General features: G+C 35.3%; 2 protein-coding genes across 3 annotated transcripts; both read right to left on the minus strand.

Annotated features, from left to right (window-relative positions):
- Positions 1-9,557: 9,557 nt before the first annotated feature.
- LOC145679486 (histone-lysine N-methyltransferase SETMAR-like) lies at positions 9,558-10,043 on the minus strand. Its single transcript, XM_081750065.1, has one exon. The coding sequence runs from the start codon at positions 10,041-10,043 to the stop codon at positions 9,558-9,560; it is 486 nt and encodes a 161-aa protein (XP_081606191.1).
- A 13,486-nt stretch (positions 10,044-23,529) lies between these two features.
- LOC145678631 (thiamine pyrophosphokinase 1) lies at positions 23,530-57,385 on the minus strand. 2 transcript variants are annotated; one of them, XM_081748997.1, is made up of 6 exons: positions 57,303-57,385; positions 53,238-53,301; positions 33,784-33,950; positions 29,583-29,830; positions 27,985-28,243; positions 23,530-24,396 (listed from the first exon to the last, which is right to left on the minus strand). In XM_081748997.1, exons 3-6 carry the CDS (start codon positions 33,920-33,922, stop codon positions 24,257-24,259), a joined length of 786 nt encoding a protein of 261 aa, XP_081605123.1. In that variant the 5' UTR covers positions 33,923-33,950; positions 53,238-53,301; positions 57,303-57,385; the 3' UTR covers positions 23,530-24,256. The 2 variants fall into 2 exon arrangements, with proteins under 2 accessions (XP_081605123.1, XP_081605124.1); XM_081748998.1 differs by lacking the exon at positions 57,303-57,385 and adding an exon at positions 57,100-57,193.
- Between the last annotated feature and the right edge of the window lie 14,704 nt (positions 57,386-72,089).

The raw sequence follows: 72,089 nt of genomic DNA on the forward strand, positions 1-72,089 counted from the left end.
GGAAATTTTATATTGGTTTTTTCAAATAACGGTAATAAAGTATTAATATATTGTATGTATTTATTTACACGATTTGGTTGTTCTTTTACTGGATGCAACGCAGCTAGAATACTATACATAAAACATCTATTATCGTTATTTTCAATATTTATAACACAATTCTTTTTGGATAAAATCCATTGAGGCAATTTTACATAAGTTTTCTCTTTATGACTTTTTAATAACGCATTGAGATTTTTTATTAAACAATAATGAGTGTTGCAATTTTCTTCACAATACAGTAAATCTATATGTTTAAATACACATGTGTTTTCGCTTATACGTAACGGGAAAATAGTTTCATGATCATAATTAATGCCATATATATTAATAGAAATTTGTTCCTTAGTAAATACAGAATTATACATATGTTCAAATTTGCTTATGTGTTCTATTTCGACGGGGAATTTTATATTGTTTTTTTCAAATAATGGTAATAAAGTATTACTATATTGTATGTAATTATTCACACGATTTGGATTATCTTTTGTGGGATATAAAGCAGCTAGAATACAGTACATAAAACATCTATTATCATTATTTTGAATATTTAGAACACAATTCTTTTTGGATAAAATCCATTGAGGTAATTTTATAAAAGAAGAAGCGGACAGAGGATCATATTTACTGATTTTAATTTCTAAGTAATGGTTTGGTTCAGAACATAAAGACCACCCTGATTTCTTAATTGCTCTATTTTCTTGTTCAACTAAAATTTTATTAAATAGTTTTTCTATTATAGAATTCACATCTGTACTCGGCAAAATAATTTCGTTACCACTATTTACAAAGAATATACATGTTTCTAAATCTACTGGTTTTACAAAAGTTGTAGCCAAAGAAAAATGTACTTTAAAAGCTGAATTATCTTGTTCCTGTTTTAATATATCTAAACAGTCTTTTCTTTTATTCTTTAAAAAACATCCACTATCCTCATTTAAATTAGTATCACATTTTAAAATATTTTTTTTAAATTATTATTAAATAGAGTATCAGAATTGATAGTATTTGATTTAACCTTTTTTGTTGCCATTTTTTTAAAACTAACTCAGTGTTACTATAATAATTCTGAACTGAGTTTTTATAATATAATATTATTATTATTATAAAATGTCTTACTTACAAAAGAAAACAAAACCACACTAATAATAAACCACACTAATAATATAAACGCGCACACACAAAAAATATCTGAACTTTACGCTTCAAATAGTAAACAGGAAGTGATTTCAAAAAAACATGTCGGTCAGTCTTTTATACCTGTGTGATTGCATTGCGTAATATTGCGCAATAGGTATGAGTCATGCTCGGGGATTCCCCTCTTTTTTTTATACCTTTGTAATTGATTACATTACGTTCAGGGATTCCTATCGTTGAATGACAAGTTATTGTCTGTTAAAGAGAAAACTAGCTCAATGTTTTTAAAATCCGGATGAATGACGTAATGAGAATTATCTACATATGGCGGAAGTTATTATGTAACTGATAACAAAACACGGAAGTTTCGCATTCCTCTACAATCTTTAAATAATCTCTGCTATGTTCAAATATAGGTTAGAACAAGTTCACTCCTTAAAAGAATCTTTGCTATAGGGTTCGAATGTATTATCTGTTATGTTCAAATAAGGGTTGAAAAATGAGAACGAGTACACCCCCCGTAGTCTTATGTGTGCTATGTGTTGCTGGAAAATAAGCCATGTTCTTTTATTAGCTGTGCTATGTATTATCTGTTCTGCTGTATGTTCATAGTCTCAGTGTATTCTATGCTATGTTAAAATAGGGGTTGGAGAACGAGATCACCCTTTAAAATGGACTATGTTTAATCTTCGGTGGAACGAATACACCCTCATTATTGTCTTAGTTTTATGTAATTTCTACTATGTTCAAATAGGGGTTGGAAAAGAGAACGAGTACACCCCTAAAATGGAGGATGTTGTGTTTATTATCTGCTCTATGTAATTTCTGCTATGTTAAAATAAGGGTTAGAAAAGGGAACGAGTTCACCCCTTAAAAAGTGGTCATAAAAGGGAATGAATACACCCTTGTGTGTTACGTATTATCTGTTCTGCTGTATGTTCATAGTCTCAGTGTAATTTCTGCTATGTTGAAATAGGGGTTGGAAAACAAGTACACCCCTAAAATGGAGGATGTTGTGTGTTACGTAGTCTCAGTGTAATTTCTGCTATGTTGGAAAATAAGCCATGCTCTGTTCTGTGTTCATAATCTCAGTGTAATTTCTGCTATGTTAAAATAAGGGTTGAAAAATATGCTCATAAAAGGGAACGAGTTTTACGTATTATCTGTTGGCTGGTGCTCGTAGTCTCTGTCTGATGTGCTATGTTCAAATAGGGGCTGGAAAACGAGTATACCCCTAAAATGGAGGATGTTGTATGTTACGTAGTCTCAGTGTAATTTCTGAAATAAACCATGTTCTTTTATTAGCTGTGCTATGTAATTTCTGCTATGTTAAAATAGGGGTTGAAAAAGGGAACGAGTTCACCCCTTAAAATGTGCTCATAAAAGAGAACGAGTTCACCCCTGAAAGAGTGTTCATAAATGGGAACGAATCTGTTCTGTTGTATGTTCATATTCTGCTATGTTCGAATAGGGGTTGGAAAATATGTTCATAAAAGGGAACGAGTACACCCCCTAAAATGTGCTCGTAAAAGAGAACGAATACACCCCCTAAAAAGTGGTCATAAAAGGGAATAAATTCACCCCTAAAATGGAGGTCGTAAAAGACCGTGGGTTCACGGTGTACAATGGTCATTTTCCCAGGGGCTTGTGAGTTGATTGATGTTGTCCTATGTTGGCCTAGGTTGTTTCAGATCGATCCATTTTCTACTACTGTGGATACCTATTCCCACTTGATTAAACTGTGGAAAGTGAATTCGACGAACACTTCCTCAACTTTGACTTGTCTAGAAGAGTTATTTCAACTGGTGGGATTTCCTGGAACTCTAGTTACTGACAATGGACCTCCTTTTAGTAGTCATGAGTTTCAAGAATATTGCAAGAAGAGATGTATCAAATTGGTTTCTACACCACTGCATTCCCCTGAGAGTAATGGTAGTGCTGAGTGGGCGGTGCAAACTTTTAAAACGTTAATAAAGAAAAGATATGTTCAGAATGGGTATCGAGTTAACAGTCAGTGTGTAGTTAATTGGTTAAAGGAGATTATTTGCACACTCCATTGAAAGTTATCCATGCCGCTCCAGCTTCATTGGTGTTTTCTTTCAAACCAAGTACATGTTATAATGTTATTTCAGTGTCATTCAACAATCAAACTAAAGCACCTGAGTGTGCAGAACGCAGAGAGCTAAATTGGAAAGAAGGTATAACTATAGGGGTGCGGAATTACAGGGGAGGCTTACCAAAGTTTATTAAAGGGCGTTTTGTTCGATACTTAGGTAATAATCTTTTAGAAGTGTTGGTTAATGTTATTGTGCGTAAGTGTCATAGACATTAAGTGAGAATTACTGATCTGAATTCTAGTGAAAATAAGAAGGTAATGAACTCAGAGGATAAGAGGATGTTAAGGCTAAGAAGTCCTGAGTATAAAGTTATAGGTCAGACAGAAATTGACCGTCGTTTGGAGGATAGTTATTTAAATGAGACCAATCAACAAAACGTATCACGGGGCTGTATACACCAAACAGAGTCTAGTAGTACAGAGTATAGGAGAAGATCACAAAGAAGTCGTAGACCACCTGATAGGTGGGGATACGAACAATAATTGAAGGGGAGGAAGATGTTGAAGGCAGAAACGGCTATGTTCAATACACATATCTTCAAGCAAAAAAGAAGAAAAAGGTCAGGAAGTTTCTGGTTCAGTCGATGGATCTTTGGAAAAAGGTTTTTGTTAGTAATCTTTAATTATGCAAGTTAAAAAGTTAAATATACAGATATTATTCTACGGTAAGCTGATTTTTAATTTTAATAATAAAAATGTGGTACAGAAAATAAAGAGAGATTAATCTTAACAATTACTAGTCTTAACATTGTTTGGAAGCATTAAAGAGTGTTCATTGAACTTCCTTTTCCACAAAGATCATTATTATTTTTTGGGATCTATGTCAGTAGGTTTTCTGGATTAGTTGCATTTTTATATAATTATGGGGTTAGAGATTTGTAATTAAGATTTATATTTGTAGAATTTTAATGTATTATCTTATTACTAATTGTACTTACCCTTATTACTAACTGTTCTTATCCTTGATTTTGTCGATATTTTGATTATGATAATGTATGAACAGAATATTTAATTTTGTGTTGTTATTTTAGCTTACTGAAACTAAGTTGTCCTAATTTAAATTTTTATACAAAAATTTAAAATGCTTGCTAAACTTGGAGAATAAACTAAGTTTGCGAAATGTCACATTACTAGAAGGGAATATACATTTAGCGCCAAGCTTAATTTAGTAAAACGTATTTAGGAATATCTCTCATACAAGAATGAAAGCATATATTGTACTTTTATTTGTTTCTTTCTGTATGATATTAACTATTATTTCTCAGTTCCAAATATTGTTTTAACTATATATCAATATATTTCTTTAACACTTTTGGAATGCTCAATTTTTCTTAATTCTTATATTCTACCATACTTTATTAAATGTAATGATTTACTCTCCTTTTATTGAACAAGTTATTACATATGACTTGTATATATGTCTATTAGAGATAGGAATTTAATGGACTATTAGATATATCACTTTATTTATTAGACAATCGATTTTAATGGGAATTGAACTTGTGTCTTTTAATTTATAACGTATATGACAGTCACGTAGAAGTTTCGTATAAGTTTTGTGTTATTTTATATTATTATTGAACGTAGTTTATTGTGCCTGAATTGCACCATCTAGATTGAATAAATTTATATTAGTGGTTATTTAGTGCACTTACTTGGAAACTAATGTATAGGTGCATTACTAAGCTGTTTAAATGAATTATTATGGATTCTTTTCTCTGAATATTCATTAATGGTATTTATAATAATATTTGAAGGAGACTTGATAATTTACAATAATATAACTAGATTATATAATTATTATTGCATGTATACGCTGTTTCATAAAACTATCTGATTTTAACTATAGTCAACAATACAATGTTCAGTACTTATTAGGTTAGGTTGGAATTTTAGGATTTAGATTTCTGGGTTTTCGGCATGTATGGCCATTTAACCCGTCACATATGAGGGATGACGTCCCTCGGCGAGCACACGTTTCAGGGAAAGGAAAGGAAGCATCCTGGGACCTATAAATTAGGTACTACTCCGGCATTTGCCGGGAAACTCAAGAATGAGGAAAATATGAAAACTCAGGAAAACTTCATTCAGGTTGGGTGGCCTGAAAAAGCTGTTTACGTTTTTTCGACCAAGTGCTCCTCACCGGGATTATTAAATTTTTATATTCAAATTATTATTATTATTGTTTACTCTCATTTGCAAGAGCATGAACACTTACTACCTTTGGATATTTGGTAACGCAATTAAGAACCTCTTCGAATAATCGTATTAAGATTGTATTGTCGAATACTTTGTCGGCGTTCTTTTCTCAGAGTAAGCGACGATGTTCCGCAACCATACAGTACAACAGACATGATTATCGTTTTATATATTTTTTAAGCTTCAAATTCCTCGGCAGAATTCGCTACGAAAAAAAAATTTTCACTGAATAATAACACGAATTTCCTGCTTTCATCAACACTCAATTTTTTTGTGAATATGGGTTTGATCTGTTTACATTGATCGTAGATATTTGAAAGTATCTGCTATGTTGAAAGTATTATCTATCTATCTATCTATCTATCTATCTATCTATCTATCTATCTATATATATTGAAGCATCTATCTATCTATATATATATATATATTGAAGCATCCATAATTTGCAGCATTATGATCATGGTGAACTTCCATGTATTTAGTTTTCTCCACATTTACTTTCAAACCCATGTCCTTGTAAGCGTTTAATAAGACTTCCGTATTATTTTTATTTTTCTCCTATCGTACCCTATTTACATCAACATTCGCCATAATCTGATGAATATCATTCAGTTCTAAACTCTGGTCGCTGATTTTTTATTTTCCTTTTGGCGTACTCCAGAACATAATTCAATAATAATGGTGACTACGCATCTCCTTGTTTCTTGACGTGAAAGTTCGTAGACAAGAATTTTACTAGTTGGGATTCATTTAAAAACATCTTAATTAAACTAATCAATCTTAATTCCCATCAATACGCTAACAATATATCGTTCATCATCCAACAAAGTTCCATCATATAACGAAACTCCGTCAAATCCAAATATATAGCCTTCCAAGAGGTCTCCTTTCCCTAAAACACCAAATAAACCTTTAGTTACCACTCATTCCCCAAACAATACACTAATAATATACCATTCATCACCCAATCAAATCCTATCCTGTACTCAAACACCTGAAATCCTAATGCATAGCCTTCCACGAGTTTCTGTTTCCCTACAAGACCAAATAACCACTTATCCCAAACAATAGGCTAATGTAACATTCATCTCATTCAGCCAAGTCCTATCCTGCAGTCAAACACCCTGAAATCCTAATACGAGGGTCATTTAGCTCGAAGTGACAACATAGTTGTGAAATGGAATGTAGTGAATCACTCACTTCAAGAATCTTACATTCCTTCAATGTAGTCTCCGCCAGTCTGTTGAACCCTTCGCCAGATGTCTGGCAACCGTTGAATATCTGTCAAAGCCCCTTTTGTGAAAGGGTGTTGACAGTGCACCCTAAGGCACGAACAATGCTGGGAATGTCTATGAAACGTTTGTACTATAGAGGTTCTTTCATTTTTGCGAAAATATCAGGGGCTCATATCCGGGGAGTATGGCGGGTGCTAAAGTATCTCCCAACCCCATCGTCGTAACAGTCTGTACTGGATTGGCTGTATGGCATCTGGCATTGTCGTGTAGGAGAATTGGTCCAGACTCCAGAAGATGTGGATGTTTGCACCGCAATGCTGGTCGCAAATGGTAACTGAGGTATGAAGCATTGACGATAACGCCCGGTGGAACTTGATGTGATAGGATAATGCCTTCGTGGTCGTATAACATTATATCATCATCACCTTCACGTTTGCTGGCTCTTGCCTAAGCTTTTTCGGTCGTGGAGATTCTGGGTGGCGCCATTCACTCGACTGATGTTTCAATTCAGGCTCGTAGGATCTTCCTCACGTTTCGTCACTTGCAACAGTGCTTAAAGTGAGCCGGTTATGCATCCGAAAGTTAGAAAATCGGCCGGTATGGCATACCGGTAAAAATAACATTTAAATTGTAATTTGCGTTTTGGAAAAAACAGATTTTACACATAGAAATAAGTATGACGTTGACATTGAGTCAACAAATATGTTTGTACTGTCAAAGATTTCGTTTCTGGTGCTTCCTAAGAAATAACAGTTCCATATCACCCTATGCAATGGCAGAATTTGTGCTCTTGAATTTTTCAACATTTGTGCAAACATTTCCAAACACCCTCCTTCAAAAATTCCAACTACCGTATTGCCCGCCAAAACATGGATCCACCCCTGGCATTGACTTAAAAAAAAAAAAAAAAAATCAAAATGATCCTTTTCACGTTGTCTGAACTTCTGTGTTTTCAACTATAAGAAAATTAGTGTTGACTACGAGACGAGACGAGACCAGATGAAGCTTTTGAAAATAGAAATGAGATTGGAAAGAATCATTAAATGCTAGATACTAGAGAAGAGACGAAAGTGCCTACAAAGCCTTGAAAACGAGACGAAAAAGTTATGGGCATATTTTTTTGTTTGTTTGTTTGTTTGAAACGACTTAAAAGCCACGTTAAATCACTATGTTATTGTATGAAGGTAACCAAGAAAGTTCTGTCGTTTTTTCACCCACCACCTTCGAACATCGATATGTCATCTAAGACGTAGCTGTAAGATCAAAAATAGTCCGCGTCAGCATCGACGACCTTCTACAACGTTCTGGAAGGCCATGGATTCCATCGCGGTAGAACTTGGTGGGCCGTGAAGCGAAGAAGATATCAAGTTCATTTTGCATCTCTACTAGGGATTTAAACTGGCGTCCTCTAAGGTGATTACCCAAGGAACGGAGCAGGAGATAACCGGACGGTGCAATGTCATGAAACTATAGCGGATGCAATAGTGTTTCCCATCCAAGGCGTAGAATGGTGTCCCGGGTAGTCCTAGCCACGTGGAGCTTAGCGTTGTCCTGTAACAGGAGAATCCCTTTGCAATTCTGAAGTGCTGGCTTCAGAGTGTTGAGTTTTCTTGAACACGGCTCAACTGCTGACAGTACACAGTTGCATTGATGTTCTGACCAGCTGGTAGCAGTTCCCGATGCACGATGCCGCAAGCAGTCCACCAAACACACAGAAGGACCTTCTGGTGTAGTGATGGTTTCTGCTGCTTTGGAACCGGTTTATGGGATGCTAAGCAATGATGACGGTGCCATGGAGCTTCGTACAGGACCCACTTCTCATCACATGTCAATACCCTGTCCAGAAATGGCTCCTTCCTCAGTCGAGACATCAAAGAAACACAGGTGTCTGTTCGCGTTGCCTTCTGGCCAGGATTCAAATCATGTGGGACCCATCGACCCAACCAGTAGTACTTCCCAAGTTGATGGAGGTGCTGCCGAATGGTTTCTTCACTCACACTGAATTATAATCCCAGTTCCTCACATGTCTGGCCACTGTCCGCGTCAATTGCTACTAGGGACCCTAGAAATAATATTCATTCTTATGGCTTTGAGGTTTATCAATATTGTCCCCTTCATTAATTTGTCATGTATGAAACGGGCCCAGGGGCGTAACTAACGACCCCGCAGACCTTGCTGTGCTGGAGGGCCCGCAGGTCCGGGGGCCCATAAAGGATAAGAGAAAGATCAAAAGAGGGGGCCTAAGAATTAGAAAAACATCTTTTTCTAGGGGAGCCCATATACGCGTGTTGTTATTTAAGCTACAGCGCTGGGAAGACCCATATTCACTGTGTCGTTACGCAAGTTCACGGCGTAACTGAACTGCCACAACCAGGTAGTATGTTGGATATACCCGTTCCAACAGCTGACCTTCGCCTTATCTCCATTCGCATTCAACTCACGGTGTGAGGGCCAATTGAACATAGACCTCCACAAAAAGCGACAGAACTTACTTGATTGCTTTTATAAATGTGATGTTTTAGTAAACGTACCATCCTCGTTCTTCCAAATTTAGTTCACCGATATGCTCAAACAAAATCTTAGAAAAACAAAATCATTTTTATAAATATTTATTTCCGTTAGGCTGATGATAGTGGGGAGTAAAACATTTACTATATTAGTCTTCTCTTTCTCTTTCTCTCTCTCTATTTCAATGTCTCTCTCTTTTTTCTATGTATTCTTCACATAAAAAATTGTACAAAAAGGTCAGGAGTAGGGATGGTATTTAGGGCTCTGTCTAAAGTACTGCTCTAAATGGTCATATTTGTTCCATACCGTCACCTCATCTGATGTCACTTTAAGCACTGACTTGCAATAATAGGGTGCAAGAAGTCATCACCTTCCTCATTGTAACGTTGAATGTGTAGGTGCACACATTCCCACCTATGCCATTTTTGAACCTCGGTCAGAGCATCGGGTACCCATCTGATTGCAATTTTCCGTATGCCAAGATCTTGTGTTAGCATGCGGAACACTGATCCAGAAGAAGAAATGTTCAGCTTCTGCACCAATTCACTACAAGTCCAGGGCCGATCACTGTCAAGTAGTGTCCGTAGTCTTGCAAGATGAACTTTGTCCATAGCCGTTTGCATGTGTCCTCCACCGTGCGTTTTGTCTGTTGACTGTCGTCCCGCCTGAAATGCTGCAACCCATCTCGCCACTGCCCGATACGGTACAGCAGCTTCACCACAGGCCTCTACTAATCCTCTGTGAATCGTCCTAGCATTTCGTGTCACCTGGAATTTGATAAACACACGCTGTTCTGCACGCGTGAACATTGCATTAGGGCGATATTTCACACAACAACCGCTTTAACAATGTCTACTCGCCACACACACACACCGTAATATGAGACCGCAGCAGCGTTGAACTGACTCGTACTCATCCATTGAACACACTACGTTCGTTGTTTGTCTCCTGCCCACACGACACTCCAATCGTAGCAGTGTTGTCAGTTCGAGTTAAATGACCCTCATATTATTATATCTTTTAAAGAGGCCTTCTTCCCCTACACCACCGAAATTCACGAATGCCAACCACTGAAATCTTCAAATAAATTGGCGCTCTGTCCCTGGAACCTCAATTTAACTAATGTCCTCTGCCTGGAATCTGAATTAAACAAACACACTGAAATTCCAATGCATATTTGTCCCGAAGGGTTCCTTTGCCTCTGAAACTTTGAATACGCCCATGTGAGCCATTACAATCGTCATATATACTCCTCGAGAGGGTGGCTCTCTGTTCCTCCAGCTCCAATTGAACTTCTACCAAATACACTGGAATCCTAATACATAGTGAATGATAGCCCTATGCCCTTCCCACTTCAAATACTCCTATGTCAACCAGAAGCGTAGCGTTTACTTTCGCAATGGGTAGACAGCACAGGCGCACCCACGGGGGAAGGGTTCAACTGGGTCTCGACATCCCGAAAACTTCCTAAGTCAATATACTTTTATTCACTTTCTTAATAAAACTATACTAGTTTAACAGAGAAATAATTGAAGTAGCATGAAAATTACATATCATCTGTACTATTTCTCTTATAAAAACAATGTAGTTCCATATTTTTTTTCTGAAAATATAGATGAAGGTTCTTTACAATTACTTGTCTTGTCGAGTGCAGAATAATATCCGTTCAATACTACATAGACAGTGGCGGCGATTGGACGTTAAAAGTGGGGGGGGGGGCAAGACTTGATCTGAATATTTGTATATCAATCGTAGTTTCCCTTGTTGTATAACTAATAGGATATTATCTTTTTAGGTTAAAATACTGGAACACAAGTAGGTAGTACCCCTTTGTACTCTTAAACAACGAAGATGTGAGAAGAGATTTGATTCCTTGCTCATGAACATCTTAAAACTCTGTCTGAAAAATTGTGTGATCAGATTATTTAATAACAAATTTGCAAAATAAATAAACAGAAAGGATAATATTAATCATAGTAATTTTTGTGCAATTAAAGAATAACTTGTGAAAGACTTCTTTTTGTGCGAAATGTTCTCTCAATTCGTTTCAAAGCAGCTGACTTACGTATCGAGCCCTTGTAAAGAGAAGTGAAAATATGCTGGAATTGTGCTCCAATAGGTTAATTTTTGGGCTATTTTCCATGGCAGTTAAAGCACAATTCCTGTAGATGTCTTAACTCCACGGGAAGACAACCAGTACGTACTCACATAACGGCAAATACAGTATTATATGGTATCATTTTTTCTATGAAAAAGTAATAGGCCTGCATATAAAAACTTTACATTTCCAAATGAAAATGTACACATTAATTAGTTGCTTCAAAAAGTGGGGGGAAACTGTGGCCCCCTTTGCCCCCCTAATCGCCGCCCATGTACATAGACGTAGTGGCTTGGATCCCACCCAAACCATGGACCCCTCCAGTTAGGTATTGTCTGCTGGGTAGACCTTTTGGTCAGTCTCAGACCTGTGGAACACTTTCTAGACAAATGTGGAGTTAGGCTGTAGGTGGCATTTTATTTATTTATTTATTTTTTGTCAAAAAGAATGGGGGCAATGTCCCATGCTCTCATAGCTCCACCCATGCCCCCGGCCCTCCCAACAAAAAATTGGGTGCGTACCTGGTAGATATTATTTCTTCTCGAGTTCGGAACCAAGATTAATTTGTAGGGCCATGTCTCATACAGCCTCGGTGCTGGAAAGGAATATGGAACTCCTGACCAAATTTCGCTACAAACTGATTTTTGCGAAGTTGCACTAGGTATATAACATATGGAGACTTAATTTTCATCAACAAAACCCTTAACGATTAAATCAAACAAGCATACCGACATTAATTCATTCTGAAGAATCTCAGTATATACAGTACAGATACGTTAAATTGAATTAATAATTTATTCCTATGTATAATCTTGCTTTTTGTAAAGTGTGATCTCTGATTCAAAAAGTAAATTCAGAAATTGGCTATTTTTTAAACTTGATACTAATTTTCATACGACAGCTTAGCATGCCGTTTAATAACAACTGGTGCAATAAATCTATATCTAATCATTTAGTTTCCAAATAATACATAATTAACACATATCCAAATTCACATAAAGTTAGCTAACGATTTTAAAAGCAACAACAGAACAGCAGACTATAAAACATCTTGCGCTCGCTTTTGCCTTTCGCAGTGTTAACACACTCTGATATTGCGATTAAACAGAAGCCGAAGCTAGATCATGGAAGATTTATATGAGTTACTAGTATTCATAAAACTTTCAGCAATTGTTCCGGTAGTTATTAATTTAGTTTTTTCTTCTACTTATTGAAATTTTCTTTGAAATATGATTGAATATCTAAAATGAAGAGGAAAAAGTGTGTTGGATTTACAATAGTAGAATTGCGCTGAGTGTGGTATCACTGCAGCTGAAACATGTCTCATTGCCAGGTTCTTTCAGCGAGCGAGAGCCGCACACAGCCACATGCGCGCGCCACTTTCAAGTAGGAGCTTCACTTGACTTATTCAGCCGCGTTGAGACAGATTTCTTGATGTCTCTCTGTGGCCTGTTTGATGGAGACAGAACTTTAATTCCCCAGTTTTGAAAAATAAAATTATTTACAAATTTGATTCTACCACTATTGCTATTAACCAAGCTATCACGGACCCTATTATTTCTATATTTTTCTACAACATGAAATGTATAATGATTCTTATTAATTAAGAAATTCTAAAACTATGTTCTTTTAATTTGAAAGGGTAGACAGTGTCTCAGTGTCTCATAGCACTCTACGCTACTGATGTCAACCGCTGAAATCATTATATATATATAGTAGTTCCAGAGGAATGGCCTTCTGCCCCTGGAGCTTCAATTAAACTTCTGCCAAACCATCTACCAGTAATGTTCTATTCTAATAAGCCTAGGCATCTGAAAATGAAATGAAATGAAATCTTTAATAAGTTTTACGTCCCACGGATATACCGGTTAGGCTAAAGGAGACGGTGATGATGAGAGAGGACTGAAATGGTGGAATGAAGAAAGTGGGAGGAAACGGGAAAACCTCGAGAAAACCCATGAGCACGGGTGTTTGTCCACCACAAAGTCCAAAGGCGCGAGCTGGGATCGATCCAGGGACCCCAAGCACCGGAGGTGAACGCTCTACCACTGAGCCACCGCGCTCCCACCCTAGGAATCTGAAATTCTTATTAAGTCATGAGACAATATTTTAACGCGAAACGAGACGATACTTAAAAAAAAATTGAGACGAAAGATCTTCTTATAAACGTATATACTCTTTCAAAACTGATGTTGCACGTAAGACATAACTATACGAGACTTTGCCCTAAAACAGAATGAGACAAAAATAAACAGTGTAAAGTTTTCAAGGTCGTTCTTGTCCATGATAATATTTTTACACGTCTTGCCGGAGCGAATAAAATTTTTCCAAACTAATATTACACATACAAAGTGTAGCGATAAGAACAAACATTGTCCTGAGACGAGATGAAACTAATGTTGTTTACAAACGATACGAAACTTGTACAAAATTTATTCTAAGATACACATTATAGCATAAATAATGGTACATTCAGTCATTAACAATTCCACAATTCATAAGAGTATTGAGTTTCGAGGTGGAGTTCCCTTCATATATATTTTCCTCATAAACAAAAAGGCACAAATCTATTGTTAATGAGTAAGAGATCGTTTCCAGATACGACAGTATCGCAAATATCCTCCTTGAAGGTCTACTGGTTATTGCGCTCGCTCTAGTCTGTCCAGACTTAACGCTTGTGAACTACGCACATCTTAAATAAAGCCTCCAAAGTCCTTTCCCAGTAGACTCCCGTTCGTATCCCGATAGAGGGATTTCCCTAAATCCGACATTGGTGATCCTTTCATTTTTGAAAGTAGTGGGAGATAAAGTACATATTTGATTATGGTCATATCATTTTTATTCATTTAAGCGATAGCAAATAGCTGTGGTTGACCGCAAAGACACATTAGTCTATTAAACCACATTTTCAGCTTCTGTTAAAAGTATATGAACGCAATGATGCGTGTTTCACATATCATACTTCTGAGATCAAGTAGGAAAAAAAAAAAAGAAAGAAACTGTGACTCCCACAAATGTGAAATTTCCTCTATTTCTCAAAGCCTACATTTCATGGCTCCCTATGTCCCCTCAGAAATACTCTCATAGTTCACAGTTGTTTATCAAATGATTGCACTTTCCTTCTTCCAAGAACATCTTGTAAATGTCAATCAAATTGTTTAATTCGTACTTTTTATCACCTGATAATATTATATAAATTAACCAAAAAAATGTATTCATAAAGACTTTTACCCGAGATCATATGTGTACACATTGTAACCAGAAAATTCCCTCGTAACGGGTATACAATACAATTATACAATATGTTATATGTAACAATTAAAATTTCAACGCTGCCATATTGGTCAGATGTTTAAAACATGTACTTCCTATGAGGACGGGTGAGAGGGCAGAATGATGAAGGGGCCAAAATCTATTTCTCAGGGGCAGCGAGAGCCAACATGGTGCTGAGATGGAGGGGCTAAAAATGTTTTGCAGAGGGCGGCCATGTTGGCCAAGAGATTTAAAAATGTCCATAGGACAATATTTTCACGTAAGACGAGACGCCATATTATCATTTTTATGATTAGTGTGCCGTACAGCAATACGTACCTGTTAAAATTATAACGACGTCACTATAATAATATGTCACGTGACATATGTACACTCACTTCCAAAATTATTGTCACATATCTATAACTGTCTTCTCATAAGAATATAATTTGATAATGATTTTGCAGGGTACTTTTAATACTGATACTATGCGTATAATGGAGAAATGTATATTTGTGGTAAGAAAAAGAATTATAAATACGAAAATTGTTATGAGTAAAATGAAATCTTGCTAAATGGACAATAAAATTTTATTTTCATTTTATTGTTCTTATTTACTGTTCTTTTGACACGAAATTTGCCACATACATGTCCTTGCCGATTATACACATACTAACATTATAAGAAATACCGGGAGAATTCGTTATCAAATTATATAACTAGAACAACATATTTATATTCCTGTGACAATAATTTTGAACATGAGTGTACCAGTAAAACTATAACGCGGCCCTGTTGGTCGAGAGTACACAGTAGATCTACGTAATAATAAAAATTACAACGTCATTCTGATTTTACCAACTAAACCATATCTGCCATGAGATTTGAAAGCACGTTCATACTAGCTAAAAACAAGGCCGAGAGATTTAAAAATATGTATGTACTGGTTAAAACAACCACCAACCTGTACAAACACGTCTCAAAAAATTGACATTCCATGACAGATCAAAGAGAAGCTCACTGCCTTACATCTTCCTATATTACGTCATTGTTCCCTAGAGGGTCTCTTAAGTCATATTTACAAAGAGAAAGTTATATTTACAAGTTATATTGTATCATCATTTGTTTGATGATTATTTTCTTTAATTCACTATGATAATCTTTGGTGTCTATAATTCACATATTTCGCTACGATGAATCTATTATATATCTTTAGACACTATTTCATTTGGAATATTCTGTACAAGATAAATGTTTTCTTGCATTTGAGTCAGAGTATGTATTTTCTACAGGCCAACCAAATTACTTCCGTTGGTTGGGATTAAAACTAGATACAATTGTGACTGTTTATTTTTTTACACGATGATTTCGTTTGCACGAAATGCTGAAGAACTAGATGAACACTTCATATGTTACTTTCGGCTCAAGAATATACATTAGAGACAAAAGGAGAAGGCTTTATGATTTGGTTTAATGTGTATGATGTAATTTACTATATTACATAACTGTGGCATTTGTACTTTCCTTACATCCATACTCTTTGCAATAGGACGCAGGTTCTTCGATAAAGAAAACAGTTTTTAGTAAACAGGATTCGAACCTATGCTAAAATGAAGTTATGCACGCGACTCCGTTATGCTAAACACTACACCAAAAAAGTTCATTCTAGAAGTTCTTCATCTGTGTATATTATTACCTTGATGATCTACACCCCGCACAAGCAATAATTCTGCATTACCCAGTAAGCCAGATTTTGAATTCATTTCGTTTTTGTCTTTTTTTTTTTTTATCTTGTCATATATGACAATTACATATTTACTTGATGGCAAAGTCCAGATTGTCAAAATCTCTCCTTCTAATGGACATGTTACTCTGCAGCAGAATGGAGGGAAAATAAATTTACCTGTAAGTACAGATTTGAAGAACGCAAAGATGTAGCAGGGTGTCTACTAAAATTCCAAAATGAAATTTCGTGACCTTTCCTTTAATAAACCATAACATTCTCGAGAACGAATTTGGGTGTGAATTAGCCCGAATTTTCATGCATGCGATAGAAGCATGCTTTGCTTGCGATTTGGCAGCGTCTAAAGCTAACTAAAACATTTTTGATAGTGAATTTTGACATTTTATAGAACAAAATTTTCCAGTCTGTACTTATATTTCTCTAGATAAAAAAAAATCGTGAACCAAAAGCTAAATTTCGTGACATTTTTGACTTTCATGACCGTTTTCTGATTTCGTGACCGATAGACACGCTGTCTAATTTTTTTCAGAGCTTAGTTTCTCTTTCGCCGTCTAGGTTTCTATGACCAGAAATGTACAATAAATTGTGTACAGCGATTTTTCATGTTCTGATAAGTGAAGGTTTATATCAAAGAAATCGATGTTGAACATTTTGGTAGTTTGTTTTAATATTTCCTGCATTTCTTGTGTTCGAAATTTGTCTCTCTTCTATTTTCTCTTGCTCATCTGTTTGAAGGAAAATTTTTCTGTTGTTCTCCGAGTACGCCACTATAGTCCACGTCATCCGAATTGACATGTGCCATCAGTTAAATAAATTTACAGTGACCTGTTACTAAACCTTCAGGGAGGAATTTGATCATTCAGAATTGTCCACAAATACAAACGAAATCAATTATGAATGATTAGATTCCTCCCTGAAGGTTTAGTAACAGAGCACTGCGAGCTTATTGGCTGATGCCACACGCCAATTCGGGTGACGCGGACTATAGAGTTCATTGCTATTGCTTCCAATGTATATCTTTCTAGTAATGTTTGTAGCTAGAAAACAATAAAGAATCCTGCGTCATGATTTTCCTTTTTCTGATAATCGACACCGGAAAAAAGAAGTGTGATTTTGCTGGTACAGTAGTTTTACGAGACGTGAAGACGTTTGCTTGGCTTGTAGGTGCACTGAACGTATGATGGTCCATAACATCTCCTCCGTCTTCCTATGTTCTTGTGAAAAAGTAGGCTTCCTTGGATTTTTGTATAGTGATAGGGAATTATGCTGCAAGTCGATTTTGGAAAAAGACGAAAAAGGAAATGACCAAAAACGGACTAAAATCGCCATCTATAATGCAGAAATAGTGTGAAAAAGTAGTGCTTCCAATTTTAAACTTAATAAAATCTATGTACTTCAATATAATGACTTTTAGCTATGCTCTTAATGCGCGTTTTAAATGATATTAACTTGCAATTTGAAGGAAAATCTTTCTTAGACCACAATGACAGCGATGAGTCCGCGTCAATAATCACTGGTAGATTGTTAGAATTAACCTTGACGCTAAGTAATAATGTATTATCTTTCGTGCCGAAATTGACGTTTTCTCTTCAATCGCTTAAGAAAAAAAAATTCCTCCGTGCAGTTGGAAACTTCTGTTGTACTATTTCAATTGTTTCGCATTAAGCATATATCCTGAGTATGGTGGTCGTTCACATTTTGTGACGGTGATGTTTGCTCTGGAGCCCACACTGATTGTTCTTGAGTTGCTTGTGAGAGTTGACTATGTCTTGCTAACCAGCCTATGCGTTTCCCAAGTTAGAATTTTGAGAGTTATTTCAACAGGAGAGAACACCATGTCTTTTTTGTAACATACAGCACATACAGAAATCTTGTCGCCCGCTTGAAGTTTTTATCTGTAACTATCCTTTTCAGTATTTTTCGCGTCATTCCTTTGTTGATCGTTTTTCTGCCGATGTCTTCCTCCATTATTGAGCTTAAAATTATTCTTCATAGCAGTTTGTGCGACCTTCGGGCATTTGGTTTGCTATCTTGGTTAGATTGGTATGAGGACGACGTGAGTGGATTTTGATCTATTTGGTGGGGATTTGAAATTGAAACTTCAGATACTTGCTGTTGTTAAGCGGTAGATGACTGTAGGGGGGAAGGGGAGAATGTTCTACAGTGGCAAAGTAGAGGGTAAAGATGAGTATTGCATTTGCGAATAAAGTTCGCTTAAAGGAAATGCTGTAGGGCGGTGAGGTTTGCCTAAGAAGAAAAAAATGCCTGAAATAATTTCTCGTAGTCCTTCTTTTTATTTTGCTTCCAGAGAAGGGAGACGCTCTTGTAACTTCTGTGCTGTCTGAAAAGTTTCTAGAGCTATGTTCTGTAAGAAGTTTCGTTGTAATTCTAATGGTAAGTGAATTTTCTGTTCTTCTGTGGCTCCTGGCATGAGTGGACAAATTACTCTTTAATTTCCTCAAAAAATATGCTTGAATCAGTTTATTTTTTCTTTATGGAATTTGGAAAATTTCAAATTCTGCTTTAGACGTAATAATGAGCTTTTTTATTTGTGTGTGTGTGTGTTTAGTTGCTCGTAAGGTTTTAAAATTGATTTTGACTATACCATTGCAATCAAGAGCTACTTCCTTCAAATACGCTAGTAAAACTTCGTTTTTCTTTTCGGGTGATCACGATTGGAGTGTGACCATCGAACAACATGAAGAAAAACGATCGGGATAGTTTGTAATGTGACCGAAATAATATGTTAAACGGGGCATGTTAAAAGATAGTCGGGAATTTGCCCCTGTCATATTGTCTTCATTATCCAAATACGTATTCTTGCCTGAACGAGTTGTCGGCATAAATATCTGCCAGCCAAAGAAACTAATTTGTATTGTTAAGATAATAATAATAATAATAATAATAATAATAATAATAATAATAATAATAATAATAATAATGCAGTAATGTTTCTCGACAACACGGATTCTATAATACAGTTTCTATAGCACTATGTCTCATTACAGCACACTAATATACACTAATACATGCATGCACTGATACTAGTAGTAACACGCATGTGGAAAAAATTTAAGTCCAGTTTTGTTGTTAAAAATAGCGTCCCGTAGGAGAGTCCAAACGAAATGTCTCTCGAATAGACGCCGACGCTTCTACTATGTAAAGTTCTTAGGGCAGAGGTTAAAATAGTACACGGAAATTTCTTAATCACCTTTTATTATAAAACTTCCTCCTATGTACAATAATTACAGTCTCAAATACTAAGTTCTTCTTAGATATTTGGTGGTTTGTTAGCGACATTACAGGAATCCAGAGGGTGATAGGATCCAAGGCTCTTGTGGCCAAGGAGTGTATGTAGGTACCTCTCAGAGACCGAGAGTCCTAAAGAGTGGATGCGATGACCAATCAGTAAAGATTGATACCTTCTGCAGTTCTATAGTTCCTTTCATCCTCCAATGTTGCTGACTTCATTGATCTTACTTACTTGACGATTGTTGACGTCCTCTTGATTATCGTCTACAGTTGTTTACAGACAGCAGCACGTGGTGTTTCTTGGAAGCACGTGTAGATCATTACAATATACACATAAAAATACATATGAAAAGTCTAGTGTCGCTGATCAGAAAGTGACTTCAGATCTTAACTACTAGAGAATTTCTTTTTAAATGATTCTCAGGTAGTTCAAATCAGAGTGATTTCACCACATAAAACACTATGCACATGCCTATCTGGGAATGCATTTCGACTTTGTTTAGTTATTCATTTTTTTTCTTTTTTAATGCGTTTACTTCAGTCGTGTTTACTGCGAGTCGGTAATGCTAGCTCCCTCAAATAGTCGAGCTACAAATAGTGCACCTGTTGTCGTCCTGCTTTCCAGTTACCTAACTATGAGGGGGGAAATCACTGTGGTAGATCTTGCAGTTTGTCGCTAATCATTCTTTGTTGGTAGCTGTGTATGTCGTTATGCGGGAACGGCCAAAATAAGTGCGCCCTCAGGAAAAAATCAGGAAAAGCTTGTTCAATTAATGTAAAACTACCGGCAACTGAGGAACATGCTCATATACGCCAGAGCTGAATTGATTTTGATTTGATTTTTAGTTTAGCGTCCCTTTCAGCAGCGAGGCTATATGAAACGTAGGCCTACAATTTAACGTGGAATCCGAACCACATGAGCTCCCACCGGGAATCGAACCCGGCTCTCCCACGCCAGAGGCGCGTATGCTAACCGCTTAGTCACGAGGAAGCTCTACACTATAGCTGGAATGAAGACTCCAAGTTAGGTATCTGAGAATCAGGTATACTGGTTACGTCCTACGTTACTAATTACGTTTAGATTTTTGTGCTATTCGTTTGGATCAAGGTCGAGGGATCAAATGAAAACTTAAGATACTTTAATGTATGACAGAAACATATTTTCCTAATAGATAAAGATAGCATTGTTTATTATTATTATTATTTATTATTATTATTATTTATTATTATTATTTTGTAAATAATAAGTTTTAATTAAGAGATTACATTTCTTTTTATTCATGTTGTTAATTTTCAGAACTATGATTACTTAAAAATAACTTAAAAATGCTGAAACAATATTAGCTCTTGTCTTGTATTACACATGTGTTCCCATGTAAGTGAAAGTTAGGGCGCGGTGCCGGGTTTGACTTCCCGTAGGAGCACAGGTTACCTGAAGTAAGAAATAAACCTGAAAAACTAATTAAAGAAGAAAATAATGTGAATTTTACCTGTCTGTGTCTGTAGGTTGTCTTTGATAGGTTATTATAAAATGGGACTCATCATTACAGCATTTCACCATAAAAAGTAACATGTTACCATTGCATAACCTTGCGGAAAAGGTAACGCAGTACATCGCCATGAAAACTTTCCCTAAGAATCTATCTATCATATTCTATGTGCATGTATCGTTATAGTTATGCTGAACGTGAAAAATCTCCTGAGATTTGAATCTTCTTTCATACGTAATAACCTAACTTTAGTTCCTGAAATGTAATGGAGCATACATGTTTATAAACCTCTTTTAAATACGCATTTAGTTATAAGCAAAAACTGAACACTTTTAAATTATTACTCTGATTCTTCACATTGACTTGCTTGTTTCTATGAGTATTAAAATTTAGCGTCCTTTTTCAACACTGAGGCAATGTGAGATGTGCACCTACAGTGAAAGGTGGAATCCGAACCACTGTAATGCATGCAAAAGCTCTGTAATCAGGAACCGAACCTGGGATCTTGTGCTCCAAAGGTGCGCGCGCTAGCCACTAGATCAACAGGGAGGGCGTATATGTGTTTAGTATCTTATTCCTAGACTCTTTTCTTAAATGTAGTTTCTCGAAGTAACATAAAAATAATTTTCATTTCATCTAACAACAAAAGAAACAATGCAATTATCACGAAAACTAGTAACATATCTTTGGAAACAAGAATGTACCGTTTCTCACTGAGGTGTTTATCTGAGGAAAAATATGCCGATCACACAACTTCCAAACATAAGGAAGTTCGTTCACGGAAATTCTTTATCGTAAAATTCTGCCAAATGATTCTTTCTTTAATTAAAGAAAATCTAGCTCTCTTTACCTGTAGTCCAATGGTGAAAATATAACCAAGTTACTAGTACATTACTATTTGAATGTCTTGCTATGCTGTTCTTGAACAGCAACGAATTTTAGCATTCCTTCCACCACACCAAGGATTGGGACGCACATGAGCTCCAACCAGAAATCGAATCCGGGTCTACGCTAACCGCGAAGAAGTTTTCTAACCCATTACATGTCCGCACTTTCTTAACAAGAATGGAACATCTCCATGTTAAACGATCTTTTAAAATGCAATTACCAGTGTTTAGAATGAAAGCGGACACATTTTCTTCTTCTTCTTCATCATCATCATCATATTATTATTATTATTATTCACACTACTACTACTAGTACTACTACTACCACCACCACCACCACTACTACCACCGAACTAACTTTACTACTACCACCGAATTATTATTACTACTATTTTCAGACTATTTCTATATACAAGCGTTGCGTTTCACTGTTAAAATCAAGCTACCTAATGTGAGTTGATTTTGAGTTTAATGTCCCTTTCAGCAGCGAGGCCATATGAGACGGGACCTACTGATTAACGTGAAATTCGAACTATGTGAGCTCCCGCCAGGAATCGAACCCGGGTCTCCCACGCCAAAGGCGCGTACGGTACACGGTGTTTGTTCACCACAAAATTCATTTGGTAAGAAGCGGGATCGAACGAAGGATCTCATGCATTAGAGGTAAACGCTCTACCACTGAGCCACCGCGGCCCTTGATGTATGCACTTGAAAGCCTCTTTACTAGAGAATAAATACTACTGTGATATTTTATTCAAGATATGTGTATTTTAACTTGGATCCCTTTTTTAAATAGAGGAATTATTACTGTTTCTTTTCTTAAAAAAACCTAGATCGTTGGACACCAATTTAAAAACAAATTTTTCGTGATGAAAACACCAGCAAGGAATATAAATATGAACAACTACTATACCAGAGCAGTTAAAAAGTTTCCGAGATGTTGTAGTTTTGGTATTTGTGACGCAATCACAATCAATCTTGTACAGTACAGTCCTTAGGTTGTCTAGTTAAGAATGTGACCAAGTGTGAACAGGTTATAACAAGCAGTATACAAGTAGTGTAAGCTGGACGGAGGAACGCGTGATCAGCAGTTGGCACAATGTCGCAGTTCAAGCAATGCGCAAACATCAAGTTCATGTGGGAATTGGGGAAATCTAATTCAAAGACTTCGAAAGCCTTAAAACAGTTTACGGTGACAATGCTTCAAAGTACAATTGACTTCAATGGTATCCGTTTCGCTACCGAAGAAGACGATCAAAACCAATATGACGGCTGAACTTCAGAAGATTTCAAAAGAAGTCTTTCGTCTGTTTCCACCAATGGCGGGAGCAGTTGAACAAGTGTGTGTGTTTCAAAGATGTCTACTTTGAAGGCAATTAGGTAAATGTGTACTTCAATTGTGGTCATAAAGAGCTGCAACAAAATTCCGGGAACTTTTTGACTGACCTGCTACTTTTGTCTTAAACTCTTTCAACAAATTTTGTTCGAAAGTGTATTGTAGGTTTATTTTTTTTTATAAAATCATCTCGAGAAGTTACTTCTAGTTTAAACAAAAGAAAGAAAAAACAAACAGAGAAAATAAAGAGTATATTTCAAACTTGTATATATATATATTTTCCATGATAATAATTATTTTAAAATCATCCTTTACATTTGTTCACATGAAATGCAACATATAATATCAATCTTTGAGTCAAAACAAACAATAGTAACTTCATCACATAATACTGTAAATAAAATACTACACATAAAATAAGTACTACCTGATTTCTAGTACTAAGTACTACATCGAAATACTAACAACACTAAACTTTGAGATTTTTTAGAATTCTACTACGTGTCCCAGGTTAAGAACAATGAATCTGAAATTACTATTCATCAACAATATTAAAATTTCCAATATGCATAAGTGAAGCTTAATGTACAAAAATAAATTCTGTTCTATAGATATGACTCACACTATCACAAATCCTTCTCTCATAACTGGACAAATATCAAACAGGTATCGGAATCACAAAAAGACAGTTAAAACTAATACACAGACATTTTTTACGTATTATTCAATGAACTAACAGTATATAAAAATGTTAACAACTGAGTGACTACGAACGAAATAATCTATTTTCAATGATAGTGTACCATGAGAAAAAAGAAAAGAGCAGTACATAAAATAATAATAAGAAAATGGTTTTGATAATACAAAAACAGGAATGTTCTTGCAAGCTTAAAAAAATACTTATCATTGTCACTGCACTAGTATCTGGAATAAGATACACTTATTACTATTATCAACCTGATTTTATATGGAATTTGTTCTTTCCTTGATTCCCATTGACCATACTAGAGGACTATCTATTTCAACAACTACTGTGCTATCTTCATCATCACTGTATGTATTGGAAGTACTCACTAGATTTCCAAATTCTAGCTTCTGATTTTCTGAAAACAAGAAAGTCGATGTTATGCCACTATACAGATAACTGAATCACATGAATTCAATAAATACATAAATAACATTAAAAGTCCTCGGCACGACATCGCGACTTCCATTGCCGCTTTCGCTCGATTTCTTTACCGAAGTCTGCTATTTTATTGAATCAAGTAGTTCCTCAATTGTGGTCATGACGTTTGGTGAACAATACTACGTGTATCTGTTTTTCTTTCAATGGTTACCTATTGAAGTACTGAAAATACGTAATAATCCTAATTATAATAGGCAAACATGTCAGTACGTGCGTCCTTGCTAAACTTTTATTTGCCCTTGTTGTTTACATTCAATATCGCTTTCTGTTGTATTATACGCATGATGGATAACTTCCGCGATTTGTTTAGATAGCTGTAATGTTCATCAATAGTTAAAGTCAGTACTGCAGAAGCTTTATTTCCCGAGTTATGTAAAAGTATGTTTCATTTGTGATTTCTTGGTCTGTAAGAAGATATTGCAACAGAACTGCTGCTAATATTTGGTCTAGGAATTAATTCGTGCGGGTGGACAAGAGATGGCGCAACGAACGGAGCGTCCCACAGTTCCGTGTATCCACACATGTGTTGCAAACCCCTGTCATCGTGTATCGTTCGTAGTATAGGGCAGTGGATTAAAGCGTCAACAACACCAGTTTGTAGTTAAGTGAACATGGCGCAATTTGTGCCTGATAAAGTGTTTTTGCGGGGTGTCCTGCTGCATTACTTTAACATGCAGAAAAGTGCGACTGAAAGTCATCGTATTTTGGTGGAAGTGTATGGTGACCATGCTCTAGCTGAGCGAACGTGTCAGAAGTGGTTTGCACGGTTTAGAAGTGGTGATTTCGGCTTGGCAGACCAAGAGCGAGCTGGACAGCCAAAAAAATTTCAAGACGAAGAATTGACAGCATTGCTCGAGCAGGATTCGTGTCAAACGCAGGAACAACTTGCAGCAGCATTAGGCGTTGATCAAACAACAGTCTCCAAACGCTTGAAAGCCATGGGAATGATTCAAAAGATGTCACATTGGGTTCCACATGAATTGAAAGACAGAGACGTTGAAAGACGAAAAACCATTTGCGAATTGCTGCTTCAACGACAGAGCAGAAAGGGGTTTCTGCATCGAATTATTACGGGTGATGAGAAGTGGATCCATTACGAGAACCCTAAACGAAAAAAGGCCTGGGTGAAACCAGGTGAACCAGGTCCATCACAACCAAAACGAGATATTCACTGTGCAAAGGTTATGCTGTGCATATGGTGGGATATGAAAGGTGTGGTGTACTATGAGCTGCTGCAACCGGGTGAAACTATGAATAGAGAACGTTATCGACGACAATTAATGCGTTTGAAGCAAGCTCTGGCCAGAACACGACCAGAATGGGAGAACAGACATGATAAACTTATTGTTCAACATGATAACGCTCGCCCACATGTCGCAAAACCGGTCAAAACCTATTTAGAAAATGTCGGATGGGAAGTTTTACCCCACCCGCCGTATTCACCAGACGTTGCTCCTTCGGACTACTACTTGTTCGATTGCATGAACAACGATTTGATTGGACAGCGGTTTACTTCTTCAGAAGATATCGAAACATGGGTCTCTGACTGGATCGCTTCCAAGGATGAGGACTTCTTTCGCCACGGAATCCGTACATTGCCTGACAGATGGGCGAAAGTGGTGGCTAGCGATGGACAATATTTTTCTTAAGGTATTTATGTATTTTGTGTTTGTACTACAGCTTCAATGTGTGCGTACCAACCGCACGAATTAATTCCTAGACCAAATATTTCCAATTATAACCGACCATATTACAAGGCTATATTGCTTACTAACAACCCACGATCAGATATTTTAAGATAATGTTGCTTAGAAATAAATATGCTGTATTTTGTATCCAAATTACAAAAAGTACCCAAAATTTTTTTCCAGGCATTTCTCAAGTCTTTCCAATTAATGGGTTACGAGATTTGTAATGTTGGTTGAATCCTTATAATAAACGATCAACATGTCAGTGTGTCACGCTAATACCTAATAGCAGACTGCAGTCTGTTGTGCAGATGTTACGGAATACAACTCAATGACCAACAGGTAAAGAGACCATCCCCATGCAGTGAACACGCCACTGTAGAGTGTGATATTGGGCAACTTGCAGCCGTGTTAAATGTTTGCAATTCCTCCCGCTAACGTCAGTCCTTTCTTGTCTGTTTCACAACGTAGCGGTCGTCCTCTGCTTTAGTTGACAGTGGTCGACCACTTTTCCTTTCTCTGTGGTTCGGAATGCTCCCCACGCACATGAAACAAATGATGTGGGCAGAAACGCCCGCAATATTTTTTTTTTCAAGGTGAGAAGGGGGCTAAAGACCGACACACATGCAAAGTTGAGAATACACGCATCTTGATGCACATAATACTTACAGAAAAATATAATTCTTTACATACACTAACTTTATTAGCTACTATAAATATATTAAATGTGAATAAGCAAATCTATATGTATGGAGCTGTATTTCAAATAACAGAACCCCTTTCGAAAATCATCACTCCTCCTCTCCAATTGCCCCCTGCTGGAGGCAATACCAAACTCTTAAGCCACACTTGTCATACTTCGCCTTTGTTCCAGCTTCCCGACGATTCTTCCCCGTGTGAAGTCACTCAAATTTCTCCTAGCCATGTTGTAACACTACCACAATCCACGTTAACAGCTTAACAGCATATTGTTTCGTCCCTTTCACTCAATTACTTCGTGTTGGAGAAGCAGGACCATTCGGTGCTATGATCACCTGTGAGAGAATTTTGGCAATATGCGGCCAACGATGCAACGATGAAATTGATAATCAATTTGAAGATAAAAAGGACCAATTTGAAATTAAATTCTGAACGTTTTGGATTACATATAGATATAAATGCTGGATTATGCGGAGAAGAAATGCAATTGTTGGAAGGTTTGAAAGGAAGATATTAAAGAAAGTATATCAAGCGGTAAAAACAGACGAAAATATGTAATATATCAGATATAATACACTATATAATAGCTACGAAATGCTAACACAGTAATCTTCATAAAACTTAGCTGTTTAGTGTATAGGACATACAGTATTATCAGAGTGGAAGAAAGAGTAGTGAAGGAAACTTTCTCAGCTGATAATAAAAGAACACAAGGAGGAGGGATAGACCGAGAAAAGTGCGGTGGGACATAACAAAGAATATAATGCTCCTGATATAGGGGAGAAGCTCGTAGAATACAGAACTGGAATGCATATGTGGCATATCGCATAACGTGAAGATAGTTTCTAATAGACGTGAAAATTCGACTAAGAGCTGTAGTGCCATAGGAGAAGAATATGATGATGATAATGTTCAAATAACTTGATTATTATTCAGAAACGCACGTACTATTAATTAAGACATTTTAACTATTTTACACGCAGAAACTTAAATTACTTGAACAGAAACTTAAATTACTTGAAACTTAAATTACTCACTATACAAGTTTCATTGCGCAAAACACTCAGAAGTTTGGAAAAAAAGAAAAAGAAAGAAAGAAAAAACTTAAAAATACATACTTAGATTCCATTTGAGTCCCTGAGTTGTCACATGTTCGCACGGTCTTCCAACTGGTATTAAACTGCACCAATTTTTCTTCAACTGTCGACTTACAGTGATACGATGAATTCCAGGAGACAGCAACCAAGTCATCGAGTTGCTAGCAAGTATATAGACTGGAACATCTAGAATTTGCTCTGCTTTATATAAAGTATTAATGTTCGCCATAAGTTGGTCGAAACGTCCTGAAGTTTCAGCAAGTGCGATTATCCCATCCACCTTTGAAAAAGTAAACAAAAATGTTTAGCGGGCAGTTTTCTGCATCATTTAAAAATTTATAAGTATTTACCTAACTTATTAAACAACATGCACTATCATTATTATAAGAAAAATGACGAACGAACGATTTAGGCGTTTTATATCACTGTTTCAGTTTACAATTGTTGTGAATATGTCCTCAAAATGTCCACAGGGTGAAAATGTTTGCTGCATTTATTTTAGTTTTATCAACTTCAACATCTCATTGTCAGTACAGAAATATACAGAAAACAGAAGACATCTGTTACATTATTAAAATGGCTCTAAAGCAACAAGAGTGTTACACGGCATGTTTACAACGTTGAGTGAAGTAATTTTATATATGCACTCTTCGATTTCCTTGTTGGTGCACATACGTAAATCCCAGTATTTGAAACAGAACAAATAATCACACTTTTGGAAGCTTGTTTATAATATAACTATTTTAAATTTGAAAATAGGGCATACTTTCAGCAGGATGGTTTGGCTATGACTAATCCTCTGTCTTCGTTGTCAATTTGAATTGGAATGATTGGGAAGATTCTATTTTAAAATAGGCTAGGTAATGTAGTTTTAAGGATGAGTTCTCTTTATTGCAAAAATGGAACTCAGCATACATTTTTGTTATTCACACTATAATTACGGTTACAGAGCAAGTAAGCTTAGTTTCTTCGATTTATTAGAGTACAGGAAAAGTACTCCACATACAAAAATATAGTAAATCATTTAGGTGGATTTGTATACATAAATCTCTTGAAAACAAACGTGAACAAGAAGTCAGCTACAGAATATTATGGTATTCCCAGAAGCACAATAAATGAAAGTTAACATCAGAATAATATTGGACGTTTGAAAACACCTACTCTAAAAGATATAAAAGTAAAGATTCTACATATATAAAAAATGAGCATTATTGCGAGCGGTCCCGGGTTCGATTCCTGGTGGGGACACTCGGCTGAAAACCATACCATTACTCTCAACTGTAATGGTACATTACATATATGTGATTCTGATTTTGCGTTAAGCTGTAAATTTATGACCCACATAATGTTGGAGCTTAGAAGGAACGTTAAACTTCAAACAATCAGAAGAAACAAACAATATAATATATAGTAAAATGGAAACAGTTGTTAATAGTATCTTACACATGTAAAATAACAATACTTAGATTTTCGCCCCTGGGATAGTAGAAGATACTTCTCATGATAAAATTAAATTGGCTTCAGTTCTATATCTCGTTTATTTATTGAGAACTTTAGTGTGTATTTTTATATCTATTTACTTATTTATCTAAAGAAGAAACAATAAATCAGTAACTTACTTTTGCATTGCGTATTCTTAAAGTTTTGGCCACATGACGTAATGCTTTGGTGAAATCAGTTTCATTTTGATCTGGTGTAGGAACGACCTGAGTCCCTTTCGATTCATACTGTGAAACTATTTCTGGAAGAGCTGAATCGAGGTCACCGGTAATGAATTCTGGTACATCGTTCTTTACACTCACGCCATCTTTCTTACAAAATGTATGCCACACATTAGTTCCACCGTCGACAGTTACTCTGAAAAGTGCTAAGAAATCAAGTCAAAAAGAATTTTCTTAATTCAGTTATAGAAATACTTTCAATTATAGAAATTCCTTAAGTATTCTAATATTAATAGTCAAGTGCAGGACAGCTTGTTATAAATAAAGTAGCTTAAGATAGAAGCCTTCACTGTTTTCCAAAGGACAATCACAACTACCAGTCAATATACTTCTAACATTATTCTATGTCTATCTTTAGGACAAAGGCAAAAAGAATACAAACACAAATGTTTAAAAAAGTAATAAATAGATACATGAGTTAGTAAACACTCCAGTCATGGCAGTCAAGTCAAGCTGCAGTCAGTGGAGCGTCTTTAGGATTTTTACTTCGGGAAGGGGGCTATGCACAACACGAGGAAGCAGGGGGGAATTGTCCACCTGAGTTTGAGAATTAAATATATTTTAATCGATTGTCTACTAATAGTAAAAAACGTGAAACTCATATGTTGGTGGAGGAACTTATTTCTTAACACAGAGCATAAGAAAATGGGAAGTCAATGAAATTCTTAGAAATGGTAAGAAGGATTATCATTGTACGTGGAATGCGAAAAACTAACAAATTTATTTTGGGGTAGGTCTTGAGCCCAATAGTTCTCCTTAAATACGCCACTGGCTGCAGTCCTTACAATTTTTAGCTATACCCCTGGTTCTTTCCTAATATTCTTTAATATAATTTTAGACTTTGATACTATGCTATACATAAATAATGGAAGTCCTATAGAGCAGTTATATCTGTCGTCCATCCGTCTATTGACAGGATCAGAACAAAAATGGTCGGAGATAGCGAGAAGAGGTTTCTGGAATCGATTCAGTGTCCCATGAATAGGATCCATTTCTTCCATTGACCTTCTATTCAAACAGGAAGTTGTAGAAAACAACCATTTCCGATTTCAATTTTTATTGGCATAGAGTAAATCCGGTCATACATAGAGAGATGAGGTTTTTCTGCAACTGAATTAGCTTTCAAACAATAGATTATACCTCTATTCATCTCGCTTTACTAAAATCGGAATCGGTAGAAATCCACTATAAATTCCGGTTTAAATATTAAACTCCACTGAGCAAAAATAGAAGGAGATAGCAAGGAATGACTTCCTGATATGGATTTTTGCATCCAAAGAATAAGTTTCCTCTCGCCATTTATCCCTTTATACAAACAGAAGTCAAGAATAGATTTCATCTGCGACTTTAAGTTTTGTACTGTAACACAGAAGTGGTAGAAATCTACTACAACTTCCGGATTCAAGTTTGATCTCCATACAGCAAAAACGGAAAGAAAGAGTGAAAATGGCTATTTGATATGGATTCAGCATGTCAAGAATAAGATTCATCTTAAGACCCTTCTCTTCTGCTAAACAGGAAGTAGAAAGGCTAGTACAATAATCGTATTTTTTTGAATCAAAAGATCCAGTATATATCAATCAAAAATGTTCTTGTACGTCTTATTTCTGGAGAACTACATACAGTGTAGCCAAACCCAAACTATCACTTAACTCAGTATGATGTGCTTATTCAGTAGAAAATGCGAAAACTCGATTAAGAAACCGTTCAAAAATTTTGTGGCACCTGATCCAAAAATTAGTTATAGGCCAAGATCGCAATCTTTTGATGTATGTTTTGTATCATTCCTAAAATTATTCTTATTACTTTTTCTTCAAAATTTTAATTCTATAAAGTGATAATTGTAAAAGAGAGCAAGAGGCTGTTTCTAATAAGGCTTCACTGTCCGAGGAACAGGTTCAATCTCTAACTTTATCACTTTATTGCAGCTGGAAGTATTAGATCTACTACTTCCGGTTTCAGTATTGAATTCGCATAGTTTGAAAGTCTATTGTAGTTACAGTACGTGAAATGAAAGTAATTTCTTTAATTTTTGTTTTTCCAACATTTTTGTTTTTGCTTAGATGATATACAGGGTGTTTTAAAACAACACCGACAACGTTTGGGAGGTGATTCCTCACACCAAGATAAGACAAAAAGTATAGACCAACCTGGGTGCACAAATGCTTCCTTTCGGAGTTATAGGCTGCCGAAAACATGAAAAAATGAACTTTAAAGGTCCATAGTAGGCGGGTCAAGACTACTTAGAAACTAATATATGCCTTGTCCAAAAATACATGTTTCAGAATCCTAAGGTACTCATGGAACAATTTTCATAGAGGCACTTTGGCTACAGGCATATAATTTGAAGTACTCACCAACTACCTCTATAAAAATTATTGCGGAAGTACCGCTGGATTCTGAAACTCGGATAAGGCACATACTAGTTCTTAAGTGAAGTCTTGACCCGACTACGGTAGGTCCCATAGTTCTAGAGCTATGGACCTTTAAAATTCATTTTTTCATGTTTTCGACAGCCTATAACTCCGAAAGGAAGCATTTGTGCACCCAGGTTGGTCTATACTTTTTGTCTTATCTTGGTGTGAGGAACCATCTCCCAAACGTTGTCGGTGTTGTTTTGAAACACCCTGTATATATACACAGTAATGTTCAAAATATATATTGTTAGTTTCTTTTTTAGAAAAGCAATTAAACTAACATTTTACTTTCATGGGTTTCATTTACTGGTACTACTCTATGTAGTTAAGTTTGTGATAATGAATTTGTGATCGTGTCCGTGCGTTTTCTCGGGATTGTTCCATTTCCTCCAACATTTTCATTTAATCAATTCTTTCATAATAATTTACTTAATTAATAATCCATTTTCTTTAGTCTACAGATCATTATCTTGGGACGTTAAACTCTACCACTGAGCCACTATGTCCCTACAATCTCATGCATTTAGTATTTCATATTAAACTGTACCACATGTGCAAGTCTTATATAACCTTGATGCTGAAGAGGAACACTAAACCTCATCAACTATACTTTTTACAGCGTGTCTACTGAGTTTCATTTTCAAAATTCCAGTATATTCCGTATAACTATCAGGAAAATTCCTGTACCTAATACAATGAATTTTTAAAAGTTCTTTAAGAATAATCACACTCTTGATGATTTCAGGTTTGTAATTGTTTTACCATCAAAAGAATATTGTATTTTTAATAAATTTAGTTAACCTTGATTTTTTTAAATACAATGACTTTTTAATATTTTTAAAGGGCCTCCCAACTCCCCTCACAGCCCTCCATTCCACCCATTGCTTTAAACGTCTAATTACAAAATGTATATAACTCTTGCTTTGGAAAAAATGGTCTTATCTTGATCCTCCTTCGAAGAATAAAGTTTTAGTGTCGCAGCTTACGATCTCAATGGATACAAAATTGTTTCTAAGACTATTAAAACAATTACAAAAAAGGATTGTTGACAAATTACCAGTTTTATGATTTTTCCAGTACGTTGATCAAAATTCCAGTATATTTGCAATATTTCCAGTATCAGTAGACACCCTGTTATAAGAATTTTACATTAATTACGATTTTTATTATTTTACAAAAATAAAAGTTTTGTCTTTTCATTCGTGTGCATGAAATAGTAAATATCGCAGCTTATTAAACTTAATCGTGGTATTAACTATGTATTATTAGCAAACTTAATCTCTTATCCAGCTAAAATTCAGGCTAATTTAGTCATTGTTACTCAGTTCCTGTATGTGGTATTCATAATTCTAGTTCTACATCTGTCTTCAAACAAAACAGTCACTGATAAATAAAAACAATTCGAAGTAATCTGCAATTCTAGATATCTACTAATTTATACTGTTAAAAGCAAGGTGTCAAATGTCAGAAAGATTGCTTGCAATGCAGACGAAGAAATTATTACTTATTTTCCTCTCTAAAGGAAAGATACGAAAACACAGAAAGCAGAGAACACAAATGATTGCCACGAAACTACTATTATTAAATATTTACTTTGGTTTTGCATTGAATCACAAATAAGGAAAGAAAATTTTATATTAATATCTAAAAATCAAAGTTAGAAGTTTACACCATACACGCACCTCTATCCCATAACGATATAACGAGATCTGGTCTGCATAGAATAGGTCTGTTTAATATCACAAAAACAAAGCTGAATTCTTTCCCTGCGTCATCTAAAATATGGAAAGGTGTCCACTGATGAACAACTGTTGAGTTCATTACTACGTCCTTCTAGCGTCCAATGCATCTGTAAAAACATATACGACATATATTTATATAGATAACAAGCGAAAGATAAAGACATATTCAATCAATACTCTTTTGATAGCATCTTTTACTATCTTTTCAGAGAAAGAACGAAAGTACTACTAAGTCTTCGTAAAATATAAACTATCGAAAAGTAGTAGTAGAATTATATAATAAAAATCAGATACATCACATACAGGATTTTGTTTTCAGTCATAACTTATCACAAAGATGATGTATACCTTACTGAGATATGTTAAATAAATATTACAGTACCTTATCTGTAGAAGGAAACGATATGAGGTCTTTGAAGTAACGCACTATTAAAAAAACACTTGTAGATTGAGGTCTTTGAAGTAACGCACTATTAAAAAAGCACTTGTAGATTATTTTGTTTTTTGTAATCTTTACTTTACACACAAAATGTTTCACTTCGTGTTTCAACTATAGATTGTTATTTTACTAATGGAATTAGAATTTTACATTTTTAAGGGCTCAGAAACATTTGTCTAGTTTAAAGATATTTCTTTGTGTAAAACAGCGAGTGTACAAAATTATTTTACGTTATATTTTGAGGATTTTTTTTTCTTTTAAATTTGGGAAAAGGTATGAGGATATTTAAGATCTAGCTTCGGAAATTACTATCCCATTACTTTCTTTTTATAGCGATTTTACGCCGTAAAATAACATTGTATAATATTCAATGTTATATTTCATAATATTTAAATTATATTGCCTAATACACTACTTGAATTCTACCAAACGTCTCCTAAACACAAGACTTTAGTGAATTGTGAATTAATTGGGAAAAGGATTTACATATTGAGTTCCCAATATTTATTATTATTTCATACACTGAATGGGAAAATATTGGTACATTCTAATCATAACGTAACTAAAGCAAGCATTAAAAAAGGAAGTCCAGTTAAACAATGATTTGGAATTGCGTACTTTCAAAGCTGCAGAACCACCGAAAATGAGAAAATAATGTTTAACCCGCGTTCGCTTGAAAATTATGATATCTAACAAAAGCAATTCGATAAATCATACACAAATAAGTACATGCTCTATCTATACATCCATATTTCAGAATCATGCGGTATCTACGCCAGAATCGTAAACAAATATTGGTATCAGGAAAAGCATAAAATGAAAATGAGACAGAATAGATTTTTTTTTCTGATAACGTTAGAAACATATTCGATTTTCACTTCCCAGTAACGTTTAATGTTGAAAGTTATGTAACTAGATAATACCGCTGGTGCTTGTTTAGTTACTGATTGACTTGTTTTGATGTTTCAAGCTATATGAAATCTTAGCCAGGATCAACATCCGGATCCAATACAAATAAATAATATCATTCTGAGAGTGGTACGTAACAGATCATTCCGATCTTGGATACGGTTAGTCGTACTAAGAAACAATGTTGATCGAATGGTATATATCCATTGTAACCAAACGGAACATCAATACAGTAAAACCAAGCAAACTGCTCCGAAGTGGCAGAGAAAATACTGCCTAAACCCAAACGGAACTGTGGTCCGGTAAGCATGTCTGCTGATTAGCAAAAAGAATATACCTACAGGAAGGCCCTTGCCAGGCGTGTAAGACGACCTAAAACTACCATGCAATGGAGTATTAGTTAGGATTACAGCTGAAAGTGAAACATAAATTACGTGTTCACTTTCTCACCGTAAAACATACCTAAAATCGCAATCAGTTGTATGAACAATATTTATCGGTAACAAATGACAATACGATATGGTCTGGATATACTTCTCAACTTTCAAGCTGATCCGTGTCATTTACTACCCATCCTAAGGAACGCCAAGGACCAAGAATACTGGATACGCAAACGTCACAAAAGTTTTCCCCGTGGAGTGATCGTAGTGGCAGATTCCTGTTATAAAGCCAAGCCCAAGAGTTGCACCTATATCACAATATATGATACTATTACCAGCATATCCACGAGCTCTTGTACCTAAGAGACATCCCTTTTTTGTACGGTGATAAAAGAATTAAGGGTGCACATTTACCATGACAAAACATCCAGTCATACATCTCAAACAACATTTGCATATACGGTCTAAGGCACGTGAAACCAGCATTCAAGTTCTATTGTATTTGGACATCCCAATAGAATCTCCCGACGCTGCACCGATGGATTATTGAGCATTTGGAAAAAGGTATTTGCAAAATGTCTTCCAGAATGGTATTTGTTTTGTGGAAAATGTGCTAGGGGTGAGATAAACTTGATCGGACTACTCTTAACAAAAGACTCCTCTAACGGAAATTTCGGTATCGGGCTACTGTCTACGGTCTAAGCCGACAATCCCTGGTACAAATAGGTTTCGCAGCCAAGCCCAAGGAACAGAATTTCATTTCAACAAATGTGGCCACACTCATTTCTTTATAGCCTATGGGATATAATGGTGAATAGTGCAGGTCAAAAGATCATAACAATAAACAAAATGATCAAGTTGCACATCAATGGTAGAGCGCTCACTTGTGCTACGAAAATCCATGGTTTCATTCCAGACCATAAAGCTTATAAATGAACAATACTGTATCCATGGTATTTTCCAGGGCTCTCCTATTTCTTACTATATTGCTACTACACCAATTCTTGCATAATCACTTCGTTTGTGATATCATCGTATGAGGTGTTCCAAGTAGTAAGGGTGAACTCAACGAAAATTACGCACAATATGAGCGCTCCAAAATTACATTTTGGTGTTCGAGTAATAATACCAAAATGTTCAGAAGGAACCAGTAGGATTGACTTATTCCAGTCCACCGATTCAACATAAGGTTTTCATTGCCCCATGGGTAACATGCAAGCCGCACTTAACGAGATTTATCAGGCGTTTTTCCTCGGTTACCGGTAACCGTTTTGATGTGGTCCTGGAGACGAGAAAGGAAGTTAGAATTGTTTAGACCATCATGGAAATCTGCAACAATTTTATCAATGGCAAAGAGAAAATTCCTTTCAAAAACTGGTTTAATAGTCCCTCTGTAGAGCTTTTTGTCAAGAACACACACATACACACTGGTTCCGGAACGTGTAACAACTTGTCCCAGAATCTTTAAAGTATGTCTATGCGTCGCTTCTGAATAACTTTATTTAAAGGCTCATCGAAGTAGATCAGAAAACTTGCAAGCTTTGAAGCAGTGTAGTAACTGCTCTTGAAAAAAGTGGTCCCAATCCATGAACAACTAGATACGAAACCTTGTCCTGTCAAACAGTAATCGTTTTAGAAATTCAGTTATCATCTTGAACACTGAACTTAAGTTGCTGCAAGAACTGAATTACATTCTTCTGCTCTCAACGTGCAAGCGAGATCAAATAATTTTGGCTTTGCACATTTAATCTTTTATAGTAAAACTATTACGGTTTCCTGGGTCACTTTTCCATACTTGCATACCTTATTTTCTTTACATCTGTCCCTCTAGTAGATACTGAAAACTGAAGATATAGGTCCTATTTGATACTCTGAGCTTGTAGAAACGGAAGCACTTGATTTATTTGTAAAAAATGTTAACAAAGAGTGTAGATTAGTCATCCTCTGATATTTTTCAAGTGGGTTGGCCCTTTGGTGTGAGGCTGCTGATCTTGTTTTTCCATACTGCTTTAATTTATAATCTTTCAATACGCTTTAAACTTATCACTCGGCACAGTTCCTACCTGTGACGAAAAATGGGGAACCTTCGAGGGACTCGATATAATAAATTAACGACTCTCAGTGGAATTATGTGCAAAGAATTTTGAAATTAAGTTAAAGATATTTCTGTCATTTCTAAGTATTCTACATTTATCAAAACAAAACCGCCCGACAGAACTTCGAATTTTCCTTGACTTTCAATCGGCTTTCCTGACATCCTCTATTGTGATTTGGAACTCAACCCTTTTAATTTTCTCTGGGATGCCGAACTAGTGAAATCACAACTGGCTCAGGTTTCACACTAGTCTTAAATTTTAAATAAATTTCAATATGTAGTTTTTCACCTGTTTTATTTCTTTTTTATTCCAATTGTTATTTTAAACGATTCTCTATTTGTTTAAAATTTTAATATTCCTTGCTGTGTTTGACAATAAATGAAATCTTTAAGTTTTACGTCCCACGGTTATGCCGGTTAGGCTAAAGGAGGCGATGATAATGAGAAATGAATGAAATGGTGGAATGAAGAAAGGGAGGAAACAGGAGAACCCCGAAAAAACCCACGAGCACGGTGTTTGTCCTGTTTGACAATAAGAAGGGAAATAAAAATGTGTATATCAAAGTAAGAAATTCAAAATAATCTTGAAAAAATATTTTTCTGCTGCTACAGCCTAATTACATGTATCTTTTTCACCTCCCTTTGCGAAGCCCATGTATTTCTCTTGAGACTTCCTTTTGGGTCCTGACCGTAGGCTGAGAAACATAGTGGTATGTTACAGTTTCTAACCTTTGAGTAAACTGGGAAAGAAGGTTCAATTCCCATGCAATTCAATGCAATGACACATATCAAATAAGCTTCTCCTGCCATCTGCAGGTACATTTTCGAAATTAAACTACCTACATGTTGTTATATGGTTGAATTCCAACTCATTCCATCTGATAACACAATTTTGCCGGAAGTGGTGCTTACCATTATGTTTGCCCGAGCCGCTCATTTGTTCTCGTGTATTCATGTTTGGAAGCATTAAGAAGGTGTGGTGACTCCATTGCTATGTGGTGTAGAAGCATACTGCTGCTGAACCATAAAGCTGATTTATATTTTATATACAATAATGTCGGACTTCAGATAAAGTGTTACTGCTCGAGTGAGAAGTATTACAGAATATCACAAACGAAACCAAGAAAATCCCACGTAAGGACAGGATGTAATAATCTACTCGGTTCAAAGCAAATAGGCTAGTTTCTTCTTTCAACTAATCTGAAATGGCGATCACGATTCCCGATTATCTCTTAGTTTTAATGTAAGGGGAAAAAAATCTTTAAATTGACATCCAATAATTATGCCCTTAAAAGAGACGGATGATTAACGAAGGAATTAATAGAGTGAAACATGTGAAAGAAAACTCACGGGCATGATGTTATCCTTACAAAGTCACAGTCTGAGATCGAACTAGGGGCCTCTAGAACAGAGATGAGCGCTCCATCACTAAGACATCCTTAATATAAGAACATAAAATGCATAACCGTTGAAAGTCGAAACTAAATGATTTAAATATCAACCTAGTACTGGTATGTCCTTTGCTAGGGCTAAATTATCACCTTTATTCATCATAATCTTCGTTTATAAACGGGAAGTGTTATAAATTTATAAGTAAACAGGGTGGAAAAATCATGATTTTTTAAAAACAAATTTTGTTGATTTTTTTTTATTTAAATGGATTTTTTTTTATTTGAATAAATCTTTCTCTTCGTATAATACAAGTCGCGAACTGACGAAAAACCATTAGGAATTAGGATTAAATGTTAATTATGTCATTTAAGTGAAAGTACTGGAATTGAATTTTGAATTAATCCCCAATTGATAACCTATTTCAATCCCAAACAATGTTTCTTAAGCATTACGGAAAAAGTATAGCAACGTTTAACAAGATGTCACTTTTTTTTTTTTTTTTTTTTTTTTTTTTTACAAAAGTTACTGATATTTGGTATATTATTATGGTGGCATATTTTTAAAAAAAATCAGTACTAGCTTGCGGTACGAAATAGATATAAAATACATAAATTTCGCCTAAAGTTAGAAAAAAAAAAAATAAGTAGAGATGGAAGAGCTCGGAAAAAACCTGCTGTTTTGAAAAAAAAAAAATCTGCTTCGCTTTCTTGCTTGGGAAATTTTGAAGTTTATTCAAATTCTGCTTTAAATTGATAAAGCAGACTTTGTTTTTCGCTTTTCCACAACAAAAAAACTCATTTAATTAGTGGTTGATGCAGATAATAATACAAAACCTCGAAAATAAACCATGAATTGGTTTAAAATCGGGAAAGTACCGAATTTTCTGTTCAAGGATCATATGCGTAATAAACTGTTCATCTGAGCGTGTGGTTTCCAAGGCTCTAGAATATATAACCACCATCACGGTTTACTCAGTTCTAAAGGTTTCTGAATTTTTAACAAGAGGAATTCAACATCATAGCTCTTCCTTTAAAAAACCTACGGAACACATTTAAGCTAGTGAGTGAGTGGTTAGCTTTTACGCTTCTATCGGGAAGTTTGGGATTCAATCCCGCACTCAACCGTTCTGATAAAAGTTTTTCTTAATTTCATCTGTAAATGTAGAGATAGTGCATGCACTGAGAGTCCTAGCCGGCTTCTTTTCTTATTGTTTTCAAATCGTTGTTATTACTAATTGCCAACAGTGACGGATTTGCGAAGGGGGCTAGGATGATGGGGTGTTTTTTGGACTGAAGCCTGTTCCCCGAAATTACGGAATTTCTAAAACAAACGAAATATTAGTTATATCTAACGAAACGAAATATAAACTTCTAGCTCCTCCCAAATAAAAAATTAGGGATTTTTAGCAAAAAACACAAATTAATCAGAGACACCCTTCCTAAAATACTCTTCTAAATCCGCTACTAACTATTTGTATAAAATTGTTTATAAATAAATGTATCCGGCAATTAAAGCTTGTATCCGGAAGATCATTGCTAAATCATTACACAGCTACAGTATACCAAATGTGGAAGTACGCTCTGACGGATACATTGAAAACATAAGTTTAACTTGTGTGCTAGAAGCTACATACTAATGAAAGAAATGAAACACGGATGATTAAAATGAAATGATCTAGAGAAGAAAAAATGTAGATTAACTCAGAAGTTAAAATAAAGTTAAATAGCGTCTAAAATTGCGCTCAAATACTGCGACCTTAATGTTTACTTTAATTCATAAACACGTCTCCATCCATCATGATTGCGAATTTCAAAGCGAAATATGACATTTAGGTCATAAAATCTTATTTAACTATAGAGTATATTATAAGAGAGCTACTTACATAGAAAAATCACGAAAATGAAAAAAAAAAATCCGTTTTTTCCCCCCAAAAGCAAGCTTTTTATGTGAAAAAACCATCGATTAAAAAAGACGGCTTTTTTGCATCTCTATTTTTAAGTTTCGGAGAGGGAATCGGACCCTTCTAAATACGCCCCTATTATTTGGGAACAAACAAACACGCGTGCTCCCAAAAGTAATTTCATCTTAAATGTCGATGGTGATTTCCCCGTTGAAATAGTTAACGATTTACAAACCTTATGTTATAAAGAGAAGAAAGCAGGATTACCCCGTTACCTGTTCAAAACAAGATTTTCCGTAATCATCCTCTGCATGACACTCGTTTTCATACTGTGCTGTACATACATTTGTCTTATTGTATTATGATTATTATCTTCCATAATCGAAATAACAGAACAGAAATGGGATTTTACTTTTTCACTTTCAATTAATTTATTTCGGAATTTCATTTAAATCAACGACTTTTATTTTAAAAATCAAGTGATTTAAATTGTGATTTAAGTCAGACTAATTTAAATCAATCCACCTTGAAAGTAAATAAAATTTGAGTATTAATTACACCAAATACTTTGACCTACAAGCAACAAAATAAATTCCGTGTTAGCTAAATGGTTGGAATTCAAGACTTTAGTATCGATGACCTGGATTCAGTGGAAGCTCACGTGATTCGGATTCCACGATAAAAGTTATAACACCACAGCTCGATTTTAGTTAATTATATACGGAATTTATTGTAAAATATTATCTGCTGTTTTCTACTAAACTCACTAAATGATCACATATCAGTTAAATCACTCATAACACACTATATTTTGTAAAAATTCTTAATTGCTTTATAGCAATTACGATACACATTTGTATAATATGATCTCCTGACTTGTTATATCTTTTAATCAACTATAAACATGTACCTGATAACCAGCACTGTTACTTTAATAACCAGGTCAATAGTAGCTCGTTGCCATGACAGCCAATCAACAAACCCGTTTACATAACAACGGCAGAATAATCAGTACAAATCCACATATTTTAAAAAATATAACATCAATGTTACATTTTTCTTCTAAGTAGCATGTGCATGTATGAATTGAACTCCTGCCCTGAATAATTAATTAATAAAAACAATGAAAATACACGTTATCGTTGTAAAGTCTAGCCAACATATTATTTTGGCTTGGTGTTGAAAATGGCCTTTAAATTCGAACTAAATAGCAACTAACAACAACAAACAAAAAAACTAAGTCGTATGTCATGTTATGCATAACATTCGCGAACAAAAGTGGCAACTGAGTGAAAAGTGATATTGAAGATCAAACAACAATATCAGTAAATCCAATTCATTTCTCATATCATCTCTGGCGCCGGTACAGCGCGATTACTCAACATGGATTATCAGTGAGATAAATAAAACTCTGAATAATATGCTACAGTTGAATAAATACGTAATTAAATTTTGTTTTAATGCCGAAATTGTACCATTATATCTTTATTTAACTGTATTGCTTTATTTAGAATTTACACGAAGCTTCAATTTAAAGTTTTACATAAAACAATTTCCTGTGTAATTTATCGAACCGCTTTTGATAGATCTCAGATTTTTCAGGCTAGCTTAAATATTATTCTATCGTAGTTCCGGCGTCTTGTACTTGTGAAACTATATATTTCCGGATTCATGTTCACTAAGCCGAAAATAACAATAATTATTTATTTATATTTGTAGCTTCTTTTGGAGTCCTCAACGTGGTACTGTGGTTAATGTGTGCCAATAATCCTCCACCCGATATAATTTAATAAAAGCAATTTCCGTTTACTTCGTATATCTTTGACTTAAACTCTACCGCCAATAAAACAGAAAATACTTTCCTTATTCTGTCTGGAGAGTTACGAAATACTCATATTACAATTAAACATAGATTATACCGCAAATTGTTAAGTAAATAAATTATTTTAATTATTTGGAATGTGTTTCTTAAGTCATGAAATATTGCAAGTTCTCTAGATTTCATGGTAAATTATTTGATTACTCAACTGAAACGTGATTTCATTGGCTGCAAGAAATAAAATGAAGAAACGTGTATCAAATATTTCTTCAGTGTGAAATTGGAACTTAAGAAATGGCTACGTGAAACTCCTTGCGGTTAAGCTTGTAGACTAAAAGGAGAATAGTAATTAAATGATGTGAAAGAAACAGGACATTTAAGAAAACTCAAGAAAAAATTTTGTATGATTAACGAAGTCTCGAATTTAATTCTGCGCTCGACGACTTTTTCTAGTATTTCTTCTTCGGATACTTCTCTCCTTGCTTCCAACCATAATGGTACATAACAAATCAAAGTTTTAGAAAGCAAATTTAGGTTTATATTGTCGAAATCACAATTTGATATTTCAACTTATTTCTTGTGTGTAAGTAAATTTTTGTTTTGTTTCTTCTCACAATTCTTCAATCCATGACATAACAAATCACTTTGTCTGAGATATTTATGTTCAGGAACTTTTGTTGGTTTAGGTAGGAATAAAAAGGATTTCTATTTTATATCAAAACCGAGAAATATTGTATTTCGAACTTATAAAATTCATCTTTAGCTCTATTTCAGAATCAATAATTTGTAAAAACAAATGAATATAGCAAAATATTACCCCGTCATATGGCAATTTATTTACAATGTAAGTACTATTTTCTCGGGGTTCTCCCGTTTCCTCACAGTTTCTTCATTCCATTCTTTCACTCATTTCTCATTATCAGCGTCTCCTTTAACCGTGGGACGTTAAACTTAAAGATTTCATTTCATTTTCATTTTGGTTCTTGGCTCCTTTAAATACAAGTATGAATTATACCAAACCAATTTTATTGATCTGTGTAGTAATATCTTTTTACGAGGTCATTTTTTCTTTGTAGCGTAGGGAAAATTGTGTACTACAATGAAGAGTGTATTGAAAGAAGAAAGCAAATATTTCAGTAAAGTTGAAAAAAATCATAGTGATAGGAGGGAAGCTGACATTAATTCTTAGATGGTCAGCGACTATAACGGCTCGAACAGTGAAATGTGGAAGGAATGTGAAAATATCATACTGTTTTACTTGGTTTGCCGAAAACAGAAAAAAAAAAGCTCTGATTTTTATATGAAACAGTGCTTGAATCTTGAATAAACCATAATCTACCTCTGTATTCACTGTCGAATTTCTTGATTATTCAGACATCATATCGATGTGTTCTGATAACTTTCTCCATATCAACAATGGATGTAGAACTTTTTTTTTTTTCAATATAGTTTACATAACGATTGTTGAAAGTTGTTGCCCTGGAAAATATAAAAAATCCACGATTATCTGAAAACAATTACTGGTGTATTACTTGTTAATCTTCCTGTTCTTCACTTAGAGAAAGTCACAGTTAAAGTATTTTGCAAGTTTTACTACATGTATGAAAAGAAACTTGACTGTCTCTTTGTAACGAATTTCTGTTAATTTTGTTTTTTGCCTAAAAAAGCACTAATGTAAGTTTTTCTGTTCAAATTTTATAAACATGTAAAAACACAGCTTTACATTGTGAATTTACTTTTAGTAGACACAGGATTTAATTCTTTAATTACATATTTCTATTGTGACTAGTTAGTTCTTAATAACTCCAACTATTTGTTTTGTTTCGATCTGACTGTACTTCAACGTATAGAGAACAATGTAAGCAAATCCAATATCTTTTACGAATTATTCACAAAATACTCAATCTTACTTAGATTCTGAGTTCTGCGCTATGTACCTAAGAGTATAGTTTATTAACTATATTCACAAAATAACTTATTGTCGTTTCTTGATTTGCCCACAGTGGTTTGTATACAGCAAAATACATACAGTCAATTGACTTTTCATTACAGTACAGTCGGTTGGAACAAAAACAAATAATTGGCGTTACTAAAATTTAACACGTCGCAATAGAAATATATGGTTAAGTACGTATATTGCAAATATACAAATATCTTCTTTCTACATATGAAGACGATTCATATGCTCAATCACAACAACACCCAGCAGATGAAGAATATCCTCATTCAACATGTGACCCAAAGAGGACTACGACATCACCACCACGGTAATCATCGAGCATTCACAAAGATATGATATGAAAGAAGCCGCAGCACCTATCTCGTCAGATTAATCACTCTTGTCCCTTTCTTGGCTGCGTCTGGGCCTTGAGAATTCTTAACAGTCTCTGGCTGCGTCTGAGCCCTGAGAGAAACCATACATCAATCTCTTGGCTGTGTCTGGGCCCTGGGACAACGTTAATCACTCTTCATCAAATTAAAAGACATTATGGGTCTTCGGACCGACTTTGTTACAGAATTATACTGTACTGTATTATAATGAAGTTTTAAAATAAACGGTTTTGGGAGAAAGTCCAAATCCGTGTGCCCTAATTTTATCTCTAGCAGCATGCTTCTGGCAGAATTTCACAATATACTTTTGTATCTACTAAAAGTAAATTAGTAATGTAATTTTCTGTATTTATACAATTTAAATTGAAAAAAGGACAAGAAACAAAATTAACAGAAAATCGTTAGAAAGAAACATCCAAGGTTTTATTAATTCAGACTGCAAAATACTTTAACGGTGACTTCCTCGAAGTGAAGAAGTGGAAAATTAACAAGAAATACACCAGTAATCGTTTACCAGATAATCCTGCAATTTTTATAATTTTCCAAGAGAATAACTTTCAATAATGGTTATGAAAAAAAAAAAGTTCTACAACCGCTGTTGGTATTGAGGAAGGTCTCAGAGCAGACCGATGTGATGTATAAATTAATCAGGAAATTCGTCACTGGATATAGATAATTTTAATGATTTTATATGTATTATCTGTCACAATTAAAAATGAATGTTTTTCGCTGATTAATATATGTTATCCCTAGTAAAAAATGGAAGGTATGGGAAAATCAGTTCCTTTAATCATTTAATTGATCTACTAAAACTTTTGAATGTGTGAATCTTGGTAAAATATCAAAATATGTTACCTTAGCAAATGCAGAACACATAACATAAATGGTGTAACAAGAGCAACAGAAGGGAGTACAAGGGAATAAAATCCATCCATGTTGCAAGTTTTCACGCAATCATTTTATAGTACGCTACGTAAAAATCATTTGAATTCGATAAAATGTAATGTGCACTCCTTCAGGGCATCCCAATAATCTCAACGGTTGAGGTTAAAACTGGTCAAGAATAAGTTGGTAAAAGAGGGTTAAGTTCACTTAAACTTCGAAGTTTCATTGTCGTAGTAATATGATAGAGAATAAAATTCTTGGATAACTTTCACAAAAATGATTCGATTTTAATACAGGCTTTCCAATCGCCCCACTGTATGGGATTAAAGTCTGTCAAGAATTTAAGCGCGTGAATCCCCAATGAAAAAATAAATGTTCGATGATACCTTTCGTCAATTATATATATATATATATATATATATATATATATATATATACACTAGCTCAAATGTCCGTTCTTCGCAAGGGAAGAATAAGTTTATGGGAAATATTTGAATACCCTTGCCCTTAGAACATTTATTCCAATGAAAGTCTAACGAAAAAGGTACAAACGTATTGTAGTTTTGGCATAAATATTAAAAGACCCTATCACTGCAGAATAAGTCTTTAATCAAACGAATATGATTAAAGGGCCAAAGAACTGTCACCGATCAACTTAGAGATCCCTAAAACTATGGATCTGACACTAATATCGGTCATTTTTAATTATTTTTACGTGTCATCACCCTCTTAGGAGTATTAAGGGGGCTGGATTTGAATTTAAACGGCATTAGAAGTGTCACTGTTCATCTTAGCAACCCAAAAACTATAGATGCGACACTCATATCGATCGTTTTCGATTATTTTTGTCACTTCTCCTTCCCCTAGGTGTATTAGGGGGTCTTCTCTCACTGGGGGTTGAAATTGGACTTAAAAGGAATAGGAACTGTCACTAATCAGCTCATGAACCCCGAGTATGAAAACTATGGATTCGACACTAATATCGGTCATTTTCAATCATTTTTATATATATATCTTTCCCTTCCCCCTAGGTATGCAAGAGGGTTTTACCATGACAGTACTCTTTTCCAGGTTGAAAGTAATGTGTGTACCAAGTTTGGTTAAAAATTGCTCCAGGTGTTCCAAAGTTATGCTGGACCATGGACCATACACAAATACATCCATATATATGTTGGTCCATGTCAAGGATCATATTATAACATCTTAAACTTGTACGCTCGTAATTTATCGATGTATATATTTATATATATATATATTTGTTATTTTTTTCTGTTTTATCTTTGTTAATAAAAATAAAGATGGAAATGGACTCTTTAATTTAGCAATGGAATCCCTCTGTACTTTGAGTCAAAATGCAGTCGTCATAAATTACCTGGTACTCAATCCCCAATACATGCTCTTTCTCTGAAATACAATGTTTCCCTATTATTAAAACTATTAGTGTACTTTCTCATCATCTTCGAACCAGTAAAGCTAAAGACGTACTTAGCACCAAGGCTTAAATGAAGTTGGACCATTAGTAACCGCTTTGACAGTGGCGGTTCGTGGAATAAAAAGTAGGGTGGGCCAAGCCTCAAGACAAATACTTTATGGTTACTACTACTACTACTACTACTGCTACTACTACTATTACTACTTAATAGGGACAGTTCCTATTCCCTTTATTGTTATTATTAAGTGAACTGCTTTAAAAACTCGAAATATCAGTCAGAAAAACTTATCATACTAACACGTTATGTATAATCATAGGGCAACAATGCACCAGTTTTGACACCTGAGAAAATGTATCTGTTAAGTCATTGTCACGAATAAATAGTAATAAATCACTTTTGTTACTTATTGCGCAAAAAATATCATTGCTCTATGCGGCCGGTAGTTCGGATTTGAGCTTTTCTTTGTTCAGCATCGGATAGGAACAGGATGCAACTGTTAAGTCATTTTCCGGGAAGATATGTTTAAAAGTTGAAAAATTCTGAGAGTTCACCTATTGGAAACGCGCGTAATACTTTTTAACACGCGTACTTTATTTATTTTCGCACAACCACACGAAAACACAGGGGGTAAAATAGCACAAAAGACACTAAAAAGATGCACGTCTAAACTGAGGGGTGGACACGCGGTTGATTTTGGATCTCTTCAGCAGAAGTAAGACAAGAGAGCAAGGTCAAGGGACAAAACAAAACTTAAAGTGCGGAATCAACAACCTCTACAGACAAAATTAGTTTTGGCAACAAGCAGGCAACAACCTTTTCGATCGGAAGGGCACGTGTGCAATCGTGTGATGAGGGCCTACGATTCTTGGCCATGCCACCTACATTCAAGTTGGGTTTCCACGTTGTTCGCCACACGAGTCAATGCAAGATGATACTAAATACACACTGAAACAGCTCAGGTCCTTTCTGAATTTATTTTGTACTGACCGCGTGAGTTGCGTGTCCATAAGTGTAAGTAGTACATGGAAAAACTGATTTGAAGGAGTCAGAGCTACTGTTTTTGGTTAAGAGGGAAATTATAGCAACAATACTAGCAGAATAACTTAAGACACATACATTTTTCTATGTTAATACAAAAACAATGGGAGGGCCGGGCCCATTGGGCCCCTTTTGACGGGCCGCCTCTGTGTATATATATATGTATATAATATTCATTTCTAGTGTTGTGAAGGCCTGAAAAAAAAAAAACCGGAAAGTTTGGGAAAATTGAAATTTTCGAATATTTTACGAAATTTTCGAATATGTTGCTTTTAAAATGAAAACTATTTTATATTTACTAGTTTACTGTTAAGATTATTGAGTACTTATATTTCTTGTATTAGAATAGGCAAATTTTGTGGCAACAAAAACATGGGCATCATTCATCCAAAGTCTTTAAAGTTAGCACACTGATAGAATGAAGTTATGTCTACAAAAGAAACTAAAATATAATCCTAGTTGGATTAATTAATCTATAGGTGCAGTAAAACTATCTTAAGCAATCTTATATAGGCGCAATAAAATTATCTTCAGCAATCTAATGAAGTTCCCGCTTGATGGCAGGGAAGTGTTAAACGGGGTCAGAATCATTTCAGTGAATATGTTAAAATCAAATATATATGTTGTAGAGATATCTTCCTTGTGCTGTGTAAAAAATGTGTCTGCAGCATATATAAAATGTATTTCTTCAACAGGAAAAAAAGTTCTTAAAGCAACAGGCTTTAATTTTACTTTTTTTTAGTTTTCTTATTTCTGGTAAAATTCCTCTTTATTATTTGTATATTTTTCGAACAGCTCAAAAAGAGATATGATCTTATTTACACATACACACACCGCACAAGTGAGTACATATGAGCAGCGAGAAATATATATTAAAAGGCTGAATATAAGAAACATCCGTTCCTTATTATTACAGACTTGCAGAATACCCGTTCTTCGCACAGGAAGAATACGTTACATTCTGGACATAACGGACACCAGAACTGTTACTAATCAACTTAGAGACCTTCAAAAACTATGAATTCGACACTAATATAAGTTATTTTCAATTATTTTTACATCTCATCATCCCCCTTAGCAGTACTAATGAGGGCTGAATCTGGATTTAAACGGCATCGGAAGTATCACTGTTCATCACAGCGACTCCGAAAATTATGAATTCGACACTATCGGCCATTTTCGATATATTTCTCCCTACTCTTTCCCCATGTTCCACGTTCAAAGTAGAATGATAAAAAAACATCCGTGACACAAAGCTCATCTATGTTGAAAATTTTATCGAGATCGGTCGGGTGGCTCAAGAGTTATTAAGTTACAAACATATAATTTTCATCTTTATATGTATAGATAATTTGTCGCATTAGAAAACAGGTATTTCTTTACATACAAGATTTTATACATAAAGTTCATATAAAAGTCTATATTAGAATACTAAATAACAGTAATTATATGTTTTAGTGCACAAATATCATGAAATTTACCTACTGCTCTTTCTTTTAAAAAGTAATTTGGTTAAAATTAACAAAACTTTACCAGATGAAAGAGCATAAAAAGAATTTGTTGCAACAGAAAAGCTTCACGATGGTAGACTTGTATGTAACTGGAAAAGTTCTGTAATTAATGCAAGTCCACGAATAAACGACTAAAAAGCACATAAAGGAAATAAGTGCATTAATTTTCAATAATAATAATTGCAACAGTTTTATTTACGAGTGCTTTTTCTTTTAATGTTCGCAAAATTGAAATTTCTCAACTTACATTTTCCACGCGTTTGAAAAAAAAAATCAATACTAGTAAAAATACATTTTACCAATAGGTTCAAAATTTCCGGAAATTTTACACCATTCACTTCACATTTGACCATAAACATAATGATAATAAGAGTTACTTTTGGACCTAAATCACTTAGATATGTAACAGTACTTGATGTTTAAGGTGATTTCTACAGGGAATGAAGCAGGAAAATCTCACCCAGTTCTTTACCTGGTGATATAGTTCCCAATATAGAGACTACATTACCTCTTTACACTACCATACTTATCTTTGAATTATGAAGAAGTTTTAATAGATCATCACCGGATAAATGTGTGATACGTTTACCTACTTTCTTTATAAAGTTCAGCCTTCTTTGTCCTACGATCCACTAGGCTCACTGGCAATGGCTACAAATTGGTACTTCTCCGTTAGGTTACTCTATTTTCTTCTTTTTTTCTGTTTCTTTTCGATTGGCTGTATTGCCCGCTTGGAATGAAGACTTTGTCAAACTTTGTTCAACAATCAACAATATTTTTTTCATTTTGTAGCATTTTTTTTTTTTTTTTAAGTTTTCAACGATTTCTCCTAGATGCACTTAAAGTCAGAAACGAATAAGGGATGAATTTACTTTATCGATCAAGAAACATCTTCCACGATAACTTTTGTAAACAAATACTCGGTTTCTGTGGAATATAGGATATATGTATGTGCGCCTTTCCAGTCATTCGCAACGTTTGGATACAGAAGCAGTGGAAAATAACTATATTTTCATAGTACATCTGAACTGGACGTGGAACTCTCATGGCTTGACGTCAGTAATGGAAGCCAGGTGCAATTAGCCGTAGCTTTATTGTCTAGTGTGAACATGCTAATTTAACTGCTTTGTCTTTGAAGACAGATCGATGACGCAAAGAATGCTTCCGTACTTCTGCAACTAGTGCTTGATCTTAGGCCGTTAATATTGCCTCTGGTCTTCCACTCCTAGGTTCTGACCAAGTCTATTCTCTGTCTCACTGCTCCGTGTGACGACACTGCCATTACTTCACAGTTCTACGATCACAACCAAAATCTCTAGCAATGTGAGACAATTTCTCACAATTAGCAACAATAATTTCGCTCTTTTGAGCGGAAGTCAAGTATAAAGAACTTAAGGTGATCAGGCGTCTTGTTCTAGCCGTTGTCAGGGTCGCGGTGGCTCAGCGGTAGAGTGTTCACCTCTGGTGCATGGGGTCTTTTGTTCGCTCCCAGCTCGCGACAAGTGAGCGTCGTGGACAAACACCGTGTGCGTGGGTTTTCTTGGGGTTCTCCCGTTTCCTCTCACTTTTTTCATTTCACCATTTTCATTCATTTCTCATCATTACCGTCTTCTTTAGCCTAGCCGGCATAACCGTGGGACGTAAAACTCAAAATATTTCATTTCATTCCATTTCTAGCCGTTGTCTTTTTATTTTTAAAATTCATCCATAAACGACATACCTAAAAGTGAAGATCAGCATGGAACATATTGATTATTTAGCCTAAATCAAAGTATTTTATCATTGAAGTGAACGTTAGTGAAACTTATACCATCTGACTCTAGTGGCATTTGTTTGACCGTCTGTTCTACGACATGATATATGCCTTCTTTCAAACTACAGAAATAACTCTACTATTCCAATTCCAATTCACGAATAAGGAGGAGGTCAAAGAGGGGTAAAATCAACCCCACGTTGCATACAAAACAATTTTGCAAGATAATTCAAAGAAAAATTATTCGATTTTGACAAAAAGTATTTTTTTACGGGGATTTGGTCTAACTCCAATGTTTGGTGTTAAAATCTGCCGATAATGAAAAGGTGAATCCCTTCTCCCCAGTTTAAGTAATATGCTCACGAAAGTTTATTTGAAAACGGAGTTTGATTTTGATGTAATATGAAGAATATTTTTTTTGAAGGTTTCTAAATCATCCTCTCTGGACCTACCTAAGATCACGAAAGAACAAAGGATGGATTATCCCCCCACCCCCTTTCGATTAAAAAGATGTTCCACGATAAGTCAGAAAAAATTTTCGATTATGCTGAAATATACAAAGATTTTCTTTGAACTTTGCCCAGTGCTCAGTATTTGGGATAGGGCGAATGAAGAGAGTATTAGGCTCCATTCTTCAATTAAAAATAAATGAAGACCAGAAGTAAATTAAGATCTAAGTGCCATTTGAACAGTTTTGAGATAATGATGTTTTTCCTCGAGAATTTGTGCCGTGCACATACACGTCACGCATTTTATTGGCAATGATTTGGACTACTGCGCACAGATTTGGCGCTTAAATCCCAATATACTGAAACTGGTTTGGCCCATAGACCATCATTCTGGTTATAACTCGAAACTTCAGAAAATGGCACTTAGATCGAAATTTACTTCAGGTCTTCAAATATATATCACGATAAGTTTCAGAGTGGTTCTGCGAAAGTGCAAATTTTTACGAATGAAACTCTTATTAAATATCACAGCATTTATAGCATTAAGGTATCTGTATATAATTTTATCCCTACCCAAAGAAAGTTTGTTTTCATATTTCTATATCTCAACCATGGATGACATGTGATGTGATAAGTTTGCTGTAAATGCTTTAAATTGAGGAAGATGACAGTTCTCATACAAAATTTTCGGCAATTGCTAAATAACAGACGTACGCCACGATTAGCTCACGAGAATATTTGAATTCATGCATCACTTTAATTTCTTAAGTTGTTACGTTTCCAAATTACTATTAGAGAAAATAACTAACATTACGAGCAGAGTAAGGGAACAGTAAACATACTAGCCTCTGTTAGGTAAGTCCACATGTGAGTCAAATGGGATGGGTATACCAACTCTGACAAATTTTTCGACGTTTTTCCGTTGCGTAAAACACTAATTAACTTCTGATAACCATGACACCTGTTTACAAGTATATCAATATATAGAATAATTCTTGTTTATCACGATGTGACAGATAGAAAATAATTAAATTTCAGTCTTAAAATTATTTTTACCAACCTTTTAAAGACACGAGGCACTAGATGATCTGGAGAGACTTTCATTTCAATATTGACGTGCAAACCTGTAAATGAAACAAAAGTGTTCTGTTACCAAAAATTTAGTGATAAGATGTAACATTTATTCTATATTAGAATCCTACATATTGAAATACTTCACTGGTATTAGCGTTAAAAAGTACATTTACATCAACTTTAACAACTTATACGCAGTTACCATAATGGAATATGCATATAACTGAAGCAGATGAAAGATAACACATGAAAAAATTTGTATCTAATCAAAAATGATGAAGATAAAAGTTAATATCGAAACATTTTCCATTATAATAAGAACACTGCACATTGGTAAATAAAAAGTTTGTTCTACAGTAGAGGAGTGTGCTATTTGTAATTCTTGTCAACATTATCCAAAATAATATATTTTGTGATAAGTAGCAAAAGGAGTGTTCCGGATTTAACTGGCATTTTCTTTACGAATAGGTGTCACAATATTCAAAAATAAATAAAAAACTGAAATTAAATTTCAAAATGAAATGAAATATTTTAAGTTTTACGTCCCACGATTATGCCGGCTAGGCTAAAGAAGACGGTGATGATGAGAAATGAGTGAAATGGTGGAATGAAGAAAGTGGGAGAACCCCGAGAAAACCCACGCATTTGGTGTTTGTCTACCATAAAGTTCACTTGGCGTGAGCTGGGATCGAACCGAGGACCCCATGCAGCAGAGGTGAACGCTCTACTACTGAGCCACTGAGGCCCGAAATTAAATTCCAGTTTTACGTTCCACGAGTATGTCTTTGACACTGAAGGAGACGGATGATTAATGAAGATTAACAATCATGAATAGTTGGTGGAATAAGAGGTATGAAGCTGGAGAATCTCGAGAAAACCCACGGCACGATGTTGTCCACCATAATCTCACTTGGCCTTATCACATTGATGGTGTGAGGAAGATTATTTACTTTAACAATACCAGAAAAGTGTATTTTCTACAGTAGAATAACTTCATATATGGAGATTAATCTATTGCATTTATTTGTCATAATAAGCTTTAATTCACCTTATAAATTATTAATAAATGCCGGATTCTATTTCTGTTTAATAACAATAATAGTAACAGATTAATTACAATACGCATTTAAATTTACAGTGCCATATAATAATGTTTTGGCGTGCCACGTTGAGTCATAAATAATTCATGCTGTGTCGCGAGTAGAGAAAAGTTGCGAAACAATGCTTCCTGCTTAAAAAAAAAAAAAAAAAAAGGACAGTGATAATGATGATAATGACCAAATGAAGGAATGCAAATGTAGGAAAAAACGGAAACATAACGAGAAAACCCATGCACAGTGTTTAACAACCACGAAGTTCACGGGGCGGGCTCGCATTGAAGCAGGAGCACCGTACACTAGAGGCGAGCGCTTTTACCACTGACTATCCGTGACCCAAGTTAGTGTATAATTTACATTTGTCTTCCTTTATGCGCTTACCAACCAGCTTTACCCTACCCTCAAGCGGAATATATATTTTTCACTAAATAATGCTGAATTAGTAACCATAACGGTTATGCCTTCACTACGGGATTTTTCTGTAACGAAATATTTGAATAATTACATACAAATATATGGGATTATAATTGGTGGGCAAACTCAAAAAATTAAAGGCTTTTGTGCTGCAGAGCAGACTCAGCATGTTAAGGCTAAATTTAGGTTAGGTTTCATATTCCTAGACCTACTCTGCGGCACTTAAATAATAATAAAAAATAAAAGTGTAAAATATAAACAATAAGGGCTTTTAATTAAAAACAATTTTGACCTATAGAGTAAAAAAAAAAAAAAAAAAAAAAAAAGAAATGAAATCTTTAAGTTTAACGTCCCACGGTTATGCCAGTTAACGTCCCACGGTTATACTAAAGGAGACGGTGATAATGAGAAATGAGTGAAATGAAGAAAGTGGGAGAACCCCGAGAAACCCCACGAGCACGGTGTTTGTCCACCATAAAGTCCACACGGCGTGAGCTGGGATCAAACCAGGGACCCCAAGCACCGGAGGTGAATGCTCTACCACTGAGCCACCGCGCCCCCCTTCCCTATAGAGTAAAGTAGGACGGAGGCTTAGCCGCAACTGGTCTTAATTAAATAATTACTTAAAGCATCCCCATGAATGTATAAGCTGAGCGATTGATAAACAAATGAACATACTTCACGCCTCTCTTCTTAGAATAATGTTTCCCAATTGGTGGTCTGCGGGCCCGTAGTATTATTTAATCTCATGTGTTTAACTTGTAAAACATGCACGTACGGATCTTTTGTGTGTACGTACTTTATAATGCATGACCCTAATATAAATAAAAGTTAAGTTTTTAAAAGTTGGTTATATATTTTATTTATAAAGTTAATTAATATTAATATGTATCTCTCAACTACTACGGTACTGCATAAATACCAACATTTAAAGGTGTGGATCCACACCCTGGATTAAAAACAAAAACGGGGTCTGCAAGTCAGTAATTGGGAACTACTACCTTACAATATATGCTGGGAGGAAATCAATTAGAGTATTATTTAGTTCTCCCCACATCAATTGGTAGTGACTCTGCTTCGCTTGGTACTGATTACGGTTAGTTATTTGTAACTGTGATGTAGTCATGAGTATAAATACAGTGTGAGTGTATCGCATCAAAACTACAGTGCATAAAATACGAACCAACTTGGGGTTAACTGCTGTATCGCCGGATCAATTTTAGAAAATTTACAAGATGAATTGGAGAATTTATTTTGGTTTGTGAGGAAAGTGAGTGAAAGCAAGGTGAGGGGAATAGTTGAAGTTAAAGTATTAGTTGTTACTTGTTTTTGATGTAAGCGCCACTATATATGGAGACGGAAGGAACTATTTGGCGGAGAGGTACATTTATACGAAGGGCGGTGTGGAAATGGTTAGTAAATGACAAAATTGTTTCATATCGTGTTTGGGTTTTATTGAGTTATACAAAAATAAGGAGTGTCAGTTGTTGAAATTGTGTGAACGGCATGGTACACAAAGCAGGCGAACAGTTTATCGCGTGGAAAATTGAAAATACAGAAAGAAGAGTAACATTTAACCAAACCTAATTGAATCTAACCTAACTTAGTACAATTTGGCACTTGTTTGGATCGCATTTACTATCTCCCCCAAGGATGTGCAACACATAAGCCATGCATTTTATGACACATAAAGTGTTTCTCCACTACCCTTATGTGTATACCCACCGCTGCTGACGCGCCTGCTCCCTACGGAAGCACCCCTTTGCTGACCGCTCCAGCCCTCTACTGCGCTCTTACCATGACTCGGTTAGATAGCATTTGTTTTTTAGCGGTCACCTAATATAAGCTGGTTCGTGTTTTATGCACTATATTTATGCCATACTTTCACACTATATTTCGAACAGTCATTACCAAGTGAGTCAAGGTTACAACCCAGTATTTTGGGACAGAAACTAAATAATATTCCTTCTTTTCTCGATTTTCTTGAGGTCTGGCGATAAAACAGTAAAGTCCCAGCTTATGTGAACGGTACCGAGAGAATGTGCCCATAGGGAGCAGTCACGTCTACAACGGTGGGTACACGCATAAACGAGGTCAATTATAACGGCTCACTATGTCACAATACCGATTACGGAGACATCGATGGATATGGGGGATACTAAATACAATCTATCAGTTGTTCCTGGGTAAAAACCGAATCATAATCATATTTGTTCAAAAAGCAGTTGTCCACTCACTACAAAAAACTACAAACATTATACATGGATTCCAGCTTATTTCTTTCTTTAAGAGAATGACGATATCACATCAACAATCGGAAATTAACAAGAAACAAACCATATAACCCCGACATGCTGGACAAATTAAGTCCTTGCACTTATAAGAAGACAAATTTACGGCTAATACATAAGTATTTCTATTGTAAAAAACAAAAAAAACTACAATTTCCATATTTTGCCTCGATATTATATTATTACAAGTGTGAATTAAAATTTAAATCAAACCGGCAGGCTTTAAAACCGTTTTAGCTAAATCAGTACCTGCAGTCACACATTTTATTCCATGCTTCTGCTATTGGTTACTGCTATTGCATCCACAATATTTTCTAACAATTCAGCTTCTCAGAGTGCATTATTTTCAAAATACACGCTGGTCTCATTCCGTAAGATTCGCATCAAACGCAACTTAAAATATGTATTTTATTTTGGGAAAAGAAGTATAGCGCTTACAATTTTCCGCTTCTACTCTTGCATTCCTTTACAGATCGCAAAATTTTGCGAAGACTGCTACGGAATTAAATAAATTTTCGCAAAATTTGGGTTCTGAAACACAGCAATATATACGCTAATAATGGTGGTATAACTTTAATGTAGATAAAGCCGAGGGCTATGCAAGTAAAATATTATTTTGCATATCCCATATCGCATACTAGGCACCTCAATTTGTAATTTTGCTTTATTGCGCAACAGTTTCCGGAAACAGAACGCAAATTTACCATTTAGTTTGGTGCAATACGCATAATTGTTATAATTCATTTTGGATGTTTTACGAAGCCAAAAGCTTCGCAACTGGGGCGTTTACACTTGGTCGATTTAGTCGCACGGCTAAATCGACTCGTTGCATTTGCGACTAAATCGAAGCAACTAGGCCGAATCAGATCGATGGATGTGTTCAATTGTTCAATTGACCACATAAAATAGAACGTCTTTCAATTCAGTTGCCAGTCGATTAGTCGTCTTCGATCAACAAGCGATTAAGCTGAAGTCCCGTTTACACGGTCGATTAATTTGAAAGTGACGTCAATTCAACTGAATCGAACGCAAATCGACTAAGTGTAAACGCCCCAAGGCATACGGCGCTCTTGAATTTTACGGATCACAATGATACGTAAGAAATTTAACAAGCAATAATGATTCCTACGTCAACTATAGCAAATGAACAGGTATAGTTTGCGTTGCGTTGATTTAAACTGCTATTGATTTTGAAATATGACAAAATGACTCAAATTTTTAGTTTTGGAGTTATTTATCCTTATTTACCCTCAACCTAGAAAAGATGTTTCTCAATAATTTTCGTTAAAATATGTTCGATTATGGTGTAACATGTACATTTTCTTTCAGAGTTCTCAATGATCCCCTCTACATGGAGTTAAAATCACTAAAAGAAATGCCATTTCCGTTTCCCTTGGTGCAGATAAATGTCATTTCCGTTTCCGTATTAGATGGTTGGTTACCACTAGTCTCAGCTACTTACATATAAATGTGATTTTTGTAATTTTACACTTGTTAAGGTAGAGCTGAATTTCACATACAAGAAACAGTTGTCCGGAAGATAACTGAAAAGTGAAAACAAACTGCTTAAAAGATTAATATCAGGGATATTACATATTTTCTTCTATTACTGCACAACATCCAAGCAGGGCCGGTTCTAGGAAAAAAATATTTCTGCGCCCCATGTAAATGATAATAAAAGAGTAGAAAGTTGAAATAGACAAAAATTCTTCAAATATTTATTACAATTGCAAATTTCTTTCATATCGGCAATCTTCCTATGAATATTAAAGAAAAACGGAGAAAATATAACTAATTGACTGTGGATGAATAGTGGATAAATTTAATATTTTAATAATTAATAGCATTTTTTATTAAATAAGGACAATACACAACTAAGATATATACCTAAGTTGTATTTGACAAGTACAATTGTAACATAAAAGTAGAAAAAGAATAAAACATATGAGCTTCCAAGTCTAATATAGGTTTGATTTTGACAAAGAGGTACGCTCTTAAGCTTCATTGGAATCATATTTACATAGTATATTCTAGTGATAGGATTATGGTAATTAGCTTAAATACTCGTTTTCTTTGTTGCTGAAAAGTTCATGTTATAAAGACACCTTTCTGGCTGTCAATTTGGCAAAACGTCGTATAGCGTTCGTATCCGTTTCATTGAGTGTTATTTTAAAAGGCCATCAAAATTAGTCAATTTAATCGTTCTTGAGATATAGGGCCGTATGCAGAGCCATTTTGACGCGTGATTAGTGGCATACTAAAGAGTTCGACTAATAAGATTCCTGTAGTAGTAAGACCTTTAGTATGACGCTAATCATACATCAAAACGACTCTGCATAAGGCGGATTAAGTTGATCCCAAATTATTTTTTATTAATTATAGCAGAGCATGTTTAATATATAACTAATGACAAAAGTGTGTGCCTTAATCGATACTTAATTTGTCTTCGATCCAGTGGCGGAACTTGAAACTCAGGGTCCCTGCAATATATATATATATATATAACTCTCCCCGCTAAAATTCTTTTCAGGGCCCCTTAGGCCTATAAAACAATTCAGCTCTTTCATCTTTCTTTCCAACACAAACATTTAAAATCAGACAATGAGTAACACAATGTAAACACAAGCAGTGACGCACCCAAGATTTATCTTTTGGATCCGAAGATTTTTCGGAGTATCCTATAAAATGCAAATAATTTTGTATATTTGTACCCTGAAATTGTGCTAATTTTCTTTAAAATTACATCTGGGGTATCCAGACTGTGGGACCACCTCCGTCGGTGCATCTCTGAACACAAGTAACTAATAATCAAAACTCTACTTTGTATTACGACTATTGCCAAATGTTTAAAAATGTCGCTCCATCTGAATTTAATACGAGAAAATAAATTAATAATGATTGCTACACTGTTATAACACAACAAGAAAATGTGTTACTTACACTCCTAATGATCTTTGTAATAGAGTTTCGATTTTGATTACAGTTACCCTTTCGAGTTATATATGTATATACACTGTATGATAACTAATTGGGTTCAAACAAATTTTGAAATACATTAAATTTAACTCAAACCCATAACCGAAGAGGCCGTATCCATTCCATTTGAATTTAACAGTTAAATTACTGTAATCAAGTAAAATAAACTTACAGTTTCAAAAGTTTGTCGACTTGCAGATGCTTCGTTAACAGTAACTGGTATTCACAACTCCTCTATCCCAACGTTTGTGTGATTATCACTTTTGAAATTTTGTCCACAAGTCGAAAGAAACTTTTTAGACCTTTCGCTTGCCTCTCATCTTCTTTTCTTAGCTTCGAAGAAAGTTTCGTAGCTTTCTTTTCCAATAAAATGATCTACTTGTCTTTTTATCGTCGGCTATTATTACATGAAAAACAAAGTATTATTGGAAAGCGAAACACACATAATTAGTATATAAATAAATAAAAACAAGACTCAGGGTAGAAACGAAAATGTTGATGGGTGACAAATAGACTAATAGGCAGTAACAAAATGAGCATTAAGCAGCAGGCAGCGATTGTGAGCCAATGATACTAGGAATTTCATTTAAAATTTCCCTTAGAAATGATCAAAATTTCAGTTGTACCGCCCTTCTTTTCTTAGTATTCGTCCCTTCCCTGGACCACAAAACCTAGTAGCTTAAACTTCGATAATGTGCATTTCATATACGTCATGACCTTTCTCAATCCTTAACTGTGGTCATGGAACCGAAGCATTTTGCGAGGACACTGTTTATGACATGGCGGAACACTCTGGAAGACAATTCTTTCTACTGTAATAATGCCACCCCAAATCCATAAGCAATACTTGCACTTGACTTCCTTTTATTTGTTGATCCATTCCCATTTCAAAGGCATGTTTGGCAACGATAATCCCTAGCAAGATCGCGAAAGGGTTGTTGGGGTGTGAAGATGGTAGAATTGTAGAAAGAATGCCGTTGTCTTTAGTCGTATTACCGTAGTGCTTAAAATAACATCTATTGAAAAGCTAAATTTCCCTACATTTTATCTCGTACATTCCGTTTTTAAAAATCGTTCTTAAATCTTCCTCTGCCTTTCCTAAATTTTTCTTTGTGAGTGTGGCACTGGCGCCAATTGATGTGCAAGTTCATTTCAATTGTAAAGAATTGTTTTACAGTCAACCACGCAGATTCGGCTTTATTATTCCTTTGATATATTTTATCTGCACCTCAGTCTGTACAATATTTATTTGAAACTATTTGGAAAGTTTTTCGTTATAACATTTTCTTTAAGAAATATTCAGATTTAAAGGACGAAATTCCTGTTCAAGTTTGGGGTCTCCTGCGAACGCGTAGTTCGCAGAATTCAAGATCCGGCCCTGTATCCGAGACTTTATAAGTAATTTGTTTAGCATTTGAATACAGTGAAACCTGTCAACTTGGCCTCCTCTCTAAGTTGACCACCTGCTTATCTTGGCCTAGTTCGTCTTGAACCTGCATTTTCCCAAAGACAATCGTTACTTACTCCTCTATAAGTAGGCCACCTGTCTATCTTGGAACTTGGCCACACTGAAGCAATGTTTACCCTATGATGATAATAATAAATTTACCTGTGTATCTTGGCCACGCAAAATACATTTTTGTTATTTTTTTTTAACTCTTTCGAATTCCCATACGAGAGGCAGATGTTCTGCATTTGTGGCTGGACACAAAGAAGTATAGATTCACACGATTTGTTCTTGGAGGTCAATGGCCAGAATACTACCCTCATAAAGGGGTGGTGAAGAAAGGTGTGAATAAGAAAAAGCACTACAGGAATTCAGGAAATGGTTGTACGTATTTGTTTACCCTGTCTGTTTTGGTAAAACCATTAGCTATATCAACTCCTCTCATCAGTGGGGAGCTTTAGTAATTCCGGAAAATTCTCAAGGTTAAAACTAACCACATCAATTGTCAACTATTGGCACCTGCCGGCTTGTCAAAATATAGCGGAGTTTTTGAGGTATGAATTCCATGAAGATTTTCTCAAAACATCTTCTGCTCCGAGGGAAATACTTCTAGCTCATTAACAAGAGTTAGTTAACTACAATATTAGAATGTGCATATCTGCCAAAAAGAATAAAACAAATACGTCTAGAATGAACCAGCATTCAGTAACAACTGAAAAGAAGTAATATAAATTGCATATGAATTTCTCAATTTATAACTTAGCTTTTCTTGTTTTCAATTTGAATAACTCAGTGTGCTATAATATCAATTTCAATAAACTGCGTACATACGCTTCTATTTCATAGTTGTTTGTGTTATTGTGTTTTCTTCAATTTGAATAACTCAGTGTGCTATAATATCAATTTCAATAAACTGCGTACATACGCTTCTATTTCATAGTTGTTTGTGTTATTGTGTTTTCAATCCGAATAATCCAATGTACCAGACTAGTTTTCAGGAAGAGAAAGGTATGCACATATATTAAACATACGTACTATAGTAATATTTTCTAGTACTGTATATTTTTATGATTACTCTATAGACATTATTTATAAGTAGCTGTCGTGCCACTGCTTATTAAAATTTTACAATCAAGTAATACTAGAAATCCTATTCTAAAAATACACAAATCACACATTTTCTGTAAGTTGGCCACCTGTCTAAGTTGGCCACTTTTCGATGGAACCGATGATGGCCAACATAGACAGGTTTCACTGTATACTATAATCATAATAGTTTACCCGAAATCTGTAAATACATCCATTTTAACCCTATCCTTGTCACTAACATTAAACAATTGAATCAAAATATGTAACAAAATAGTTCCTTGATTGAATTTAATAAAAATATATTAATAACACACGTCAAAAATGTCAGTAGTATAGGATTATCTTGTTGAGTTGAGTTTATTTTAAGTTTAACGTCCCGTTCAGCACGTTAATTTTGGGAAGGTTCATGACCAGGTGGACTCCCGCATGGGTATGCCCTTGATGATTCCTGAAGGTAGCCCGGAGGAATAATTACACACATGCTATTCAAAAGACGTAAAGGTCACAATTAGTGTTGTAAAATTTCCGGAAAATTTCAACTAGTTGGTAAAAAAAAAAAAAAAAAAAAAAACATTTTTTTCCGGTTTCGTTCCGGAAAAATTGGGAAAATAACAAAAATCTTTGTATTTGGTTAGTTTTACTAGTAATGGAACCGTTTTTTTTTAAATCCAAATGCGTGAAAATTAAGTTGAGAATCTTCAATATTGCGAATATTTTTTTAAAAAAAGCAATCGAAAATAAAACTGTTATAATTGTTCTTGAAAATTAATAGTCTGCACTCATTTTCTTTATGTGCTTTCTAGTCGTTTATTCGCGGTTGTGAATTAATTACAGGACTTTAACAGCTGCATACACATCTACCATCATGAAGCGTTTCTGTTGCAACAAATAGGGCTCTTGAATGAAACCGAGTTCTTAATCTGCTCTTTCATCTGGTGAAATTTTGTTAATTTTAACCAAATTACTGCTTAAAAGAGAGAGCAGTAAGCAAATTTCACTAATACTCATGAACTGAAACATATACCGCCTTATGCAGAGTCGTTTTGACGTATGATTAGAGTCATACTAAAGGCCTGATTACTGTAGGAAACATATGTTAATCGAACTCTTTAATATGGCACTAATCACGCTTCAAAACGACTCTGCATAATGCCCATAATTACTATTATTTAATATTCTAATATAAACTTTTATATAAACTTTATATACAAAATTTTGAATGTAAACAAATACCTGTTTTCTAGTGTGATAAATTCACGCCCGTATTTGTATATTGTGCGCCCCTGTGCTCTAAATAATTTGCCGTCCCCTCTCCTTCCCCATACAAACTTGTCCCAAATAAGGAAACAAGCTGTGATTTTGCAAACATACCAGCTCTTGTTGAGTAGCAGTTTAGGTATTACAAGTAACAAAAGTTACAACATAATTTTAAATGGCCTAATTCTCTCAATGATGATTATGATGTGGTGTTCTGCTCGAAGCTAGGTGTTTGACCCAAAGGTCCCTATGCTCCACTCTCCAGAGAGGGAACGAGAAGCAGAGATCTTCACGGGCTCGGGCAGAGCCCGCTGGCCAGACCCGGGCCTACAAAGCATATATTACTTTGGGCTTGGGTAGTAAATTTTTAAATATACAACCATATTTCTTGGGCCTAACTTTATAAATATACTGTACAAAGATATTTATTGGACTGATCTTTCTGGAGAAATTTCGAAGCACAACTGCAAAATTAAGTTCTAATTGCTGTAAATAAAAAAAATATAACTTTGCGTTAATTGGTAAGTTTCTGTAATTCGGGTTTATTTCGGGCTCATTTGATTATCATACGAGCTCGAGCCTAAATGCTAAAACATATTTCGGACTCAGGTCGGGACTCAAATTATAAATTTTTAGCCCGGGCCCGCCCGGCCCGTGCAGACCTCTAGGGAGAAGTAATCGAAAACTACAGCTACTAGTGTTCAATTCATAGTATTCGAGGTCGCTGAGTTTAACGGTATCAGTTTTCATGACGTTCAAGTTCATCCTCACCCCCTTGGGGTATGGGATGGGAGAAGATGACTTTCTAAAAATAATCAGATAAACTAGCTAATTAGTAACTACTGTAATTAGAACGAATTAAACATTAACATATTTTCTCACGCTTGTGCGGGACTGTGTGGGTTACTAGATTGAAATATAACTTTATTGTGAATCTTTAAGAAAATCCAAAATTTTGCCGCCCCGTGCTCGAGCACAGAATAGCACTTACCTAAACACGGGCCAGGACAAATTACATAAAAATGAAAGTGAATATATTTGTAACTTAACAACTTTTGAACCACCAGACCGATCTCGATAAAATTTGCAACATAGATGGGGTTCTGGCCTAGGATGGATTTTATCATTTCACTTTGAAGGTGTAACTTAAAGGAAGGAAGGGGGATATATATTGAAAATGACCGATATTAGTGTCGAATCCATAGTTTTCGAGGTTGTGAGATGAACAGAGACACTTCCGATGCCGCTTACATAATTCAAATTCAGCACTGCAACTTACAGGAAAGGGGAGGATATATATATATATATATATATATATATATATATATATATATATATATATATATAATGATCGAAAATGACCAATATTAGTGTTAAATCCATAGTTTTCGGGGTCGCTGAGGTGAACAGTGATATTTCGAATGCCATTTAAATCCAAATTCAGGCCCACAACTTGGGTAGGAAGATATATATAAAAATGATTGAAAATGGCGGATATTTATGTCGAATCCATAGTTTTATAAGTCGCTGAAATGAGCAGTGACATTTCCGATGCTGATCAATCCAAATTCGTTCCCGCAACTTGGAGACGGGGAAATATATATATAAAAATGATCGAAAATGACCGATATTAGTGTCGAATCCATAGTTTTTGGGTTGCTAAAATGAACACTAACACTTCCGATGCCGTTGAAATACAAATTCAGAGCCGTAACTTTATTGAGGGGAAGGATTGATATATAAAAATGATCAAACTGACCGATATTAGTTCGCAGAGATAGTTTCTAGAGTCGAAGGGATGAACAGTAACACTTCCGATGCCGTTTAAATCCAAATTCAGCCCTAATCAGAACTCCTAAAAGGGGGAGCGTGACATGCAAAAGTAATTGACATACAAACGAAAATGACTGATACTAGTGTCGAATTCATAGTATTTGGGGTCCTAGTTCATTGGTGATAGTTTTGGTGCCCCTTATGTCCAAAATGTAACGTATTCTCCCCGTGCGAAGAACGAGTATTTTGCTATTATTTAATAATAACAAACGGAAGTTTCACATGCAAAATTTTGTAATATATTTCTCGCTACTCAAATTTATACTTGTGTAGTGTATATGTATGTGTAAATAAGATCCTCTCTCTTTCTGAGTTGTTCGAAAAATATACAAATAATAAAGAGGGATCTTTACCAGAAATAAGAAAACTAGAAAGTAAAATTAAAACCTGTTGCTTTCAGTACTTTTCCTGATAGCGAAATACATTGTACAGTACATATGCTGCAGACACGTTACAGCAAATAAGATCAAGCGAAGAAATAGTTTTTAAATTATATTTTCCGGTTTTTGCCAATACTTCCAAACAGAAGATTTTTTTCTTATGATTTCAAAATTTCAGGAAATTTTACACAGCATAAGTAACATACGTATCTCCATAAAATATATATTTAATTTTAACATACCGGTATTAACTAAAATGATTCAACATATATTGACACTAATTTTCCCTATTTTAATGCAAGAAACGTAAGTACTAAATGATCTTAACTGTAAACTAGTAAATATAAAATAGTTTTCGTTTTGAAAGCATAATGTAGTAAAATATTCGAAAATTTCAACTTTTCCCAAATTATCCGTTTTTTTTCAAGCTCGGGAAGAAACGGTAAAAAACTTTTTTAAAAACCCAAAATTTCCGTTTTTTTTTCAGGCCTCCACAAAACTAGTCACAATGCTGTTTACAGCAAATCGCAAAGGATGAACAAAAATATGGAAACACTTAGTATAAAAAAGATAGCCATTTTAAACACGATTTGCGTCTGGATGGTAGGTGTCGCTGTGGTCACCGGTACATCCTATGAGGTAGACAATCTGGCTAATCGAACATATATTGGCCAGTTATAGTTCAGCGACTGATCCATGAAGGCTATTATGAATCATGTCTGAGCTGACAGAGTTTCAAAGAGAGCAAATTGTGGGTGCGCGTATGGTGGGAGCTTCCGTGATGAAAGTAGCGGAAATGTTTGGTGTATCAAGAGGCACAGTCTCCAAGATCATGGCTGTCTACGTGTGTTCCAGAAAAACCGCATCAACGAAGCACTAGCGTTTACGCAAGTGTATGTTGCGTGACAGACACAGATATTGGGTAGGATTGTGACCAAGCAGATCACCACGGCGCCAAAATCACAGCTGACCTGAATACGGTTCGTACACACCTTGTTAGCGTCGAAACAGACAAAAGAGAACTCCACAAGCAGGGTATTTATGGCAGATCTGCAATTCCCAAACCACTCGTGGTTGTTGTCTATACTGATATAAAGAGGCAATGGTGCAACGCCCATAAAAACTGGACAATAGAGCAGTGGAAAACTGGCACCTGGTCGGATGAATCTTTCTTTGCATTGTTCTCAACTGCTGGCCGAGTTTGTGTGTACAGAACGCCAGGACAAGTCTACGACGGTGTTCAGTGATGATTTGAGCAGTCATATCCTGGTATTCTGCCGGACCCATCATCACCCTGCATAAACATGTCACTGCCAAGTTGGACATGTAACCACTTTGATCAGCTGCATCCCATAGTGCAAACTTTGTTCCCAGATGGTAATGCCGCGTTTCAAGATGACAGAGCCCCTGTTCATACAGCTCACAACGTCCGGGAGTGGTTTGATGAGCACGAAGATGAAGTGTCACATCTGCCATGGCCTCCACAATCGCCAGACCTCAATATCATTGAGCCCTTGTGGTCAGTTTTGGAGACTAAGATGCGAGCCAGCGAGCCATCACCGTCGTCTTTACCACAACTTGCTGCTTTGGCGGAATAATGATACAACGTCCCTTTGATAACCATATGCGACTTGTATTTCTCCATTCCCCGTCGACTGCAGGTCGTTCTGCATGCCAAAGGTGGTCCTACTCGGTATTAATAAAAGTAATGTGCAATTTTTCAGGTTTTCCGTATTTTTGTTCATCCCCTGCCCTGTCGAAAAACGTGAAAATCACAACGCTGTTTACAGCAAATCCATATCTCAAACTCTTCCGGAGATATAAATGAATACTATTGAAAGTCCTTAACGGGGAAACCAGGATTACCAATGTTTACACGTATGCATGAATTTAAAATGTTGTTTTTGCTTAACGTTCCACAATTATGCTCCGAGGCTAAGGGAGACTTATTGATTATAATTATGAAGGAAATAGTGGACTGAAGAAAATTTTAGGGTAACAGGAGAACCGCAGTAAACCCACGCACACAAATAATCTAGTGTGAGAAACAAATAAATAAATAAAATAAAATAAAATAAAATAACGAAGCCTCTTAAACCGAACAATTGTGTTATTCCTTCTGAACCAGTAAAATTTTCAAGAATATCTATAAATTTATAACAGAATATACTCACATGAATACTGAAAACTACATAGACTCATAAATAAGAAATCAATTATACCATATCCAGAGATGGAGTAGGTCAGTGGGTCGGTGGGTCAGTGGGTCAAGTGAGTCAAGTTTTCTGAGTGGGTCAGTGGATCGTGGGTCAACAGTATGTGACCCACTGTGACCCACCACCCACCGTGACCTACTGCGACCCATCATCCATCATGACCCACTGTGACCTACTGACTCAGTCTGATCTACCGACCCACTCTGCTCACTGCATTGTAGACAGTCTCTTCTGAAGATTGGTAAATTTGCTTTGTTTTACTTTCAAGACCTTCATTTCCCTTCCTTTTCCATTTGTTTCTGTCTACTTACCTGAGGTAAGTATCTAACCAAGTGAAAAAGGAACTTCAGGCACTTTTGGATATTGATATTTGTAATTGTAATAATAGCAATAGGGCTTATATTACTTCTTGGCTTTCGAGACCTGTGAGTTTTTAGAGGAGCTAACTACTGGAAAAAATACATTTTTGAATCACTGTAATATATAAATTATTATATAAAAAATTGAATGTAAATATGTGTGCCTGATCATCACGGTCAAATTGCAAAATCAAATGAAATGACTTTTGGTATATAGTTAGGTCTTAATCCAAACTGGGATGTTATATTGCTTTCATTATAATACATAATATCCTAAGGAGATAGTGAGGATCCGAATTTTTGCGGAAAAAAATGAGTATCTCGCAAGCCGTTAAATTTACGGAGCTGAAATTCAGTGTATTAACTCTTTATTGAAAATAAACAGAATGTGTCCTAGCATTTTTTAAAATTCCCCTTTATGGAAGGGGTCACTTTCTATATATATATTTCAAATTGGTAGTGAGTTGGTTTGTAAAAATGATCGAAAACGATAGATATTAGTTAAGAAAAAAAATCAGAAACAAAAAAATACAGTGCTTTGCTTCATATATCCATTGCTTTGTACTACAGGGTTATTCAAAAAGAAAGAACAGATTTCAAACATGTATTTTTTCCAAAATACAAAAGATAGAAACATGATTCGAACGTTACTTGATTAAGAAAAGTTTACAATTTATTGTTAGTAATTATGGTGGGCATTGAATATGAGCACCGTGTGTTACACGACAAATGTCAAAACGGTGGCTCATTTCTTGCCACACACGAATCAGCTGGTCTCTAGTTATCGAATTCACAGCTTCAACAATTCGATGTCGTAGACCTTCAAGAGTGTCAGGCATAGGAGGGATAAAAACACGGTCTTTATAGAAGGAATGTTAAGTTCTTTGCTTGCTCGTGATGTGGATTTCTTTGGACTCCTTTCGTAAAGTGTACGAATACGCTCACATTCTCGTTCGATGTGCGTGGACGTCCCGTGCTTTTCCCTTTGCAGATGCAACCATCTTCTACGAATTTTCGATGCCACTCGTAAATTTGCTTATGATGCGGCGGTTGTTTTTTTTAAATTGACGGCGAAATGGTCGCTGAACTGCAGCAATGGACTCAAATTTTGACAATTGTAGCACACAAAAATACTTCTCCTGTGGTGACGCCGCCATTTCACTACAGACAAACAACAAACAACAGCGCCAATGCGGCCGTGATTGGAACTTCTATCCGGGCTGTTTAAATTGTAAACTTTTCTTAATCAAGTAACGTTCGAATCATGTTTCTATCTTTTGTAGTTTGGAAGAAATAAATGTTTGAAATCTGTTCTTTCTTTTTGAATAACCCTGTATAATAATTGCTGAAGCTTATGTTTATTATATGGAGCGCTTACAGCACAGGGCAATCAACCCATAAAGTTGTGAGAAAAATAGACACAAAATTTGTACTGTTAGCTTAATTACACGGAAATTTTAAGTTTGGATTGTACGCATAATTATATGGAAAATTTTACTCTCCCCCCCTTTACGTTGGTCTACTTACCTTGATTTGGGACTTTCAAAATTTTTCTTATTGATAATTCACCAAGGAAATAATTATACTATGATAATTTAATTGAAATTCATCGTAATTTGCACATGGCAAACAGCAGTGTGGTAATTGAAGGGGAAGAAGGAGGGAAATTCCCATTCACCTCTGAACACTTTCCAGGAACCTCGTTCCCTTTTGCTTCCTAGAGGAGGGAGGAAACTTGGTAATGGCATCAAACCTTCATGTATAATTACAAAAACTAAATTTAGAAACAAATAAGAAATCATCAGTTTATCAGGCTTTAATTGATAATTTATGCATAAGATTCCCTATCGAAGGTGTGGTAGATGAAGTTTCTGTTCTCCATGAGTCGACATTGCCAACTGACATGGTCGTTATGGAAAAGATGTATGGTGATAGAGAGATGATACTTCTTGCTGAGTATTTCAAAACTGACCGAGGAAAATCGTTATCAGACTTAAGTCTCACAAGCAGATTGTCGATGAGGAGTTGCAGAATCGGGTAGAAGTATTATCAATTTCCACGACAGAGTGCGAACGGGGATTTCCCCTTATTAATTTATAGATGACTGATATTAGAAATAGACTAAGTGCTCAAACATTGTCTAACTTGTTGTTCATCAATGTTAATGGCCCACCGCTAGACAAGCTCAAAATAGACGAGCTAGTTATTTCTTAGTTGAAGGATGGACATCATTCCGCTACGGATGATTTACCACGAAAAATTTCTGGAAGCCAACAGGAAATAAACCCGATTTCAGATTTGTTTTAAGGTGGCAAATTACGAGTTATGGAAAATGTATACTTGTATTACTAATGGACTATTTGTGTTATTCAACTTTGTATCTAATTTTTAATAAGTCTCTTCTATGCTTTAGGTAAACTACTTTGAATAAATATTCATATAATTGCAATTATGCATATTTGTAACAAATTTAACATGGTGTTCTAGTGATTACACAAATTACAATTATGAGCATACTTTATGAAGATGCTCTCACAGAGGGTACCCGAGCACCTTTATATACTATGAAAAACTGATTTTTCAAGTCTTTTGTGAGAAAAATACTGTGGATAAGAAACCATAACCTTTTCCATATTGTACAGGGGTATTTTCCTGTGAATAGAAATTTCTTTTGGAATGCGTTGAGAAATTAATAATTGCAAGAATACTCTCTTAGTACAAGTATATTTTAGGCACACACTAATTTCCCCCCACCTTGAAATGCTTAAATTTCCTCACTGACGAACACTTTACCATTTTATATCGTAAAAATCAGACCCATTTTTATTGTAACAGAGTGGTGCTTGAGCGATTGACCGCAGAAATTCAAACTCCGATTAGTGACAATTTCACAGTCTTGTTTTATTACAAGTGTTAACTCTTTAGTCAGTACAGAAGAGGCCGTGGATCGTGTTCAGAGTAGATGGCGATGGATTTTGGTGAGTCAGAGTGGGTCACAGTGGATGAGAGTGGTTCATGGTGGGTGGTGGGTCACAGTGGTTCATGGTGGGTGGTGGGTCAGAGTGGATCACGGTGGGTGGTGGATCAGTGGGTCGTGGGTCAAGTTTTCATTGACCCACGCCAACTCTGACCATATCATATTTGGGGATACAGGGTGACAATTAATGAGCGATATGAAATAAAACGGAAATTAGTGACAAACTACGTAGTACACGAACTATATTGCACATGTAAGCGGCACTACAGACATTTGGATTTAGGTTATGACATGTTCGATCTCTGGCGATGATATGGCGCAGACGAACAGCAAAATGACACGCTCAAGTGTCGGAACATCGAAGTTATCGATGACCCCCTGAATGACAGTTTGCAGCTCGGTAAAGGTTTTGGGGTTATTGCTGTACACCTTGTCCTTAACATAGTCCCACACAATGAATCTCATGGGTTCAGATACGGGGAATATGGCGGCCAAGCGAGTT

Source organism: Thermobia domestica, chromosome 2, assembly GCF_964235325.1.
Source record: "Thermobia domestica chromosome 2, izTheDome1.hap1.1, whole genome shotgun sequence".
In the NCBI taxonomy this organism is placed as follows: Eukaryota; Metazoa; Arthropoda; class Insecta; order Zygentoma; family Lepismatidae; genus Thermobia; species Thermobia domestica.

What these genes read in the sequence shown, in the direction of transcription:
- LOC145678631 (XM_081748997.1), bottom strand. Translation starts at nt 33,922, where the DNA reads ATGAACTCAACAGTTGTTCATCAGTGGACACCTTTCCATATTTTAGAT. An exon ending in TATATCGTTATGGGATAGAG is followed by an intron (nt 29,831 to 33,783) that starts GTGCGTGTATGG and finishes TTGATTTCTTAG; the next exon opens with CACTTTTCAGAGTAACTGTC. An exon ending in TAAGAATACGCAATGCAAAA is followed by an intron (nt 28,244 to 29,582) that starts GTAAGTTACTGA and finishes ACTTTTTCAAAG; the next exon opens with GTGGATGGGATAATCGCACT.
- LOC145679486 (XM_081750065.1), bottom strand. Translation starts at nt 10,043, where the DNA reads ATGTTCACGCGTGCAGAACAGCGTGTGTTTATCAAATTCCAGGTGACA.